Below are 72,089 nucleotides of genomic sequence, written 5' to 3'. Positions count from 1 at the left end.
GCAAGAGAATGCCCCAGATCAGAGAGTATGGATCCAGGTGACCAGATATGAAAGGAGAAAGGAAACCAATAAATAACTCTGTGAGGGGGCTAATCCTACCTAACCTAAGCAGTAGAATTGTCATGCTAGGAACAATAGAAAGATACTGGCAAGGTGCCATAAAAGTGAAGCTGACAAGAATACGTGCTCTTTCTACAAGGCACTTTACCTTGCACTTCTCCAGGCAGAGAAACAACGAAGAAAATATGCTCCCTCGTTCTGAGTGCTGAGATGTTCCAAAGGCAGGTGCTGCTGCTATTTTATTTAGTTTCCTTTGGATGACAGAACACTGGAGATGCACGTTGGGAGTAATTAGATGCACCTTCAGCAAAGGACCAGATCCCCTGAGAGCAATTTGTGCAGCCTTACCTGCAACACTGGCTCTCTTCACTCGTGCCAGCCAACTCCAGCCAGAAGCAGTTGAGCACAGAGTTTCTTCCTCTGTCCCCAGCAGATATTCAGAATGAAATACTTTCTGTCTTTCTTTTCTTTTTCTTTTTTTGTCAGCTGGAAAGATACCCTGTAAGAGGGGGTGGTTAACTTGTTACTTTCCAGATGTTCTTGGTTTTTACACTCCCATGTCCAACATTTTGAAGGAGATTCTATTATCCTGGACTTCTAGATATCTGTCTAACAAAGGAACAATAATGTTATGGGATTAAGTTCTTCTATATTAGCCGGAATGATCTGCATTGACGTTCAGTTAAGGAAAAAATAACTTGCCAATGGGCAGTACATGTTAATCAGAGTGGTGGAATAGTTTCCAAATTTAATGTCACAAAATAGTGTATGTGCTCAGTCTGATGCCATTTAGAATTATGGGGCCCATTCTTTTCAAAATGCTGAACTATTTGTCCTACTTTGTAAGCTTCAACACACAACAAGGCCTTAAAAGAAACGTGAAGATTGGTAAAGAGTAATTTCCTGTCATTTTTTATAGGGCAAGTGTGAGATTATGTGCTTTTTGGTCCAAGTATATTCATGTCATGATTTTGAACCACAAGATTTTTTGATGTTATGCATCAAAGCAAGAGATCCAGTGGTTTTCCAGATGCTAATGAACACCTACTCCCATCATTCCAACTGCTGGCCAGTCTAGCTAGGGGGATTGATGAGATAGGAGTCAGCTACTTTTGGAATGTAAGGTGTGGCCTGACCCTGCTATATATAATCTAATGCCTACACGTGGTATATTTCCTTCCCCCTCAGCACATGCAATTAACTGTGAAATCTTGACACACACACTTGGAAACAGAAGATGCATTAATTCTGAATGGCATAAATGAGCTCTCTGAAACATCTGTGTCCTGAAAGTGTGTTGCAAGAGCTAGATATAAAACTAACTTCTCACAAAATAGTACTTTCAAATGTTTCCCCTCTTTAAATAATTACATGCAGCAGGAAACTTATATTGTTACGAAATGCCATCTATGCCTAGCTGGGAAGAAAAGGGTCTAGAAATTCTGAAAAGAATAGCTATCTGTGGACTGGATCAACTCCCTGAAAAATCCAGGCAAAGTCCATTGCATCTACGTTCCAGTGACGTCAAGTAAAAAGTTAGTCATAATTTATTTAGGGCTGATGTGTTACAAATTGAAACCTGAGCTCAATTAATTCATTTGAACCCAATATAATGATGTGACATTGACCACCCAAATTCTGTCACTTGCCCCCTGCAAGAAGACTCCCCATATTACCCTTTCAGGAAAGAATCAAAGATGGCCAAACCCATCACTCTGTTAAAATGGCTCTCTCAGTCCCTACCCTGTGGCTGCTTCAGGAAACCACATCTTCCTGAAGCAGCCACATCTCTAAAATCAGCCTTTCTCCCTTGCAAATGGAAAAAAATAAGGGGAAAATAAAATAGAACACCCACCTCTGAAGGCTGCCACTGCTTTGCCCAGTCCTACCTGCTCTTTGAGATCTCGAAAAACTGTGGACATGGTATAGCTGCACCACTGGTTTAATCTGTGACTTGCACTTATCACTGCTCTTCCCAATTCATGGGAATAGGTTAAGACTGAGACATTCACAAACACTAGCATGGGCATGCCCAAGACAGGATTCTCTCCAAAAGTGCATCGGGGTGGGTCGGACACAAGTATGTGTGCTCTTATTCTTGCACAGAGCAGGTTGGGGGAGCCAGCACACATCCCTACTCAAAAGTAAATCTCATTAAAATGGGTGAATCTGTCTTCTGCACCAATATGGATAAGATCAGCCTGCTTATATTATTCTTTTCAAGACAGTCACATTAATAGAGGGAAGTTTCTAACTCTGAGGCAACTCAAGGCAAGCAGAGGGATTTGCTTCTCAACCTGCAGTTCACTTCTTCCACATGCTTATGTGTCAGAATCTCTCCAGACAGGAGACTCTTGATCTTCTCTCTCTTTTTTTCCATGTGCTCCACAGAAAACTAATAAGGCATTTTTGGTTGTGACTGCATCTTCTGACGCAGTGAGTTTTCTTGAGGGATTGGTTATTAGAATGCTAAAAGAAGTGATTCTACCATGACTGTCTCAGCAAATCCCCAGGAGATGGGAGAGAAAAATCCTATTAGCTCTTGGCTCATAGCTTTGGAGACTTCAAAAGCCATCCTTTGATGTTCAGGCAAGGTCTTTGAAGTGACCAAACACATAAAATGAAGATAAAAGTCTGGGAAGCCTGGGATGCTGAATCGCATTATGTATTTCCCAAGTTACCAAAATACTGTGGTCATTTAATATTTCAAAATGGCATGCCATTTGCAAAGGAAGGCTTCTCTTTGTCACAAGGACCACGTAATTACTGCCGGGTGGTTTGAGGTTTTTTAGGAACGCAAGCCAACTGAGCTCAATCTAGTTTTCAAAACTCCAATTATATCAGATCATACCCAAACAACCCCACTTCTATATAGCCCAAAGCTACATCCCATGCTGACAGTAGGCTAAGAGTAAGCTCCACAGAATTCAAAAGCACTTTCTTGTAAGTAGCTATTCAAGATGGCATGGTGAGTTTTCAAAAAGACAGAATGGTTCAATTTACATTCCTTGAAACCAGTGAAATATCTCTAATTGAAATGTATCGACTGTGTGCGTCCCACGAGCCAAAACATTTGAATCATGTATCAACAGCAGTGACTCAATATGATGGTGTTTGTGTTATATTGTTTGAAGAGCTCTACACATCCTAATTTAAATGTTGGCACCTCAACTGTTGGACTGTGTCGTGAAAATCTGTCAGATCAGAACAATCACCATCCGTATGTCTATTCCTCGTGCCATTCTTTCAGTCCCATCACATTTTGTTTTGTCCATCTGCCACATTGTTTAGTGGTGCTGCCCATCACAAAGAGAGTAACCCTTGAACAATGCCAAACAACTAATACTTGAATGGCAGGCAGTAACCCTTTCATGAGCTCTGGCTTGTCTTTCTAGAGAATTAAGTTAGGTAGCTCACAATGAGACTAAATTACCTAAACATATTTAGCATCTATTATATACCAATAGCGTCAATATCTTCAATAGCAGTAGATGTTTACAGAGCCAGTGGACAACAGATATTGGTCTCTGGCCCAAGAAGCATGAAATTTAGATTGTATCAGCAGGAGAGGAAGAGTTTTATAATTTGATATCAAGATGGGGTATAAATCCCTACAGTGAATAAATAATCAAGAAGCATCAATAAGAGGGATGGATATGAATTGCAGAGACACTTTCCTCTCTTCATATTTATTATTCTCATATATCATAAAAACCTTTCTATATGTTCTTATGCTGGGCCAAACAGGATTGTCTCCAAAAAAATGCAAAGGTGTTCAATGTAACAAAAGCAGTCACCAGCTCAATATATTTAAGATCATCCAAAGCGAATGCTTCAAATTTCCAAAAGGAAGACTGTTTCACAATAACCTCCCAACCGTCCACTTGATTGTCTGAACATCCATCTCCCACATTTGTCATCTCTGTTCTGGTTCATGAGAACTCTTTAATCTTAGTTGCAATTATAGATGGGGATACCTGTATTCATATGTGAATATCCCCACACAGGTGGCGTTAATGAGGGCCCAGCCCCATGAGGCTGAATGGTCCACTCACTGATCCGACACAGACGGCGTGATTCTACCAATGGCTCTGCAGCATGCGATCTGTTTACTACTCCTGGAAGGAGCGGGAGGACAAGCCTCGCTACAAGGTCAAAGAGTGGCAAGCAGATCGCTCTACAATATATTAGGCTAGACCATCTCACCTATACAGTGGTGCCCCGCATAGCGAGGTTAATCCGTTCTGGATTAACCCTCGCTATGCGGAATCGTCGCTAAACGGGTAGGGGAAACGTATTGAAAACGTATTGAAACGTATTGAAACGCATTAAACTTAGTTTAATGCGTTCCAATACCTTGCTTACTTACCCGTTCAGCGAGGATTCCGCTTGCTGGCAGCCATTTTCGCGCCCTTGCTAAGTGAGGGCAGGGTGCAAAAACGGCTGCCGGCAGCCATTTCCGGGCTTATGGCGGCCATTTTGGAACCGCCGATCAGCTGTTCGGCAGCTCCAAAATGGCCGCCGCAATACCCGATCTTCGCAATGCGGGTTTTCCCCATTGCGAAGATCGGGTATATTTCCGTATAGCGATCCCGAAAAAGGGATCGCTATACGGAAACATCGCTATACGGTGCACTCGCTAAGCGAGGCACCACTGTATTTGTCCATCTCACTCAAAATTGTCTATTTTGTCCAGGCTTTCAAGTACATAATCTGCTACCTTTTATAAGGGAGATGCCAAGAATTGAAATTGGAATATCTGTAAGTAAAGCATGTGCACTGCCACTGAATTATCTCTAGTTCATGTGCCTTGGTGACAATGAAATCTGCAAGATCATAATTCATGTGTATAAGTGAAGTACTGACTTGATGCTGTTTTCTCTTGCTCAGCCAAAATGTCCTATCAGTATCTGGATGTAAAGCAAAAAAAAGCAAAGTGTGCTGCTTATATACTTCAAGCACTCTCTGGGCAGTTTACAAGTTAATTATGCAGGCTACACATTGCCCCCCCCCAGCAAGCTGGGTACTCATTTTATTGACCTAGGAAGGATAGAAGTCTGAGTCAACCCTGAGCCGGCTACCTGGGATTGAACCCCAGGTCGTGAGCACAGATTTGGCTGCAGTACAGCACATTACGAAGAAGGCTTTCTATATATTTTTTTCACTGAACACCAGAAACAGAATTAGAAATGAAAACAAAACTTCTGAAATTATTTAAATGCAGACCGGATCCTGCTGTCTGGGTAAGAAACCCTCAACAATGCTTGTCAATAGTGTATAATCCACACAACCTGCCTTTAATTATCACAGAAGGGGAAGTAGTGAAGGCCTTTTTAAAGAGCTGACATTGCAGAAAACGCCAAAACCATGAACACAAAAATGCTGTTCCCTAAATAATCTGCAGAAGCAAGGGGAGAGAATAAACATGAGTAATGATTTGAAAGCAGGGTACTGGCAAAAAATATAACTCTGGACAATACATTTCTACATTTGTTCACATCTTCTAAAACATATTTCAATATTTGTTGTCATTTCCTAAATGAAAGTTGGGTGAAATCAAGTTGATACATATTGGCCCAGGAAGCCAGCAGTTGGCATTCTCTCCTTTATATGCCCTTCTGGGTTTGGGATGAGGGTAATAAGCTGAAATCCCATCAATAACTCTTCCATTTAATGCTTGCAGCAGGAATAGTTATAGCGGTATAATGGCAACACCCAGATTCACTCTTGCTGAACAGATTGATTACAAAAGGCTAGATGCTCCTTCAATGGGAAAAAAGCTAATGAATTCCAGAAGCGACTCATATGGCAGCCATTTAGCCACCTGGTTGCTTTTCATTAACTTCTTAGACCAGCAACCTAAAATGCCTGCTTAAAAAAAAACACAGCAATCTGTATTGAAAACAAATCTTTTTATAGGATGCAGCATAGTATTTCATCCAAGATCCAGTATGATATTATATTAGTGGGTGGTTTTTAGCATCTGTTTGGTTTTTGTCAAAGCGGCTACCATGGATTTTTGTCCCTCTGTGAAGGCCAAAATCTAGCATTTTGGGGAGGGGGTTGTTATTGCTGTCATTGTTCTTTTTGTAATACATACTAACTGTACACATTTTTAGAAAACTGAGCCTTCTGTCCACCAGCCTGTGTTGTCATTCAACATCTTCCATTGCAATACTATCTGCAGACCTTGGAGATTCAGTGAAGATTTCTCAGTCTGAGAAGGAACTTCTGAAGTCCTTTTTCCTGCAGACGTTTCTAGAGCAGGAGTGGGCAATATGCAGCCCATGGATCACATAAATTTCTCAGGCCCATTTTTCTGTCCCTTCAGAATTCACTAGTCTCCACTCCTAGGATTTTTTAAACTATTGCTGAAATCCATTTGTGTCCTCTGGAGGGTATAGGGGGCAATTTGGTCATGTTTTGGGCGGCTCCCATAGTTTGTGAGGGGACATTCTCCCACATAAGTTTTATTAAAATTATATTATTGGCCATCAGGTTGAAAAGGCATTTGTTGTTAAACCAATTTTTCTATTTCAAGACAGTTTCAGTAGCTGTTTTATAAACACTAGATTATTTTTCATTTGTATAGATAATCATGGCAATAGATGACAGGGACAGAAATACAGACATGCAAATTAACTCTGTCTGCAACACCCCTTGAAATATGACCCTCAGACTGTCAGCAAATCTAAAAAATGACCATGGCTGGACTGCTCTATAGCCTCAGATAAACTGAGAGCATCTGAAGCTCATGGTGAGCACATACTTAACACAGAGAAAATCCCAGGTTCATTCATCAAATAAAGGAGAGGGGGGAAAACAACTTTTGCCTAAAACCTTGGAGGACTACTAGTCACTATGAGCAATACCAGGCTTGATAGACCAAGGGTCTGACTCAGCAAAACACAACTTCATCTATTCCTACATACTGTTTCAGATATGCCATTCAGACAATACCACCATAGATGAACACCAATGTTGATTTAGAACAGGGGTTTCCAAACTATGGCCCACTGGCCACATCCAGCCAACCTTGCCATTTTATCCAGCCCATTCCCTTCAGCATGTGCACATGGGGGGACAGAGGGGCATCCAGGCACGGGGGGCGTGCGTGCGTCTGTGCAGGCGGGGTGTGTGTATAGAGGTGGGCCGGGGAGCAGGTGGGCAGCACACATGTGCATGTAGGCCTGTGTGTGCGCACACACATTCCTTTGGCCCTCAAAAATGTGAAAAAATTCAATGTGGCCCTCAAGCTCAAAAGTTTGGAGACCCCTGATCTAGAGGAAGGCAGCTTTCTAAATTTACCATCCTGCAGAAGACAGAAAAAGCCAGGCCAGAGCATATTAGTTCTAAAAATTAATTTGTTGCACTTAAACATTAGAAACGAGGAGATTAACTTGTTGTTGTTAATGTTTAAGCCTGTAAATATTTAATTCAATGAATTGTTATTATTGATTCATTAATTACATCATCAGTGTTAAAATAAGCAGTGGGATTAACAAAGTACAGTGGTGCCTCGCTTAGCGATTGCTTCGTTTAACGATGTAATCGCTTAACGATTAGTTTTCTGGAGTGATCTTGCGCTCCATTTAATGATGTTTCCTATGGGCAATTTTCACATAGTGATGTTTGGGACCTTGCTTCGCATAGCGATGACAGTTTGGGTCCCCCTGTTTCGCTTAATGATGGTTTTGACAGCCTCGTGTTGGCTGTCTTTTAAATATTTAAAAATGTTTAGAAAAGGTTTAGAATGCTTGAAATCATAAGTGCACTTAATAAACCCTTTGTTAAACTAATTTGATTTTGTTCTGACTCTTTGAAATTGTTGTAATTTTTTCCCCCATTGAAATGCATTGAATAGGTTTCAGTGCATTTCAATTGGGGAACCGCGTTTCGCTTAGCAATTTTTCCTATGGAGATTTTCACTTAAGGATGGTAATCCGTTCCCATTGGAATGGATTATCCGGTTTTCAATGCATCTCTATGGGAAAACGCATTTCGCTTAACGATGTTTTCCCATAGCGATGGTTTTTTTGGCACCAATTAAAATCGTTAAGCGAGGCACCACTCTATAGCATATAGGTGGTCACATTTAGGAGAACATTTGATATTGGCTCCTTCAAAAGTTTTCTTTTTGTCACTTGCAAACTGGCTTCTCTAACTTTTTTTTCTCCAGATAGATTACAGATTACAAATCCTATAATTACTATTTTGAGATTAGGGTTCCTAAAATATATGAACATTATTAGGCTGGGGAAGGATGTGCATCCCAGTGCAAGATCTCGTCCTTAAGAGATGACACAGAGAAAAAGAGACTCCCATGCATAACCATCAGGACTAACTCTATAAAAGGCCCTATAATTTCATAGATCTATTTCACATGCAAATCTTCAGCAAAAGATTATTCAAGCCGTACCCGAAACTCTAGTCTTAACAAAAAGCTGTTGAGCTGCCCTTCGCCTTGCTCTGCCACAGGCTGTACAAACCACAGTGACCAATCCCCACCAGACTCATTCACACAACTGTAAAGCATTGATGCAAAACCAGCAAGTTAAGGAGGAAGTAAATTGAGATTATCTTCATGGTCCTTCTCTTAAATGTAGACAATGGGGTAGTTGTTGTGTTAGCCTCATTGCAGCAACAATAGGGTCCTTTGCCACTTTTAACAACAAATTTGTGAAAATTTAAATATGAGGATTGTTTTATTTCATATTGATATGAAGCTGATCATGTCATATTGATATATTATGTAGTTTTTAATGTATTAATATATGTCGTCCTGCAATCCTATGCATGATTATTACCAGGGAATAAGCATGCACATGTGTTTGAGACACAAGCCTTTTGCTGATGGCTCATAGTTTAATTCAAGACATGTATTTGTTTCAATATGATAATGTATTTGTTTCTCTAACTTATATTTTAAGGCAAAGTGAGGAGATCATAGATGGGTAGGGAAATGGTAGTCTAAACATCTGGTACATGATATCTGCTGTTGCTTGGGCAATCTCCCTGTTTCACGCTCTTGTGTTGAGAAGGGAAGAGGACAGAGGTTGTGGATAGCAGAGAACTATGACCTTAGAAGGACACATGATTTTTCCTCTTCTAACCATCCCTCTGATGACGTAGCTTCCTCATCACTCCTACCTAGTATACCTAAGAGACATTTAGGAGAGGGGATGCACCAATAATCCCAATTTATTTTGTCCTCCACTTTTTCAGTCTTTCAAAATTCATTATGCATAGAAGGCTGGAAATTAGTAGCTTTAGTTATATAAATGTTCCACCCAGACATTTTGATTAGGCGATGGGTATGACAGAAATTGGTTGCTGCAAATAGCTTAAGGGAGAATGGGGTTGGGGGGATTTAAGCAGCCTTTTGTAAAATTACATTTTCAGACAAATCCACAATGGGTACGACTAAACCTGCAAGCCAAATCACAACAATTTGGCTTTGATGTGGGTTGATGATGTTTAGGTGATCACATGAATACCTTGGATTGTTTCAGTGGCAGTATTGGCTTGCAATGCAATACAATCTGATACTTGCCCACAACCCACCGGCCTCCTTCTTTTGACACCACCCATCTGGCAATCCTTGACTCTCCTTTCTTGTCTCCCCACCCCCCGTGCTGTGGTGATCTAGTGTTATATTGTTGTATCAATGCAGTGATAGGATGATCTAGCACTAAGCTCAGTCATTTGTTTTTTTAAAAAAAACTTCAGGGGGAAAGCTTGTGGGGATGGGTGTTCCTGCTGTTCCAAATCAATATACCCTAGCTTAATACATCACCAGAATACAATTCAGAGTGGTATATCCTTGTGTAGAAAGAAAGAAATGATCAGATAGGAAAAGTGCCATTCAAATCATTTTAGCTTAAAAAAAGTAGAAGCCTCCAGAAGCAGAGGGGGGAAATCCAAATAACAGGCAAAAAGGGCCAGGTTGAAAAATGATATTTTGAATTCACCCATGCTAATTGTGCAGCAAATCCCAAGGTATTTGTCAGGGTCGCCACAGTCAATGTTCTAATGAAGTGCATTTGAGAGTAGTCAAAGGGCCACTGGCACATTATAAAACAGCTTTCCAGCTGTGGTACTCTTCATGTTGCTAGGCATAGCTTTCACAAACTCTGCTTACTGGCTATGTCAAGTAAGGCCTTCCGGGAGTTATAATCCCAAAATTTCTGAACTGCTGAGATTAGAAACCACCTCTGACGACCTACTTCCCAAGGGGAGATGAGTGGGTGCCTTCTGACTAGGGAGGAGAAGCATGGATTCACAGACATGGTGGAAATAATTTTAATGTATCTGAAGTGCATTGGCATTTTTTACAGCATTAAATAAACTAGGACTTTTTTATTTGTTTGATAGAAAAATAACAAATTTTCAGTTGGCATGCCAATTTATATATGTTATTCCCAAACTGTGCAAGAGATGAGTTATGGTTCTGGGGACCTTTCTATCTTGGCTGGTATTGTCATGGTGGAGCCCCTTGAAAGCTACCCAGGCTTCCCAAGGCAAAACACAACTTGGCAATCACTGTTTTGCTATTATTTTGCCATAAACAGAAAGGGTGCACAGGCTGGCTTCGTTTTAAATGGGACTGCTCACTTTGATCATATTATTGTCTCCTGGTGAAATCACTATAATACTTTATTGGCATGCATTTAAATTAATTTGCATTTGCAAATAGCTACCTGTGTGTTCGTGTTTCTTTTATAGAGAAAGAGCCACTTTAATAACCCAGATAAGTCTTCTGCTTCCTAAGGAATGCTGAAAATATGGAATTAGAAAACATAAGAGGAAGCTGCTTTGGCTCTAGATCAGTGTCTGGTGTCACTAGTGGACTGCATGAAAGCAAACAAACTGAAACTTGACCCAGACAAGAAAAGGGTGCTTTGGTCAGTCAAAAGGCAGATCAGGGAACAGGGCTGCACTTCTTCTGAAAACATAATTGCACAACTTGGAGGTACTCCTGGATTTGATGGTTGTTTTGGGTTTTTCGGGCTCTTTGGCCCTGTTCTGAAGGTTATTCTTCCTAACGTTTCGCCAGTCTCTGTGACCGGCATCTTCAGAGGACAGCACTCTGTGCTCTGGTGTAGTTGGCTTGGGAGTGGAGTGCTGTCCTCTGAAGATGCCGGCCACAGAGACTGGCAAAACGTTAGGAAGAACAACCTTCAGAACACGGCCAAAGAGCCCGAAAAACCCACAACAACCATTAGACCCTGACCGTGAAAGCCTTCATGAATACTCCTGGATTTGTCTGAGCCCAGGTTTCGGCAGTGGCCAGGAGCGCCTTTGCACAATTAAAACTAGTTCACCAGCTATACCTGTTCCTGGAGAGGTCTGATGTGGCCACAGTGACACATGCCTTAGTTATATCCTGGTTCAATTACTGTGACATCTGTTATCTGTTGTGAGCCAGCCAGAGTAGACAATGTCTAGAGGGGCAGCATATAAGTCTAATAAATAAATAAATGAAATAAACATGCTCTATGTGGGGCTGCCTCTGGAAAGTGTTCGGAAACTTCAGCAGGTCCCGAAAACAGCAGCCAGATTGCTGACTGGAGATGGTCATAGAGAACATGTAATTCCTCTGTTACACCAACTCCACTGGCTGCCTATCCATTTCCAGGTACAATTCAAAGTCTTGGTTCTAAACTATAAAGCCTAAATGGTCCAAGCTTTCTCAAGAACCACATCTCCATAACTCTTCAGGCAAGTTTTCCCTTAGTGACTGGCTGCCTGAGTAGGGTTTTTAAATAGATTGTTGTGCCTTGCTACTTTGAATAAGTTTTTATTGGTGTTGGTTTTGTTTACCGTTTTTCAGTGTGGTATGTGTTTGAGCCTTTTTAGCATTTGTATACAGTACATACTGTGTAACTTTAAATGTATTTTAATGGTGTAAGCCACTTTGGGTCCTTTTCAAGGAGTAAAATGGTGCAAAATTATTTTAAACAAATAAAATATCGTGTCAGTCAAAAACAAAACAAAATGAAAAAACAAAGAAAACAAAAGCATTGTGGCACCTTAAAGACTAACTGAAATATTTTAATGTGAGCTTTCATGATCCACTTTTTTTCCTGACATGCTAACACAAATTAACACAGCTACCTCTTCAAAAATAAAATAAGAGAGATTTTTCAAGTTCCTGCTTTTCTGTATGATACCATGGGGCCAATGAAACCAGTCCTGTGTCATCACAATTCAATATCCTTCAGATTGTTGCCTAAAGGTATTAAATTGGTATCAAAAATATGAATTGCTATAATTATGTTGTTAGGCATTACATCAATAGCATGCATTGACCAGTCATAAAAACCGCAATAGCATCGTTGATGCTCAGTGATCAGTGCATAACACATAAGCAATATCCACTCATTTAACTAATTTATGCAAGTTATGCCATGTAATGCTGATGGTATGTAAGGCTGAAGACCCAAGTCTTCATGGGTCCAGTATAATCCCTCCTATGGGAGCTGAGGAATGGGAGGAGAAACTTGTCAATTTCCAAAAATCATAGCCACCTAAATGGCTTTACCAGCAGCAGTGATTTTTAGTAGTTAAAGCCTCACATGGCATAACTTAGGGATGACTGAATGCAACCAGCTCTGCCTCAGAATGTTTTGCCACCTTTCGTAGAAGAATAAATAGCCCTCTGGCCACCATGATCACAACCACACGGACCTCCTCCAAGTCTGAAGATACAATAAAAAGAATTAACAACCTTGAGCCCTCTCATGATACTCAACATTTCAGAAGCCTCTCATCTAACATGCAATGGCAAACAAAGGTATATTAGTTTCAAAACACCACTAATCCAGACTCTAAAACTTAGAAAGCTCACAGTTCACACCTCTTTCCCTGAAACTGAACACGGCCAAAACCAAAATGGTCTCTCTCAAAACACTTGGTGTTTAATTGAAGATTAAATATGATAATGTGAGAGACTCCTTTCAGTAAATAGCTGTTGAATTAGTTTGAATTGCCCTCTTCTGTAGTGCTGAGGATTCATGTCAGGAAACTATGGTAGCAGAATTACCATACTCTGGCTACCAGAAGCCTTTGTGCTGCAAGGTCAGAAGATGAGCAGTCATAAGATCAAATCGACCTGACGGAGTGAGCTCCCGTCACTTGTCCCTGCTCCTGCCGACCTAGCAGTTTGAAAGCATGTAAAATGTGAGTAGATGAATAGGGTCCACTATAGTGGGAAGGTATGGGCGTTCCGTGTCTAGTCGCGCTGGCCACGTGACCACAGAAACTGTCTACAGACAAACACTGGCTCTACGGCTTGGAAACAGGGATGAGCACCGCACCCTACAGTCGGACACGACTGGACTAAATGTCAAGGGGGAACCTTTACATTTTCACCCTAATTTAAGTTCCATAGTATTCTCATGCACACATAGTGCACTCATGCTCCCCAGTGTAGGCACACCCTCAATTTTGCAACTGTTTCCTTTAACAATACCTCCCTGCATCCTGTCATTTGGTACAACAGCTTCATCCCACTAGTTTCAGCTGACTTGAGTTATTCCACCATTGTTTTGCATTTAGTTTTTTTACACAGGCTGTTCATTTGTCTGGCTTCAGTTCAAACCACTACGTCAACTCACAGTCCTGGCCAAGTTCATTTTTATGATGCTGTTTTATGAAGCATCCTTTCATTCTGCATTTTTAATATACCTTACTAAATTTCAAACATGATAGATAGTCCTCAACCTCAATAATCTACAGGCCTGTGTCACTCTGTCAAGACAGCCAAAGAAAGCAATTGCTTCAGCCTTAAGAATGATGAAGTTGACTATATATCCTACATCCTAACAGGGGTTTAGCATTCATTAAAATCTCTATATGCCATACTTGCTTTTTATTTCCTTTTCTCTCTTGGGATATCTTGGAACATACATCACAAAGCAATAGGTTTCAAAGCAATAGGAAAGCAGCAGTTTCACAAATATGTGTCATTGTCCTTAAGAGCCCAAGGTGCTCTTACTGTCAACACAGCATGTGACTTAACACATGTATGGTAGTTAAGTGGAATGGATGAACATTCACAGAACGGTTGTAGGTTTTTCGGGCTGTTTGGCTGTGTTCTGAATGCTTTTCTCAAAACTGACAATACTACTAATCATTTAAGACAAGGCAAAGTGCACTGATTATATGCCGCTACATAGTGGATAAAGTACTCTCTAGGCAGTTTACAATTTTAATTACACAGGCTGCACATTGCCCTTGCCTACAGTGAACTGGGTACTCAATTCACCGACCTTGGCAGCATGGAAGACTGAGTTAACATTGAATCGACTACCTGAACCCAGGATTTAACTCAGGTTATGAGCAGAGTCTTCACTGCAGTACTGTAGTTTAACCACTGTGCCACAAGACTCCTCCATTACTTCCAAAGAGCTAGAAGGTGCACATGGCCTCTTACCTATTCCAGTTAAGCTGGACAAACAGATGTTCAAGATAATTCATTCAAAATACCTTTATAACTATTAGCCTGCTAGTAATATTTACCTAAGGGGAAAAGGAAATGTGAAAAAACATTCTAGCTTCCATTTGTCAGCATGCTGGGCAGAATCTTCAGGCTGGAGAGAAATCAGCTAACTAGGTCATATAATGGGTGGGAATCCTATTATTATCTGAATGAGTTCTGCGTATGTTTCCACAGCCCACAGTTGCTAATATTGCTACCCTGGGGCTCCTTGCTTGTTGTTCATTAAATAAGTACAGAGTGGCCACCAGTGTAAGTCCTCACAAAGCCTGTTATGATACATAATTGGAATGGGAACCTTCTCAGTGGTCAACAGAGAAGCACCACTATCACTGCTGCTGCTCCTCCACTTCTGTAAATATGGAGGAGGAAGATTGCCAGGTTTGCAGCATCCCATCCCCTGAGATTTCAGGGCCAAAATCTAATAGGGGTTTCCAAATAGGGGTGATATTCACAAAGTGCCTTACCAACGCCACCCCTTTATGAGTTTCTATGGCTCAGCAGAGATTTGAACCCAAAACTTCTGAATTCTAGCCCAATACTCTTTCTGCTACACCATACTGGCTCTTGTAAGAACAGTAGCAGAAGGTGGAAACCAAAACCCCAAACCATAACACACATACTTCTCAGCCCATAAGCCCTGGCAGAAGTCAGAGATTTCTCTCCCCCCCCCCACTCCACTTCAGCTCTGTACACCCAGGCGTGGGTGGCCCATGGATCCAGTAGACTGGGCGCTCTTCTCCCCAAATTTTATGGGGTGGCCCCATATCCCACTGTCATGAAATGGCTATGGACCCAAAGCAACAGACAGTTGAAGATGTGTGTCCTATCTGACATGGAGAAGAAAGCAATCCTTGACCGATAGACGGGACTCTGAAGAACTTCATGAACTGCAGCAAAAAATGCAGAAGTCCCCTTGCAAAAGATACCACCCTAAACATACTTGATCTTATCTGAGTTCAGAACCTAAACAGGATTGGTTGTTACTTATATAGGAGACACAGTTGCTAAAGAATCCTTCCCCAAACTGTGTGTAGGGAGGAAATGATCCTCCAAAGCACCTTGGCAAGTCACAGGGAATTCTCACTACTCTCAGGTTGCAGCGGGGCCTTTTTCTTCCTGCTTGGCAGCAGTGTGAGAATAACAGCGCGGTAAGAAGACTGCTTTACCTCCTCCTGCTGGATTGAAGGCTTTCACTGATTTGTGGGAATGGATGTTTTGAAAATACAAAAGTCCCATCCCCTGTCTTGATTTTGTTGGTCAAAAAACAATTGAAAGTCTACTATTCTTATATGCAATAGAAAGTAACTCTAAGCAAGAAACAGCTAGTGATTGATGAGTCTCCAATCAAAAGTCTAGTGATGCACCAGTGATGCACACGACTGGAGTTCAATCAGTAAGTCACTCATGAGCTGGCATTTATTGTTTTAACACCACTGCATACACATAGTCATAAATCATAGAATAATGCATAATGAAGTTGGAAAGGGCCTATAGGGCCATCAAGCCCAACCCCTCAACTAAATGGTCAACCAGATCCTGGTTCTTATTTGTAAAACAAAACTTAATTTCAAGAAAAACCCAGGCATGCAGTTGTTCAAACAGAATCCACATGGATAGGTTTTTGACTCACACAGTCTCCCCAATAAATATTTAAATTTTACAAGTCCTCTCTGGTTTCTGTTTGTTTGTTTGCTTGCTATTATATTGCTTCTGGGAGGCAAAGGGTTCAACATCGCAGTAGTCCTAGATCCCTAGGCTGGAGACAGAGGCCAGGATGTGCTGTCCGTTTCCCTTGCAGTCGCACACGTGTGTCCAAGCATGTGTGCAAAGAAAAATTCCTCCAGCTTTACTCTCTGTGTCAGGAATCAAAAGCTGGTGAAAACATGCCTGCAGAAGGAGGACCATTATTCTATTTAAAAATTAAACAAAGCCTTGATGGATAGATTGCTTGCTTTTAGTTTGTCATTGAAAACCACACAACATAACACTTTCTTCATTAAGGAACCAATCCACCAGTGAATAGATTATTTGCTAGACAGATTAATACTGTCTTTTTTTCACTGTGGGCCACCACACAAACTGCCATTTTCCCAGAGTAAAGGGAATGTTTCCAACCAAAATCACTGTGCAAATGTGCATTTGCTCTGCTACAGAGAATATAGCATTGGAAATCAGATACTGTAGCCAAGGTGATTAGTAATTCTAATTTTATACACACTTTGGGGAGGCTGATCCATTTAAGTTAACGGATTCTGCCTCTGATGCAGTTAGCTTCATTATCATGAAGTGTGTGGCCAAAAATACTGTTATTTGGCATAGTAAATTACAATAGAGTAGTCCCACTGAATCAATGGTGATTTAAGGAGCTAACTCCTTTGTACATTCCACTGATTCAAATGGGACTACTAAAACAGAACGTACTGTACTATACTAAAATAAGTCACAACTAGAGTAGGCTCACTTACGGAGGAATTGACTCTAGTGCAATTTACTATGATAAGCAACTGGTATTTAGGCCAATGATTATTACTGATATGTGGAAAAACTGCCCAAGAATTCATGTTTTTTTTATTTAAGTATTTATTTAAGGACAGGGTAGGGAATACAAAAAGTAGGGGGGAATAGGGAAGAGGTGGGGGAAAGGTTAGGGGGATAGGAGAACACAGAGTATACCATCATCCAACCAATTCATATTACAATAACAGATCAACTTTTTGCTTTTTCACAGTTTGATTACCCTCCTGCTTTCATCTTATCATTTAATTTTAGTTTAATTCTATGTTACTCCAACATTATCTGATAACTGCAGCCATTTATACAATACATCCCATCATTCAGTTTCCTTTTGAATTGAACAGTCTTTCAGCCCATCTGACAGAATATCCATTTTTGTCACTTCCCATATTTTCACAATAAGATTTTCTTGTTTCAGTGTTTCTTTCTTGAGATTTTTAACACAATGCTTTTTCATTTTGGAAGCTGCATAGGTCACTGGATAACTCTCTATCCCATCTATGTTACCTGGTGTCATGCCCAATAAAGGCAGGTCTAAAGTTTGTGCAGCTTCATTTAAGTTTTGTTTGGCATCTAATGTCCCCTCTTTCGTCACTTTCATCAGATCTTCTATTTTGCTAAGACCTTCATGTACTTGCTGAAACCATGTTATTATTATCTTTTGCATAGTAATCTGCCATTCCTTTTCTATTTCTTGTACCACTGTTCCAAAACTTTGGGATTGAACAGACCAAGTCTCCATTTGTTGTCTTAAATTCTTGGAGGCCTCTCAGGCTTACGAATGAATGGGGTTTGTATAAATAATACTATGCCCTTAACCACAATGATCGCCCCTTATATATCCTTCAACAATTTCCACAATTTTATCAACAATCCAAACCCCTAGTCATAAACCTCCCCTTAGATCTCCCTCCAATCTTTATCCAAATATCATAATATAAAAATCAACTTTTAACCCAGCAAATTCAAAATCAAATAGAACCGTGGCACAATTATTTCTTCTCCAGAGTTTAGCAAGCTTCTGTTATCAGTCTCACACACAGTCCGGCAAACAAAACAACAATCACAGAGTCTCAGACTGTCCAATAGTTGTCCTTGAAGCCCGTCTTATGATCTTTCCATTAACCCCTTGATGCTCCTCAGTCCAGTCGACCACATCAGCTCCTTTTTTCTTCTCCAGAAAACAACCAGATTCTGTTATTAACAATTCAGAGTCCAGGAAAAGGCAAAGAGAAATATGTCCCAGCCAAACTGCATTCACGAAACTCAAGTCTCTTAAATCCTGTCCGATGGCATTAGAACCCTCTGGGATTCTTTTCCAGAAACATAAGATTTATTTTTCCGTCTCACTCTCTCAGCTTTGAAATCAGCCTGCTATATTAAGAGTTCACTTGGGGAGGAAAGTTAGTTTCGCTTTTGAGGCAGATTGATAAGATAGGTTCACCGCTGCTTTTCTTCTTTCAGCCAAATATTTTCATTCTTATTTTATTTATTTATTTATTTATTTATTTATTTATTTATTTATTTATTTAATTTATATGCCGCCCACACTACCCAAAGGTCTCTGGGCGGCTTACAGCATTTAAAATACAATAAAGACATGTACAATTAAAATACAATTAAAATATATATAAAATTGCCATCAGACCCACAGCTAATATTATTTCAGCTAAAAGCCTTCTGGAACAGGAAGGTTTTGACCTGGCACTGAAATGTCATCAGTGTCGGCGCCAGACGAATCTCAGTCGGGAGGGCATTCCATAGTCTGGGGGCAGCTGCCGAAAAGGCCCTTTGTCTGCAAGCCGTCCCTCTTACCTCCTTGAGGGACGGCTCTTTCAAAAGGGCCCCCTGGATAGATCTTAACTGCCGGGTAGGCTCATATGGAAGGAGGCGGTCCTTCAGGTATCCAGGGCCCAAGCCGTTTAGGGCTTTATATGTCAAAACAAGCACTTTGAATTGGGCCTGGGCAGCAACTGGTAGCCAATGTAACTTATACAGAATCGGCTTGATATGTTCCCTGGCGGCCACACCACTCACCAGCCGCGCAGCTCGATTCTGAACCAGTTGCAGTCGCCGGACCGTCTTCAAAGGCAGCCCCACGTAAAGCGCATTGCAGTAATCTATACGGGATGTTACCAGTGCATGTGTAACTGTCATGAGACTCCGCTCATCCAGGTAGGGCCGTAGCTGGTATAGTTTCCGCAGCTGGAGGAAGGCGCCCCTGGCCACCGAGTCCACCTGGGCTTCCAGTGTTAGACTGGGGTCCAGGAGCACCCCCAAACTGCGGACCCTGTCCATTAGGGGGAGTGTAACCCCATTCAGGGCAGGGAGATGGCCCTCCAGCCTGTCTGGTGAAGCACCCACTAACAGCACTTCCATCTTGTCTGGATTGAGTTTCAATTTATTGACCCTCATCCAGTCTATTATCAGGTCCAGACACGAGTTCAGCACAGAAACCGCCTCACCTGGATTGGTGGAAAACGAGAGGTAGAGCTGAGTGTCGTCAGCATATTGCTGACTCCTCAGCCCAAACCTCCTGATGACCTCTCCCAGCGGTTTCATGTAGATGTTAAACAGCATGGGGGACAGTATTGAGCCCTGAGGAGCCCCATGACATGAATGCCATGGGGCAGAGCAACTGTCCCCCAGCACCACCCTCTGGACATAGTCAGCCAGGAAGGAGCGGAACCACCGTAAAACAGTGCCCCCAACTCCCAACCCAGCCAGCCTATCTAGGACACCATGGTCGATGGTGTCGAAAGCCGCTGAGAGGTCCAGGAGTATCAACAGGGTCACACTCCCCCTGTCTCTCTCCCAGCAAAGGTCATCATACAGGGCGACCAAGGCAGTCTCTGTACCAAAACCCGGCCTGAAACCCGATTGAAATGGATCCAGAAAATCCTGGAGTTGCCCGGCCACAACCCGCTCCAACACTTTGCTCAAATAAGGGAGGTTTGCTACTGGTCGGTAGTTAGCCACCAGCCTTGGGTCCAGGTTTGGCTTTTTAAGGAGTGGTCGAATTACCGCCTCTTTCAAGGTGGTAGGGACCACTCCCTCTCTCAAAGAGGCATTCACGGCCTCCTGGACCCAGGTGCGAACCCCCCTGGCTGATCTTCTAATTAGCCAGGATGGGCAAGGGTCGAGCGGAGTTGTGGTAGAACGGACAGATCCAAGCACCCTGTCCACATCCTCAGGTCTCAACAATTGAAACTCATCCATTAATACCTGACCAAAGCACGGTGCGCTGGACACATCCTCTGATTCTGCAGTAATTGTGGAGTCCAACCCACTGCGAATCTGAGCGATTTTTTCCTCAAAATGGATGGCAAACTCATCACAGCGAGCTGATGAGCAGTCCAGGACCTCCACCGGATTTCCCGGTTGAAGAAGATCCTGGACCACCCAAAACAGCTCGGCTGGGCGACATTCTGAGGAAGCAATACGGCTGAAGAAATATTGCCATTTCGCCAGCCGTATTGCCACGAAATAGGCCCGATAATGGGCTCTAAGTCGTGTTCGGTCGGACTCCCAGCGGGATTTCCTCCACCTGCGCTCCAGCCGTCTCCCCTCTCGCTTCATCGCCCGCAGTTCAGAAGTATACCAAGGGGCTGTCTGGGCTCGGCGAGCAGGGAGAGGGCGCTTAGGCGGAATCGTGTCAACTGCCCGGGTCATCTCCTTATTCCATAGGGTGACCTGAGCTTCGACAGGAGCGCCGACCACATCAGACGGATAATCCCCCAGAGCATTCAGGAATCCATCTGGATCCATTAGTCTCCGAGGGTGGATCATAATAGATCCCCCACCCTTGCAGAGGGAAGAAGAAGCTAATAGACTAAACTTGACCAGGAAGTGATCTGACCATGACAATGGGGTCACAACCAACCCCTCCACATCCAAACCACCATCTTCCAGTCCCGTTGAGAAAACCAGGTCCAAGGTATAGCCCTTCTCATGCGTTGGGCTGATGACACATTGAGACAGCCCCATGGTTGTCATTGTGGCCATGAAGTCCTGAGCCGCCCCAGTCAAGGCAGCCTCGGCATGGATGTTGAGGTCCCCCAGCACCAACAGCCTGGGAGTCCTCAACACCAGGTCCGAGACTACCTCCGTCAGCTCAGGTAGGGAGACACCAACAGAATCCCTAACCTGTCTCGCGAGCCCAACACACAATACAGGCCCTCGAGACCTCCTCTCAAAGGGATAGGAAGCCTGGTCAAGGAGATAGAACTCCTATAGACTATAGCAACTTCCCCTCCCCGACCCTCCGAGCGACCTTGGTGCTGGACTGAGTACCCAGGCGGACACAGCTGGGAGAGGGGAACACCACCCTCCTCTCCCACCCAGGTCTCAGTAATGCACGCCAGGTCAGCCCCCTCATCCAGAATTACATCATGGATGAGGGCAGTTTTATTTTGTACTGACCTGGCGTTCATCAACAGCACCGTGTGGCCCGAGGGTTTGCTGATATGGTTGCCTGATACCATCTGGTTGGAGGTAGGACTAGAAGAGGGGATAGATGTAAGATATCTAACCTCTCTTCTCCTACGCGGGCATGTTCTACCCCCACCGCCATTCCTTCCCCTACCCAGCACCACCTCAATGGCTGCCCCCTCCAACGCCCTCCCCCCTTCCTGTTCCATTAGATCCGCTGTGGGTCTCTTCTTAATTGATGGCAATTAATAACAATTTAAAAACATTTAAAACATATATAAAACATTTCTAAAGCCCCTTCTCTCCCCGCCCAAGTCATGTGGCTCATGTTGAGATGAATGAGGCAGCCTGGAGCAGCAGGGCCTGGTCCTGCAGACACAGAGGGGGCTGAGCAGCTCTCTTGGGAAAGAGAGCTGGCATCCAGCAGGGGCCCAACCACAGTCCACTGCCTCTCACCCAGTGGCTGTGACCGGCCGATGGTCCCTGGCTTCCTCTGCATGCTGGTCTGGTCAGGTCCCAAAGGCAGCTCCGGATAAAAGTTCTCTCCCTAGGCCAGGTGGCTGGTGTTGAAGGGGAATGAGGCAGCCTGGAGCAGCAGGGCCTGGGCCTGCAGACACAGAGGGGGCCAAGCAGCTCTCCTGGGAAAGAGAGCTGGCATCCAGCAGGGGCCCAACCACAGTCCACTGCCTCTCACCCAGTGGCTGTGGCCAGCCGATGGTCCCTGGCTTCCTCTGCACGCTGGTCTGGTTTTCAGCTTAATAGGGCTGTTTCATAAATCAAAGGCTTCAGCTTACTTAGTTGTTATATATTTTAAGCTTATATTGGTTGTTCTCCTCTCCCCGATAAAGGGTTACTCACGGCTCCGTGCCAAATATGGCGCCCGCTCCGATCCATGCTGGGTGATTTCTTCAGAGGGAAGAAGTCCGGGTTTGCATCCCTTTCTTCTCCTTCTGCTGTTCACCATCTGCTTCAGAGAGACTTCTCCTAGACTCTCCTTCGATCCCCATTTCAAAAAGGGGATCCCGGACCGGACGGTTCCAGCTTTTCCAGAGAGAGCTCTTCTCTGGAGCTACTGGCAGCACTGCAAGAAAGCCCCACCTCGCCCAAGGATTTATGTTGTCATGACCTACAAATGATCAGCCAAATGAAATTTGAAGTCTTGGGCCAAAAGGGAAATTGAATCTAAGAGAAGCCACTATTTGGCATCCTTGAGAAGTTGCCAGGGCTCCAGTGTCCCAGGAGGGCCACCTGATGATGCTTGCTTTCTCCACCATATTTTTTTCGTTTATTATTTGTTTATTGAAAGTTACGACTACAGTACGCCCATTGAATTAGTGGGGATTTGGTGAGTCAACGTCTAGGTAAATTTCATTGATTCAATGGAATTGCTATAATTGCTATAGTTGTGACTTAGTACTGGATTTCAACAATTATTTTATTTTATTTGCAGTAGGACCACCAGATATGTGGCATCAGTACCCAGGGTTTCAGTTATCTGCTGCTTGAAAATATTAAATTAACCACCCACCCCAAAATATGTGCTTCCAAGGTGCATTACCAGAACTGGCCTCTAGAGGGAAGCAGAGACTCCTGTATAGAGTTTGCTATAAGTGGTTTTCGGTACCCGTGGGGGGGGGCTTGGAATCATTTCCCCGTGGATAACACAGCCCTACTGTACTGTATTTTATTGTGTACAGAGTTCAGAATCTAGGGGTCCAGAACCTAGCAAGTCTGTGCATCAATGAGGAAACTGACAGGATGACTACATTTATCTGCACCACATTGCTTGAAGCATTGCCACTGCAGACAAGTAGACTTGTCAGGGTCCAGGAATAGAGAAGGGTCTGCACAGAGGGTGTTATGTCCAGGGCAACCTGGAGCCGGTCCGGCCTAGACTTGTTTCCATGAGTTCACATGACTTACTCTGATGTTCAAACAAGACATCACCGCTAAAACACTATTCTCAGCTTCCCAGGCAGGCACCCATAGCTCTCGGAGAGTTGGCTGGCCTTATATTTCAGCAATTCCATTTGCTTCCTTTACAAGCCATTTTTCTTCTTCCTACTTTACATGCATCTAGCATCCAGTGTGGCATTTTTCTTAAAATTGGGCCTTATCTAGCCATCTCCATTTTCTCACTTTTGACTGACAATGCAAACCACTAAATCTAAATGGCAGCATTACTTGTAACCTAAGGATTTGCCTTCTCATTTTTCAGCCTAGCTGGTTCCTTATTCTCATTTCAGCTTCACAGCAATTCAGATTTCTTAAGTCACTGTTGCCTTGACTTCAGCAGTAATGATCTAGCTTCTAAAGTGTGATCTATTTTCTCCAGAGTCTGACAGTTAGACAATAAAAAAATATCAAGCCGGCATAGGAAATGCATCTCTTCCTTCCTTTTTTCTAGTGCTGATACTTTGTCCCTAAAGCTCTGAATATTTCTGAGGTGTTTTGTTCCCTGCAGATGCTTTCTGGTTCTTCTTATTACAACTTCAGGATCCCTGAGGGGAGAAATGGATTCATTACTAATTATAGCTGCATTAACCCTCCTGTTGTGTTCCTAAACAGACTATAAAGACAAAAGACTGGTTCCCGCATATTATTCTTCCTCTATCTTGGATTGCAAACCTCATTTGAATTTGCAGAAGGCATTCGGTCTCCCAGTAGATACCTTCTATCAAGAAAGAGGGCCAGCCTGCCTGTGAAAGAAGGGAAAGCAATTACGTTACACAAGAAATGCCATTTTTCTTCCTCTGTCACCATCTTTGATGTTCATATAATACGTAAGTTATGATTTAGAGTGGGGGGGGAGAGATTATGTTTATACACACTGAAGCTTTCCCTTTTCCCGGTAGATCTGCCAACTATCCAGATTTAGCTGGGAGTCTCCTAGAATCAACTTATTTTTCAAGGGATCTCCTGAGAATTAGCCTGGAGAATTTAGAAGCCACCACTGCTGCCTAACAATGGTGACAACCATCACTAGTCAGCACAGCCTTTGAAGAAAATGTGACAACCACAGAGGTTAGGGCAGTGTGTCTGAGTAAATCTGTTATGTGGATGCGTAATGTGCATGGAGATCTTAGTAATGAAAGGAAAATGATGGGAAATAGTCCCAGATAAATGTTTCAAAATGGAGTAAGACGACTAGAAGACCTGAGATAGCCTAAGAAGAGACTGGGACTGGTCATAAATAAACATTACTGTATAATGACCTTCACACAGTTTCTTCACTTCTTAAAAAATATCTGTATTTTCTAAAAACAACTGCAAAGAGGGTGAAAGAAGGCTGCTTATGTTCCTAGGAGCCTGCTGGTCTGATGCCGAGGGTTGTATGTAGCTGTCATGTATGCCTAATAGCTGAATAGCTACATCCATTATGAAGGATAATCTTACTGCTCTTAGGTATAACTGTAACTTTTAATTACTTTTAGAGTTACAGAAGTGTGGAGGTGGAAGGTGATTCAAGCAGGTTTATGCTATCCTTCATTATGGTGCTTTCTTTGTGGTTGTGGCTCTTGAAATAACAATAAGATGGATGAGAGGAGTGTGTGTGTGTGTGTGTGTGTGTGTGTGTGTGTGTGGTGTGTGTGTGTGTGTGTGTGTGTGTGTGTGTGTGTGTGTGTGTGTGTGTGTGTGTGTTAATCACTCACCCGTAGGTCAAACCTAAAAATGGTTTTGCAAAGTGATTCAAAGTAATTATTTTAGAGAATTTTCAGATAAAGCAAAGGGATGTTCTTAGAAATTGTAACTATAATGGCAACAAACTACGTTGGAGTCTCAAAAATATAAAGATTTAATATTTTATAGTACCTTTTCAAGCTATGAGGTTTATCCAAATTCCTCCCTCCCTCCTTCTCTCTCTCTCTCTCTCTCTCTCTCTCTCTCTCAGAAAAAAGGACTTTTTTGGTAATGCATAGTCACACTGCCTGGGGTTTTCTGCAAGTATAGTTGAAAAATGGAACTGTGTTCATCACCATTATTTCTCTCCCAAGAGAGCTGAAAACACCATTCAACAGCACTCTGCAATGAAACTTGTCCTTACATTCAGTTGACCAACTTTGAATTTACGCCTTGGCCAGGAATGGAATTCAGACAAGGACATGGAATTCCACTCTGGCTAGTGAACATGCTTAGCAATCCTTTTTGTCTTCTTTGTACCCTGCACTGAAATTAGCATTCAGCCTTGTAAAGCAGCGTTGTAAAGTTCCCCTCCACAGCCATCCCCAAGCAGGCTGGTAATTTCAGTGGACTTATTTAGAGGATTGCAATAAATGTTTGGACATAACACAACCCGCTAAGTTTGACTATGGAGTTCTTTGCTTTCTCATTCCATTGATTTCCTGAACCAGCTCTTTACTTCCTGTTTAGTTTTGTTTACCAATCCATTTGCCAAATGACCAAAAAAAAGTCCTTTTTTTTTCCTCACAGTTGCTGTCTGGAAATCTGTAGGCACATGTGGGGCTGCTACTGAGAGATTGTTAGCATTGTTGCTAAATCAGATAATCTGTTGTCACTGTAGAAAGCTGATCACACACTGTGAAAATGTGCATGACCCTTGTCAGTGCTTGTTTGGCTGAAACCATAAAGGTTTTTCTGTGCATTTTACCTCAAGAAAGGCCCATGAATTGCTACAAGGGCTTCCACCCTATATCTCAGACTTCTTTTTTGCAGACATGTGTGCCAAAGCATGAACAGCCCAGAGTATAATCATTTCTCAAATATTCCTCCCCTGTCAAGTCAATTAATGGTTTGCATTAATTCAATTAGCTCAGATATGAAGGGTCTATCATCTTAAATGAAAATGTACTCCTATCTCCCACATTACTAATGAATAACTGTTATGCTTTACTATGGTTTCTATTTATTTATTTAAAATATTTATATCCCATCTCATTTCATAAGATTTCAGTGCAGGTTACAACAGGAGCAATATAAAATCACTTTATATGTTTCAAATTATTTAAATTGTATAAAACATACATATAAAATAATTCAACATTTAAGCAATTTAAAACAGTTTAATTAAAATCATTGAAATTATACACATTACAAAGAACTCCACAACCTACTTAAGCTAAGATTCTTTAAACACCAAGGATTAAGTGAACCACCATTTTGATACCGAAATGAAATTAACATCAGCACCAGTCAATCCTGCAAGGATTGTGCACTCCACTGCTGAGGAGCTATGACCAAGAAAGGCCTCTCCCATGTATTGGCATAGTGTACTATTCTCAGTGCTGGCACATAGAAGAGGACCCCCTCAAAGGCACACAATGATCAAGTCATATAGGGAAATAATCATTCATTCATTCATAATCTCCCAAATTACAATATACAGTATTTTATTCTGACTAATGCACCAAGTGCTGTTAGACATTGGTGCTGCTACTAAACAGACACAAATGTATTTTCCACGTCTGTATATGTTCATATGTTCTCCCATCCTCCTTTTGAATCTTGATGTTACCCTTTCCTTTTAGTAGCTAGATTGAGGCAAATACTACTTTTAGGTGTGCACAATAGCTACTGTAAAGAGACTGAACAATTGACACACCTAACTGAATTTAAATGTGGCCTGTGACTCTTTTTTTAACATTTTACAACATGGCATCAGGTGAAGCCAACAGAAGAAATTTAAGGAGCCAAGTTAAGTTAGAAAATGCTACTTGTTTATATAAGCCTACTGATTATCAATCGCTTAGGAGGCGACTGCTTTGCTTCATAATAATGGAATTACTCCAATACAGGAATATGATGGCGTTGTATATCAAGGTTTGCATAGTAGTTCTGGATTGCTAACAAAATAAATCTAAACTGACAGGCCTGTAGGTTTGTGGAACAGTATTTATCTCTAGGTTGTCAAGAAAAGTAATTTCATTTCTTATGATTCATTTCATTTATATTTTAGTGTATTAGCTGGATATATTATTGATCTTTGCTCCATCCAATTTTGGTTTCACCATAAAAACAAAACCCTGATCTGAAAAATGTCTGTTCTGGCTTATTCTTTAATAGAAATCCTGACGATAACTAGTGTTTATAGAGCCAGAAGTAATTATAGAAAACCTGAAAGAGAACTACAGAGTCGAGAAAACAAGCTCATTAGATGTTTGGGAGAGGGAGTGTTATGACTTAGGGGCCCTGGCCCTTCCTTCACCACCTTCTGCACACGGTTTTGCAGCTGGACAGCTTTTTGTTTTCTTGCAACAGCCAGAGTTACCTAAGGATGATATAAAATGTCAAACATGACTGAATCAATCACACTGGAAATGCACATCTTCTCCATAATATGCAGTTGCACCAGAAGGTTAGCAGAAGAAATGAAAGATGAGAAGCATCAGCAAGCAATTCCATTTTAAGCTAAGAAATAGCATCTCAAAACTGAGGGACTCAGTAGGATTACTCTCACATTTTCCTGTCACTGCCATATATAAGTAATTTTACACACAGAGAGAGAGAGAGAGTGCCACACAATTAGTTCTATCTACTGAAGATGTTGGCGCCTTGATTTTCAAAACACCACCCTATACCAAGCTTTCATATATCAATTTATTAATTTTGTCTCATTTATAGGCTGCCTTTCTTCTGATGAAAGGCAGCTCATGGTGTAAAAACAAATAAAATTGAAAACACAACAAATTATGCATTAAAGGCAAGTAAACTATAATAATAATTTAAATCACATTAAATGATAAAAACATTTTAAAACTTTTAAAATAAACTTATTTACAAGATATGTGACAAGGGGTAAATCATTCTTGATACTGAGTTTGCAGTAGTATATAAGTGAAGATAGGGTGTCAGACTACTTTGTACAAAGAGGGTTATTATTCACAAACAAGCAAGACAGTCCGCAGAGATTTGGGAGAGAGGTTGCATAGGGGCATATTAGCATACTTTGTGCACACAGGGTGCACTAGTGCAACACAATTTGTCTGCTTGTGTACATTTAAAAAAATAATAGGATTCCATTGGGAACATCCCTTTGCCACAGATATCCATGGAAACAGGCATCCAGCTAAACCTGAGCAAATTATGTCCCTCTCCATTCATAGACTCCTTGGTTTCCCCCATCAAAGTGAGGGAGAATATTAATAGTAATTATGATGTACCATCAAATTGATTCCGACTTATGTCTGCCTTTTCCAGGATTTTCTAGGTATTCAGTACTTACCATTTCCTTCATCTCGCAGTTCTCTAAGACTGGGCAGCTCTCCCAAGATCACACAGACTGGCTCTTCTCCTAGGTGGCAGTGGGTTATCAAACCCCTGATCCCAGGCTCTATATCTGGTACTCAAAATCTTGCTGCCTTGGGAAAACAGTTTTAAACAGAGGTGGTATAGACTTCTTGTTTAAAATGTGGATGTGTATTTATGCGAAAGGGTTTGTAAGATAAGTTCCCTCTGCATCTGAAATGTCTTTATTTATAATATACAGTGATAGAGAAACTGTGTTGTAGTGTTTCATAATGCCAGCACCAATTGCTGTATGTTAATATGCCGCTATATAGCAACCCCTGAAAAATTCTGTTTTACTAACACAGTAGTTTGAATGCTGGATAATATTTACATCCAGACAATGAGCAAGGGTCTGCAATAGCTATTGACCATTTGGGCTACAATTCAGAAACTTCCTTAAGGGTTCCAAAGAGCACTTCATGCCCCATAGCATGTATAACTGTTTCCCTCCACACAGTATCAAAACGTCCTATATATTGTATGCAAGGCCCTATCAGAGAATAAAAGGACCAGAATCCTCTTGCACACACAAAGTGTAACCACAATATAGCCATGAAGGCAAGCGAGAGAGAGAAAAGATGGGTGGTAATCATGTCACTCTCCCGTAACCGATAGGAATGCTGTGGTGTTCGCCCTTATTATGTTAAATAAGTCATGCATTATTCTTGTTCTATGCTGATGTGGTTGAGAGGTGGGGCCATCAGAGATGTTTAAAAGGTGGAGCCTGAGAGAAGGGGGAATACAGTTTGGATCTGAGTTGGAAAACAGTTTTAGAGAGAGAGAGTTAGTTTGGGAATCTGAGGAGTGATTAGTCTGGGGAGTGAATAGTAACCTATAAGATAATATAGAAGATTGTTATTGATGCTTGATGAACCTGAAGAAGATACTTATGAATTATCATAGAAACCTCTGTAATCAATAAACCTGTTTTATTCAAAAGACAGTGATGAATGGACCTTCGTCTTTCCTACGAAAAGTACATTGATAAAGAAATCAACTGCCTTCATGAGCTCTCTGTTTTGGGGACACAAACAGGGGCCACGAGGGGCAAACATCACAAATGCTTTAACTTACACCTCATTTAAAGGCACAATTGTATGCTGTCACAGAGTCTGGATCAACTCCTGAGCAAGAGTACGTTTCTGATTTAAGGTTTGCTCTTTCCACATGAAGCTTCCAATATTGCTATTTTTCTTCCTTGTGCTGGCAGCGTCCCTATTTCATCTAACCACTTGGAAAATATAACTGGTTTCCCCCACTCCCCCAGTGCATTAGTTTTTTTTTCTTAGTATCCACAATTGTGTTTAGGAGCAATCCTATTCTGCCCAGTTGAAGATAATCAAGAACACAATGCCTTTTTTTTCCATTGCTTAGAGGTGTTAGGAAACAGGTGAATTCAAGGCAAGTTCCAGAATCTAAACAAAAGGACCTCTGATATGCAGCTCACCCACGGTTCTGTACAAGGGCAGGAGCTTAAAAATTGCTACAGTGCCCTGCTGTGGCCTTTTGTCATCTGTCCCTGAACTTAGAGGGACACACAATGTATTCATTCAAATAACAAGTTGCTGTTGTATTATTAAATGGGGGTTGTCCAGCTTTCACAAAAAAATCTGCAGTACAGCAGAGGGAAAAGATGAGATTAGCAAAGAAGAAAGAAAAGACTTTTCCTGATAAACCTATGACCAGTAATGCATTAAAAGGTCCAAAATTACTCATCATCAGTTACTTTTTGATTAAAGAGGGCTAGTGTACCTTTTAACATAAAAATAAAACATCAATTTGGGGAGAATTACAAGCAACATCTACACTTTATTCCAAATGAATTATCTTTTTTGAGTAAATTTGGGAGTTTTTTTGTTTTGGTTTGGTTTGGTTTTTTTACACTGAACAAGGAAACTGGACCACCTCTTTGGGGTCAGGGGACAAATTTTCCCATTGGAACTGAACAGACTTTGAAAATCCTTCCCATAAAAACTAGAGCCCTATGCAGGCATGCTTGCATCATGCGCCGCCTACAAGCAATGAGAGGGTATGCTAGCCCTTCACACTCCCTTTATTCACAGAAATGCAATGGTCCAAACAGGGAGAACCTATTCTAGCTGTGTGGTTTCTCCATGTGACTGAACCCTATTTTTCCAAGATTCTGACTCGCATGGATAATCTAGTAGAGCATCCTCACCTTTTTCATATTTCCCTGATTAAAGCAATGATGGGCCGGGAGTAGCATGCTCCCCTCACCAAGTGTACAATCCACCTGCTTTACGTGTAACCAGGCAGGACTTTGGTTGTCTCTCTCCTTGCTGATCTTCTTTGCCAGGAGGCAACGACTTTCTCTTCAGAAAAGCTCTTAGCAACTGGATCAGGTGTGTGAAAAGAACCTCTTAATGGGCAATTCTGTACTGTTCTTCTATGTTGAAGAACAGTACAGAATTGCCTTTTAAATGTATCAGATTAGCAGCTTGCTATTATTATTAAATGCTCACTGAACTCCCAACCTCTGGCTGGGAGTTTAATTCCCCACTTTGCCTCTTGTGAAGAGAGCCAGCCTGTGTGGCCTTGGGCAAGCTGTACAATCCCCAGGTGCCCCCAGAAGAAAGAAATGGTAAACCATTTCTGAGTACTCTTTACTGGGAAGATTCTGAAAAGGGTTACCATTAGAGATGGCACAACTGCACAGCTAGACTTAATGAGGGTCCAGCCCCTGAGGCCGGACCGTCCACTCACATGCCCACCGGTGGCAGCCCTACTTATCCTTCCAATCGCTCTTGGAGCACTGCTCTCTTCCCGCTCAACTAGCCACTCCAGGCAGGGGGAGGGAAGATGAGTCTCCCTGCACAGCTGCTGAGTGGCCAGACGAGCAGGAAGACAGTAGCGCTCCAGGAACAATTGGAAGGGTGAGTGGGGCTGCCACCACCACCAGATGCATGAGTGGATGGTCTGGCCCCAGAGGCAGGACCCTCATTAAGTCCAGCTGTGCAAGGACAATCATATACAAATACCCTCATCTCTAGTTGCCATAAGTAAGAATTGACTTGATAACACATTATTATATATTATATTTAATTCTTTTTTTAAAAAAAACTCTTCAGTTTATGAATGTGATATATTGTGTTACTGTACCCACAATTCAAAAATCCTGGAAATGGCCCAACATTGCTACACAATATCATGCCTGTGTTGCCAACAGGAAAAAGAATGACAAGTTTTACATAGCAAAGGGCAGTCTGAATGTTGACAATGCCAATGGCAGCAGTCAAGATCGCCCACAGCTTACCCTCTTAATGCTCATTACATTCACAAGGTGACACCAAGGAAGGGAAAATCCCAGAAGCTGGTTACTTTTTTCATAGTTAACCACTTCTTACCCAAACACAAAATACATGTCAGGGCTGTTTTTCAACAAGCATAAAATTGCATATTAATATATCATAATATATTCGCGAAGGCTTTCACGGCTGGGATCTAATGGTTGTTGTGGGTTTTTCAGGCTCTTTGGCCGTGTTCTGAAGGTTGTTCTTCCAAACGTTTCACCAGTCTCTGTGGCCGGCGTCTTCAGAGGACAGCACCCTGTGTTCTGTGCTTCAGAGTGCTGTCCTCTGAGGACGCCGGCCACAGAGACTGGCGAAACGTTAGGAAGAACAACCTTCAGAACACAGCCAAAGAGCCCAAAAAACCCACAACAACCATATCATAATATACAGTGGTGCCTCACTTAACGAGCGCAACGTACAACGACGAAATCGCATAGCGATCCCTTTTTTGGGATTGCTAATGTGATCGCTCAACGACTTTTAGATAGGGCGAAACTCGCTTTGAGAAGATTGTTAAGCGTTTCACTTACCGATCTTCGCAAAATGAAGCCCCAACAACCAGCTGTTCGGTGGCCAAAATGGCCGCCGGAAGCCCCGAAATGGCCCAAAATGGCCGCCGGAAGCCCCGAAATGGCCCAAAATGGCCACGTGCAGTGTTTTCGTGCCCTCGTTAAGCGAGGGGAGGGCGCAAAAATGGCTGCCAGCCATCCCGGAACATCGCTGAACTGTGAGTAAAGGAGCCGACTGGAACACATTAAACACTGTTTAATGTGTTCCATTGGCTTTTCCTGCCCCGTTCAGCGATGTTTCGCTATAGCGAAGGTTAATCCAAAATGGATTAACCTCGCTATGCGAGGCACCACTGTACATTATTAATTTATCTATTGCCATTTGCATCATGCTGTCCATGCAATGGGAGAAAGGAAGGATAGAAACAAAACAAACAATAAGCAGGGATTCCATTCCCTCATCTCCATCTCTGCCACTGCAAAATATTTCTCTTTCTTTCAATTAAAATACAAGCCATATAATACACATACCACTTCTCTGGCTGGAAGATAATAGCACCCTAAGAATCCTTCATCATAATAAATTTGTAAACAAGATGAATGAGTCATCCATTTGTCTGACATGAGACATCATCATCATCATCTCAGAACTACAGAGCTGGAATGGACTCTATAGATCATTGAGTCCAGCCTCTTTCAAGGAGGCACATTGAGATATCGAACTCCCAGCCTCTGGCTCTGTAGCCAGATAAACAAAATACTGAGCTATCCAGCAGACTTAGAATTGCTGTCCTGCACAGCAGTGTGTGGTGGCAGTTTCATAAGGGATTTGAAGGGTAGGTCCTTGTCAGTGCAGGGATAGGGACCTTTCCTCTAGTGACCCCCTCCAGTCAGGTTTCTCCAGTAACTGCTGTGCCAACTTCTGGACGATCTTCTCAGGTTCCAGGGCCCCCTGTCAAACAAGGAATGCCTTTGGCTGTGTGCAAATGATACAGCATAAACAGATGATTCTGTGGCCCCCTTCAAATGTATCAGGGGCCCCCAGGAGGCCATATGGCCCTCGTTGAGAATGACTACACTAGATAAACAGCTCACAATAAGGTAAAATGTTTCATACAACAGCATACGATAAAGCCCTAAAAAGCTTGAGTCCAGACTATCTGAAGGACCCTATCTCCCCAAATAAGACAAGTAAGTAAGTAAATAAATAAAACTGGTCTGTACATGGCTTTTACACAATTGAATCTTTCTTATCCCACTCCCAGACTGGGGGACACCTTTGTGCAGAAGTAGCCTACTACACTATTTCAAAACCACAACATTTCTTTCCCTTTCAAATTCAGTAAGTTTGATATGTCTTCCAAAATAATCAAAATCCCTTTCTATTTGAGCTAACTGTTAGTTGCCATGGTTGCAAAGTGATTCCATATTCTATTTTGCGGGAATGAAGGTTCTACTAAATTCAACAAGATCTCTGCAAGTACTCTTAAACATGACAGTATCAAGCTGTAATAGATTTAATAATAACATACAATGTTTTATTTTAGTGATTATTTTATTCTGATTTTGAATCCGTCTTATGTACTTTAAATGGGCTTTTATTGATTAAATGGGCTTTTATTGATTAAAAATCAATGAAGAACACTGCATATTAATATTTAGATAATACACACATTTCTGGAGACAACAAATCTATGCAGAGAAAAGTGGGGAATAAAAAAGTATATCTGTGTGTGTGCGCGCGCATGCGCGGGTGCATGCGTGCATACATGCATGTGTGCAAATACATGGTGGAAATGTCCAACTATTTATACAATTCAGAAACAGAGAATATGCACAAGAATGTAACTTGAATACATGTAGTAAAAATGCCAGAGGCAGATCTTCTGGGAAACAGTGAAGAAAAAGGATGCTGAGTTATCTTTACGGAGCTACCAACCCCCCCCCAAAAAAAAATCCTTGCCCTTCAGGACTGTAAAAATATAGAATGTTGATTTCACTAATTGTTTTGTGTCCCAATGTCTATAAAGAACCCCTGGAGAATTTGGTAATTTGGCAGTATATTTAATATATAGAAACAAGCATAATGATAATAATGGAATAGTCGCCATTAATTGCAACAAACATAAATTGAAATAACGTTGTTATATGCCATCAAGTCGGAACCAGTCAGAACCAACTTATAGAGACCATAATACAGCTTTCAATGTAAATGAAGTAATCAAGGAGTACTTTTACTAGTCACCCCCCCCGTGGATTTTCCATGGGCAATATGGGAATCTAATCCAGATGTCTTGAGCCCTGGTCAGTCACTGCATCCACTATACCACACCAGGTACCTAAATACCATCAATTTCATGTGTAGCTGGAGCCAATTCCAGAGGATGCCTCTCAACTGAGCTTTTAAACTGAGGCATGCTCTGAGAGAATGCTGTCTCCAAATGATAAGCAGCTTTCAGGAGGTATCACAGTCTAGCAACTTTGGACATGTTCAGATTTACAACATTGCCTCTCAAGTCACTTTGAAAGAGCTGGACTAGAACTTCCTCTCAAGTACATTGTCACTGCATTGCACTTCCAGGGTCAATATGTAACACAGAAACAGCTATGGCCAGCTGTACTTTCCCCCCACAAACATGACACCTTACTATTTTAGGAAACAATAGGGTTTTTATGCAGTTGTCTTCCCATTTGTTTTGCGAGTAGGAAGGCTGTCTCACACCCCAGCATTCACTCCAGCTTCTCTGGATCATATCTCAACTACCAAATAGCAGAACCCATTTTTTTTTTTTACATAATGCATTATGTTGCATTCTTCAAAAAGTACTTCCACTTCTTTTGCCTTGACTACTTTTTGTCTGCAAAAAAAAATCTTGTACTGTATGTGGCAGTGGCTGAAGCTCAAGAAGGTTGATCTAAATCCTATATCAATCTATAACACACTGATTGAATCAATGAGATTTACATAACTGTTGACTCAGCATGTTCCCACAGATTCACTGCTTTTACTCTAGTTAGGAATAAAAATCAGATTTTGGCCATTGTTTGCAGCCATGATAATATAAACTGCCTGCTTTATAGATCCAGTTTTGTATGGCCCGTGTGGCCCACCATCTTTTGTTGTTCATTGGATTCGTATTAGTAGTAGTTCTGCTGTTATGCATGGTAGTAGAAAATCAGCTGTGAAAAGCTATTTTCACTTTCAGAGGGGTGTGTCTAAGAGAATGGACATGACCAGAGATTTGACTTAAGATCTAATAATTAATAAGATTCTTGGGATATGAAAACATTCCATCTTCCTGAATGAAGGTTAAATAAGCTAATGTAAGAACATACATGTGAAAACGTACATGCGTACACAAGGTGACCAGCTGTCTAAGATCATTTGTATTTTTGTTGCTCTTAAATCTGTTTTAGTAATGCTTCTACCTAACATTTTAATACTTTTTTAAAAATATGTGAATAATTTACTATTTTTAGCTTTTAATGTTGTGATTTTAATGGTGTACGGTGCTTGGGTCCTTTTTTAAGGAGAAAGGCAGGGTAAAATATTTTAAAATAAATGCAAAACTCATCATGACCTGTCTGCCTGCTTTGACTCCAACCCCATCATCTCAAAAACATTTTCAGGGATCTGGAATGAAATATGGATTTCTTTAGACATGCTCAATCATGCATGGGGCAATTATTTGCATGCTGTTGCTAGATTATGATGAACAGATCTACCAAAAATTATATTATACAATTTTAGAAGCAAAATAAATGTGTTAATGATTGGGTCTTTAAGCTGTAGAATTTCAAGACAAGTCTTTTCTCTTAGAGCCACCTCTGAAGGTGAAGACAACTTTTCACAGTGGCTTTCATCACTATGAACCATACCAGAACTCCTCATAGCAATCCAATGAAGAGCAAAAGGTGTCAGGTCATACAGGAATGGTTGCCCCTATTAAAGAAAATCACCTGCAGGGTGCTGAACAGTGACTAGCCACTGCCGATACTGAACAAATGTTTTAGCAGCAGCAGCAGCATGCAATTCCAGGATACACTTGACTTTATAATAGGAAAGCTCTTTCTTTTATCATCTATCATTTCCTTTCTGATGTCAAAGCAATCCTTTACACATGCACACATCTGTAATGCCCATCTAACTACAGCATTTTCTACACTCTCTATCTAGTTATTTCACTAACCACTAATGGGTCCTGACTGAAATTAACCCTTCCAATGAAACTCAGGCTGGTAATAGCTCAGGCGGGACACATTCCTTCTAGTTTCACAAACTGCCTGCAGTGAAGCAATTACTATCAAATGGAATAAGCTGCTTGGAAGCGTCATTTCTGTGTGTGCCTGCTTATAGTGCCCCATGGAAAGTGCCTAAGCGACATCTAGTGGTCAAAGGAAATGAATGATAAAACCAGGAAATTACTATTCTGGCGTCAGGTAATGTCCTTAACCCAAAAGCAGTTTTAAAAATAATCATCAAAAGACAGACTGACATTTTTTTCCAGAATGGCAACAGTTCTGCATGTTATTCATGTACCCTGAACTGCCTTGTCTAATTATAGGTCACAAAGATACAGCTCAGAAGAACCCGAATGAAAGCTGGCATACCAATGAAATAAAATTCCCAGAAAACCCTCGACACATAAATATGTCTTCGAAAAATTGGTGGTTTTCTGTTTGCATTAAATGAAAACAAAAACTCATTCTGAATTAGGACAAAACAATAAGAATATTCAGTTTTTAAACTGTGATATGCCTCTTGTTAAAAATATGTTCAGATAACCAGACATATATTAGCTGTAGTCCAACTAGTTTCAGGCTTGTTGACAATGATAACCAATGGAATATTTATTTTAATGCATTCAGATATTGACTTTTAAAAGAATGCAGACCCAATAAATGGAACACATAGACTGTGACACATTTCATCCTGAGACAACTGTCAGTATGTGGGAAAGGATGGAAAGAGTCGGTCTGGGTGGTTAGAATTAACATGGGAGACAAAGAAGCTGATCAGGTTTGTAACACTAGAGGGAAAGAGCATGGTGCAGAGATGCCAGTTAAGTGACTAAAAAAAACAGGGCAAGAGTACAAGTGATGGGGCGAGGGTGAGAGCACAAGAATAGGTTGGAAACAAGCAGATTAAGTGGGCAGGTTCAGTGTACACAGTACACAGGGCCATGATGGATGGGTGGGGAAGTGAAGAGAGCAAGTTCTTGTGGACAGAACTAGTGACGTGGGTAAAGGAATCTGGGTCAGAATCTTAGAAACACCTAGAGAGGGGGGCAGAGTTGGGCAAGACAGAACTGCAATTGTGCCCCTCTGCCAAAATAGTTAAGAGGAGTCAAGTGCTGGGCTCCTTCTCCCCAGCCTTCAATACATTCAAAAAGGGGAAAAACATGGATTCTTATCCAAATCGTGCAGAACATGAGCATATGGGGATGGAATGCCAGAAAGCAGTGCGACAATTTGTGCCAGAAGCAGCTAGAGGGTGTAAAATGGAAGCACATATAACTGTGGGAATTGTTACTGCTGCACATTTGCTAGACTACCATTGGGATCAGAGTCCCTTTCATCCCCGCCTGGAGAAGAATAATACTGTAGTTAATCTTGGAAATGAAGGAAGGTGGGGCTGGGGAAGCAGTCTCTCCCAAAAGCCATCCTGTTGCTGGCAAAGGTGGCTCTGCTCCTCCCTGCCATTTTTGGGTGTCCTTCTTCTACAACTGCCCCCCTTCTTGTTTGCCAAGAAAAGTGCCTGCCAGAATTCATTCAGGTTGCAACTCTGGTGTCCTTTCTGCCCAACAGTAGGGTTGGGTTGGGATAAGGAGCTCAACCTAAGGCGGAAAACAGCAGCATAGTGGGTTGTGACTTTCATAGTGTATGTTTAAAAACATAACTAAATACTGTATTCAAGAATAACCGTTCTTCACACACTTTCGGTGTTTCTAATGTTTCTACCTCCTTTCTTTGCTCATATTTTCAACAAATCCCAATTCAAAGGCCTTATAAAAGATAAGCACATTCCTAGTCCCCATTGAGCTATGAAACTCACAGGCTCACTCAGGATAATCACTCTGAGCCTGACAGGGGTGTTGAGAGCACAAAGGAAGAGGAGAGCCGCAGAAGCTGCTTTTAAGGCATGCACACTCACAAATGCACCTATGCGGATGGATGGATGGATGGATGGATGGATGGATGGATGGATGGATGGATGGATGGATGGATGGATGGATGGATGGATGGATGGATGAGGTGACAATATGAAAGAGGAAGAAAGAGACTATGTCTTTCAATAGTTGCACCTCTGTCACAGGTTGACCTTATTGTTCACCTGGCCATACTCTTCTTTCTCTGTCTCTTGCTCCTTTGCCCACCACCCCAAACGTTAAAATAACCAGGGGAAGCATCTATGTTGGTAAGCTACAACTAGATTCTGTTTTCAAGATGTGTCCCATTAGAGTCATCGAAGTTCAGTTATGAGTACTGTAGACAGACATGCATAGATAGTATTGCTTTGGTGGCGTCTTGAGGTGTCCTAAAATTCTTTTATGACAATGGAAAACGGACTAAATAGTGATGATTAGCAGCATTAGTGCGACCATGATTATATGTGGGGTAAGAAAGGAAGAGGAATCTTATGGATAGCTTTAAGGTTTAGGTATATGGGTTGGGAGCTCAGTTCCCCACTGTGCCTTTTTGATAGGGGCTGGCCCAGATGATACATGTAATTCCAGAATTTCTAAGATCTGGGGTGGGGGGGGATCTGATTCTCCCATGAACAAGGGTTAATCTTTAAAATGTGAAATAATCTTTTGTTTTCGCATAAAAGCCATTGCTCGGCGTTCAGAAAACGGGGACGTCAATGCAATCTATACTCTGTTGCCCCCCCAATGCCAAATTCTGTGGCCACCCACCACCACCCCGCGTGCACTGCGCGAACGCTTACGCCAGGGGAAAAAAACCCTGCTAAAAGTCTTCGAGCCTGCAACGAACCTACCAAGGCTCTCCGGAGCCAAAATGCCTCTTACACAAACAGTCCGCGCACATGCCCAGAAGAAAGAGTGTGGGGAGGGGGGGAGGCCGCGACTGGCAGCCGCGTCTGAGAACTCAAGAGACGGTTCCCGGCGCGGCTCTTCCTGTGGCAGGCCTCCCCCCGCAAGCACCACGCGGGCAGGAGCCCGAAAGGGGGGAAAAAAGCAAAGCGGCGGCTTCTCGGGCCGCCTGAGGTCGGGCAGCGGCCGGCGCTGACGCGGGGAAGGTTAGTGGGGCTTTGTCGCGTTCCCATTCGGGCGAATGAGCGCCGCCGCCGCGGCTCCTGTTGGAGTTTCAGCGTCCCCAGACGCCCGTCCGTGGCGGTTCGCGTGTCTTTAATCGGCCCGGTCTCGGCGGCCTCGAAGAGAGACGCTGGCGAGCTACGGGGGGGGGGGCAAACCGCGGGCTTCGAGAAAGGTTTCCGGGGGTTTCTCTCGTTGGCCCTCTTGAGGCTTGCTTTGTGCTTTTTCCCTTTTCCCTTAGTAAAGCGTGGGAGGCAGGAAGGTTAATTATTTTCATCCCGGGCCCCTCTCCCTCTCTCGCAGCTCCTCAGAAAACTGCCTTTTGCCCTTCGGGAAACGGCACCCTATATTGAAATTCATGATATGACACTCCTATTGCTGCTACTATTATTATTACTGGAGCTTCTGAAGAAGTAGCCCTCTTCGTTTGTCTCACCATATTGGCAAAATTAAAGAAAAGAAAGGGGAGGAGGATATAAAATAATATTTGGGGCTTTAAATACTATTTCTGCAAAGGCAGTGGAGCTGGGGGATCGCTTTTATCCCTTTCCTCCTCTTCCTGGGCCGCACAGAAAGGGGGGAAAGCCCGACCCTAGCCGTCCCCCAGCCCCAGGGGTGGGATTCGTTGAATATCCTGATTCGTTTTCATATTCATCCCCATGTCCGGTTGTGTTGTCTTCCTGTAGACTTGCATAACCTGTCCACCTATTTGTAGGCAGATCAGCCCTAACCTTAATGGCTAGTGTTGAAGAATCAGGAGACCTGACATAAGCATTTGGATTGCCATAGATGTCGTCCTTCTGCTACAGGATTAAACTTGACACTAGTGACATGCTATATTAGTAGCTGAATAAACAAAGATGTATTTGTACTCAAAATAAAAAAAATGAAGACAGGATAAACCACCACATGGTTTCTGGGGATCTAGTATCAAGTCAGGATGGCCAAGTGGTCTAAGGTGTACCTTCCCTGTGCTGGGCATTCTGGTCTCCAAGTCTTGGTGTGGGTTCAAATCTTACTTTTGACACATCTGATTCCCAGTGTGGTGTAGTGGACACGGTGATGGACTAGGACTCTGAATCTCCACTCATTCATGGAGACTTACTGGGACAGTGGAACTGGTAAAACCACTCCTTAAACATCTCACTTATCTTGAAAGCCCTATAAAGGTCGTTATAAGTTGCTTCTGACTGACTGCACATAACACGCACACACAGTGTCAAGAAAATATGCATGTAGTTTCTTAACTATTCCACAGCTAAGCATGAAATCAGAACACAGAAAAGTTTTGAACTACAATTCCCAGAATCTCCATGCTCTCTGGAGGATTCTGGATTTTTTTCTCCAAAAAAGTAGTTTTTCCAAGCTATACATGAAATAGGAGTGCCGATTATGGGTGAAGCTACTGTATCTTGTCTAAGGACAGACTATGTATACTCCAGCTTTGTTTAGTATTCCGCTGCCCAATGTTTCATGGAAAGGTCTTTCACAACTTTTGCTGTTTGATCCTTTATAACTGGCTATGCTTAAGACAGACTTTGAGAACTAAGTATCACATGAAAGTGATATGCTGTACAACTGAGGTAGGGTCACCCAACAAATATCCACCTATCTTCAAAAATTATACTAAAAAGTCAGTATGTCAGTATTTTGGACTCCAGATCCCAGAATTCTTCAAGAATTCCCAGGGCAGAATTCTAAGGGTTTGAGCCCACAAACATACACCTGTAGACACATACGTTTTGCAGACCTACCTTTGAGGCTACATCGGATGCTTTGGCCTATGCAAATCTGCCTTGGTGCTTCCTGGAAGTTGTCCTTCTTTGGGAGTAACCCTATAGAACCTAATGGGCAGTGAGACTGTGACTCCCAGGAAGCACTGCAAAACCTTTCTTTTTTCAAACATTAACAGCAACAAGCTTAGGTCGGAGTGGCCAGTGCAGCGTTGAGGGTGCACTTGCTTTCTAAAAAGTGCAATGAGACAATTGAGAAATATTTGTCCTGATAGCCTAAGGGTTAATTCATCCTGCACTCCACCCTGTTCTCACATACACACACGATGTCCCAAATAATTATCTTCATCAGCCTTAAAGAAGAAGAATCGTAGAGAGGAGTTATTGAGAAAATGGGGAGGGAGATACTTTTCTGGACTACAGCTCTTAGACTGCCTTAAGTTTCATGGCCAGTACTTTTATGAGCCGTATTTCTCAGAATCATCCAAGCCATAGCCTGTCCACCTCTGGTTAGTTTACTTTTGTTATTAGAAGTCTGTGAAGTGTACAGAAAGTCACATGTATTTTCAGGCCTAGCTTGTTAGAAAAGTGCTCCCTTTTGTAGCATATAAATCGCTGTCTTTCAGAGGATCTTGCTGTAAAAACAAATGTTATGTAGTGAATACTGAAAACAAAATTAATAAATTTTCCACACAGACAAATATATACCGCTTAAAGAAGAAGATATTCAGCAAGACGATTGGGGGAGGGAGAAGAACTATTTCCATAAATTTTTGAATAATACAATGACTATTGTAACTGTGCAGTCCCTGCTAAGAGTATGTATTTTAAGTGGTCAGGATCTAATGGTATATTTTCATATTGGATGACAGCAGAATTTAGAATTTTCTTTTCCCTTTTCCGCTACAGCTGTCCAGGCTGCCAAAAACTGCTCTCCAGAGCAGGTGCTTAGGGTGCAAACGGATGGAAGGGGTGCCATGTGCACCCTAAACATTTGTGGTAGAAGCAGTTGGACCTATTGAGATCAAATAGTTGGATGCTGGCCGGCAAATTCAATAAAATTTTGTGTCCAGGTTCTCTTCTATCTTTTGATTATCTTAATCACACAGACACACACACTTGTATCTTAAATAAATGGACCTCAGCTTACTACCCTCTTCCAAACCTCTTTAAAATTAGATAATATGTTTTAAGTAGATGATTTGCTTGTTTTTAAAGGTGGAATGAACCACAAAATTGGGAGGAAAATCTCTTTGAATCACTTTGAGAGACAATTTTTATTGTTCTTTCCAGAAACTGTTTCTTTTCTTCCGGTATGATATGTTGTGGCACCCCCTGACTGCTTGCATTACATGCAGGAATTTTAAATGCAAAACTTAATTCAGCTAAAGAAACAAAGGTTTGTTCTCACTACAAAGAACTAATACATGCTACACCTTTGTCACATTTGTATTTTAAGAGGTAAGGAAAAGAGGAAGGTTTGAATATCTCAGCTGCTTCCAGAGGAATAAAACTTATAATTCTTTGTTGGTCGATCCAGTGAAAGGGTAGACATTCATCTTGAAGTGATGGCACTCTCCAATCTTTGTCCATTAGCCACTTGTGGTTTTTTGTAAGGAACTCTAATTTACATTTAAAATAGGTGAAGGGATCCCATGTGGTGCTACATTGAGAGCTGCTTGATAGAGACTGGGTGTCCTGTAGTCTCAAAAGAATTATGGTAGCTACATGATGACATTTCATTTAATTACAGACAGACCATTGTTCAGCATTTGATGCTGTGACGAGTCAAAGACACCATTCATGTACTGAAAACAAAGTCAGCCACAAGACAAAACTTATCACAACCACAATCTTGTGCAACTTTTTGAATTTTATTTTATTTTATTTTGATCACAAATAATTGATCTGGGGCTGTACAGGTTACCGTGAGGCCTTGCAAATGGTTGGTGCTGCTTTTAGTAATAAAAATATTACAAAGAATGAATGGACAAGATAATAAATTATTTCTTTATTTATTCATCTATCTATTTAAAATATTTTACCCTACCTTTCTCCTTTACGAGGACCCAAAATGGCTTAGATCATTAAAAGTCAATATTTAAAAGCTAAAAACAATATATATACAAATATTTTTAAAAAATAAAATATCACACTAAAAATGGAAAACAAAATCAACAGCAAAAACAGATTCAAAGTAACAAGGCTTTTGGAATGTTCTTAAAAGAATTTCTGATTGATACCATTGTCTCACTATGGGAAAAGTTTTTATCCCCACATGAAAAAGTTATACAAGACAGATAGCCCTACAGATTTGTGTGGGCCATAGCTGTCTGTCTGTCTGTCTGTCTGTCTGTCTGTCTGTCTGTCTGTCTGTCTGTCTGTCTGTCTATCTATCTATCTATCTATCTATCTATCTATTTATCTAATCTATCTATTGGAAACGGTTCTTCACATACCACCTTATAAGGTTTGTTTATGCTTTTGGCCAAAAAAAGTTAAGAATGGCTGGTGTTGTGGATAGAGTGATGGACTAGGACTGAGGAGACTCCAGATTCAAATGTCTGCCATGAAACCGTACTAGTAGTGGAATTGGTAAAAGCACTCCTTAAACTCCTTAAATATTCCATTTGCCTTGTAAGCTCTATTAGAGTCACTATAAGTTGATTCTGATCTAACAGCAAACAACACATTCATCCTGGATCCAATAAAGTATTTAATAAAGTCCTGACTGTTATCCAAAAGATGAAAGGATGAGCTTGAGAAGGTGATCTTTGAGCAATTTCAGTTGTTTCGGACAAGTGAGAAGACAAGAGGTTCACCTGCCACAGAAACGTGTAGGTTCGATTTTGCAAGGTTGGGTGTTCTAAATAAAAACCTGGGACCTGGTTTAAAAGGGACCACTTTCTCCCTTACAGGTCCATTTGATTATTATATTCATCTAGAGGGGCTCTTCTAGTAATGCCACATGCTCCTCATTTGTATTGATCTTGAGAAGTACCATGAAGCCGCTCCATCACACAGTTCAATTAGTAAACATACAATATTGCTAAATTTTGATTACAACATTTCTTATACGTACAGTTACAAGAATAATGGTATCCCTAGTAATTAATTTGCTTGTGTTTTACTATTATGATTATTACCATCCTTCTTATGACGATGACATTTACAGATACTAAACAGCATGCTTATGTATTTTGAATAAATCTTATTTAGGTAATGGAGTTTGGGGTCTGTTTTCTATTGAAGAATCATAATTTTAAGTACTCTTCTTAAAGTATTTATAACAGGTATTTATAACAGTGTTTTGAAAAACATTTTGAAAAATGTCATTTCCTATATGTTTTTTTTTTTCATTTTAGCCTGTGCTCATTTTATACAGAGACTGGTTTTTTTCTTGGGACATTGGCCATGAATTATTCACGATTTATCACTGCAGTAAGTGCTGCAAGGAAAGCATCTCCAATAAGAGTCCTCAGTGAGTATGCACTCAGTTACCGGAATCTCCGGTTTTGCTAAAGTAAGGGTTTGTGGTGCATAGGCCTATTATGTGGGGTAAATGAGCAGTAGGACGGGTGCTCTCATGGTTAGGGGGGGTGCGTGCGCGCGCACACACAGGAAGTACTCTAGAATTTCATATCATACACATGCCACTTTCAGTTTCTGTCTCAATTCGACACCATAGATATGCAAAATGATGACAAAAGGGCTAAATCCAGCCCCCTGTGTATTCAGTTATGACTATGATGTGGTATAAAATTCAACAAAGTATTTAGAAACACTGCCCAGATATTAAAAGATAAGACCTCCCCTGCCTTCATACTCTCATTGTAAGACACTTCAGAGAAGAAGGAGAGAATTGCGGGCAGAGGAGCAAACAGCAAGGCAGTGGTTCCATCTCTGGATAAGGATGGGTCCAGGTTGGTTTCAAAGTGTTGGACTGCAACTCAGGACACCTGGGTCCAAATCTCCATTCGACCGTGAAACTCACTGGGTGACCTTGGGCCACTCAGGTCTATCAATCCCAGGGTTGTTGTGAGGAAATGGTAGAGGGAGGAGAGCCACGTATGCAGTCTTGAGCTTATTGGAGGAAGGGTAGGCTATAAATACACCTAATAATAGATGTAGTAGCTTTTGTGTGTGTTTCAGATTTAGATGGCCTTACTATTCTTTGGGGATTCCTTCTGATATTTTATCTAAGTACCTCCCTTTTTTATTCTTCTTTACTTTAGCTGAGCTGATGCAAAGATCTCCCCCATCATTAATTTCACTGGCTGGAGGGGCACCAAATCCCAATACTTTCCCTTTCAAGACAGCAAGCATTGCCATCGGAGATGGAACAACAGTAGAAATTGGCGAAGACTTGATGAAGAGAGCTCTCCAGTATTCTGCCTCAGCAGGGTATAATAAAGGCACCTAAAAACTACAAAACTGCCTTGTGCTTTTGAAGTTACAGGCTCTTTAAAAGGGATGTTCCAAATAAATGCTGGGAAAGGAGGTGTGGTGTCCTGTATCCTTTATGTGGTGCCCAAAGCACAATTACAACAATTCTTCTGCCTTTGCTAGTGAAAACTCAGTAATTTGTAGTGAAATGAGATGATTTAATACATATTGTTCAAAGTTGAATAAATGTCTCACACAGCACTTGATTTTCCTTACATCCATATTTAGTGCATGTTTTCTTGTGATTGGTCATTGGAAAGTAAACACAGGCTTAATTTACAAGTCTGTTTGCTGAGGTACTTATCTCTGAGGAAATCCTGTCATAGATGGAGAAACAGATTAATAATTCAAAATACACATTCTGCTTAACTTCTAGTTTGAACTTCATGACAATTTTAAGGAGTAATTTGATTAGGGGAAAGGTACAACTATGTGAATAGGTCTTGTAGAGGATGTCACCTAAATCATAGCTGCTGAAGCAGCATCAGGTATAGGACCAGACTGTAAGTCTTAAGTTCTAAAGGAACGTGGATTTTGCACATAGAGAAATAAAATTTAAAATAACACTTAATCTTACATAAGACTCTCACATAGATATACCTAACATTTATGGAACTTTACATTATTGTTGTTGTTATGTTCCGTCAAGTGTCTTCCAACTTATGGCAGCCCTATGAATGAATGATCTTCAAAGCATTCTGTCCTCAACTGCCCTGCTCAGTTTTTGTAAACTCAACTTGTGGCCTCTTTTAGAGAGTCAGGCCATTTTGTATTGAGTCTTCCTCTTTTCCCAGTCTTACTGTCTTTTCCAGAGAATCTTACCTTCTCATGAAGTGCCCAAAGTATGACAGATTCAGTTTCAACATTTTTGCCTCCAGAGATAGTTCAGTCTTGATTTGATTAAGAACCCACTTGTTTGAACTTGCATAGATATAACAAAATGAAACAAAGCACGTGACCCAAGGCTGGCTTATGATGGTTCACTCTGAACAATGATTTCCACTGATGCAATTACACCCCACGTCTGGGGTGTTCTCAACTGTCTTTCTTGCCCATGGCATATATCTGTCACCCGCTCTGCCTCCTCTATTGCTTTTCTACTGTCTTTGTTCTGTGTTTCTACATAGGACCCATCATCTGGATAGACAGCACTGCCCCAGGTTGGATACAAGGAGCAGTGTATGCAAAGGCACAGATAGGAGTGGAAGTTGTAGAAGAAAAGGAGAACGAAGCAGGCTCCAGCAGCACAGATGGTTGCTTGCTTGTTGGCTGGTGATGTGTCAAGGCTCTCCTCTTCCAGTAAAATATCCTCAACTCGAAACAGAAAAATCCCCAGTCTTCTTCTGCCCAGCTCTTCAGTCTCAGACAATCTGTAGAAGCTGGCACATCTGTATCTTTACAGTTAAGGTCACCGTTCCAACAATTTGGCTAGGCATGTCTGATTGATTGTCCTCATTACAGAGCTTGGAAAATGTGTTTTGGGATACAACAACCAGAATTCCTCAGTCAACATTAAAAAAGTATGTTTCCCAAGAATCTGTCCTTGCCTTGCTTCATATTTTAATTAATATATAATTACTTTTAAGACTGAAACCAATTAGAAAACATTGCATATGTTCACTGAAGGATTGTTATAATGCAAAAAATATGTTTTCCAAGCTCTATCTACTTACAAGGTTAGTGTTTCCACAATCTTGTATAATGTATGCATAATACCTTTTAATACTAAAGCCAACTGGAAATCAAGATAATGGGTCTTGGGAAATGTAGTTTTTGCTGGTTTGTTTGTTTTAACTACAACTCCCATAGTCCCCCAGCCAGAAGGGTTTCCACTGTGCAAATGAGAAGTCATCCATAATTTGCTGCATGTTTTAATGGATATACCCTTTCCAAGTGAAAAGAATCAGAAGCTAAAATAAACAGGTGGCCTGAGAGAGGCAAACTGGGTTTGCCCAAAGTAGCCAAAATAAATCTGCATTTAGTTTAACAAATAGTGCCTGCAAAATATAACTAGAGTCCTACAGCACTGCTCCTCCTGTGCTCATCTTGTCTTTCTTCCTCGTTTCCTCTGGTCTGCTTCCTGGATCCTCCTTCCTTCCTTCTCCTCTTACCTCTTGCCCCCATCTCCTCCTCCTCCATATCTAAGACCCACCACAATTATCTTCATCTGTTCTGGGGTGCCAACTTTGCTTGGCTTACTGGTTGCCACAGTAAGTTGCACATTTGTATTAAGTTTCTACCAGTCTCCCTTTACTCTTTGGAAATAAAAATACATCCAACAGGCTTTTTTTTCCTGTTTCTCCATATTTGATACACTTTTGTAAAATTCAGTTTCCCCAAATTTGGAGTTAATCTCTCTCACCGGGCATGTGTCCATTTTCAAAGCCATTGCTGCAATATCATTGCCACTCCTCCCTGACTTCAGTGTTAGTCAAAAAGTATCTCAAATACCTTTGCTTTTATATTGATCAGAGTTCACCATATAGCATTAATACTGTATTAAATAATGTAGCACCAAAATTTCCTGTACAAATTAATTCACACCTTGCTTCTTCTAGGGAAAACATTCACAAACTGACAATTAAAGGTATATCTAGAGTGGTAATTCTACCAGATAGGTGGGGTATGTATGTATGTATGTATGTATGTATGTATGTATGTATGTATAAATAAATAAATAAATAAATAAATAAATAAATAAATAAATAAAATCTGTCTTGTCAAGTAAAGGATAAAATATCAAAGATGGTTTGCAGAATATTTTATTAATTAAATTAGTGATAAGACAAATTAATTTTCAGTATTCCAGAGCTGCTGTCCTGGCTGAAGGATTTACAGAAGTGCCTCCATAAGCCCCCAACCATAGATTCTACACCTGAAGAAGGACAGATGGAACTGTGTGTCACCACTGGAAGCCAAGAAGGGTTGTGTAAAGTAAGGGAAAAAATCTATATATTAAGGATTGCACTGAATAGGACATTTATTCTTTAGTGCCATAGTAGATGCTTTCATTGTACAGTCCATTGTACAGTCCATGTAAATACTACAGATGACTGCCAAATAAAATCTTTGGCAGAAACAATTTAATGCATCTAAAATTACCTGAAATACCTTAATCCATGTACTTGGCCTATAGGTTCATAATCAGGGGGATTTAATTTGAACCAAATTTATTTAAATCACAATGCAGAAAGACTAGATTTAATTATGTAACCCACCACCTATAAGTGCACTCTTGTTTGATGTAGCCTTAATTCACATATATTATTTTCAATTTTTTTTCAGATTAGTTTTGCTGTTCACTTGGAAAATGAGCTATTTGTTACCAATAACTCCAGTTGCAATTGGAAAATATTTCTCATTTTCATATATTGTTGTTTACAAGTATTTATATCTGAATATAAAAACACAGCTGAAGAATTGAAGAACATCAAAATTTTCTGATGATATCTTTTAGACCGAGTACTACGGAAGGCAAAATGATTAGCCTAAATAGTCTATACAAAAACCTATGGAAACCCATAATGTAACTGAGGCAACAGACTAAATAATTGTTGGACCTTATTTTGAAGACCTTTTTAAAAAAAGATTATATGAATGCCTTTTATTCATCCTAATATAGAATTAGGATTTTTAATTCCCATTTTATAAAGATATTTTGAGCTATAAAACATTTTTAATTAAAATGTTCAATCTGTAGAGCGTCATGGCGCAGTGGTTAAACTGCTGTACTGCAGCTAAAACTGTGCTCACAACCGGGGGGGGGCAATGTAGGGCCTGCATAACTAACTTGTTAACCGCCCAGAGAGTGCTTGAAGCGCTATGGGGCAGTATATAAGCAGCACACTTTGCTTTGTTAAGCAAAGTATGTTAACAATAAAATTTTTAAAATGCAAAATTCTGATTTAAATTCAAAAATATGGTTTTTAATATTTTTTTAAAAAAATGATTGGAGTCTTAACAGGGCTGTGGCTTTAGGGGAGAGAAGATCACAGATGAGATGCAGCAATAGTGGCTGTTACCTCTTGCAGTTGGGAACAACTTTCCTCAGGCAGTGTTTCATCTGGATAAGTTTGTCTTCTTTCCATCGGATCTTTTACAGTTATTTCCAGGAGACTGTTTGCATTGCTTAGACCAGAATTTACTGTATTTTTTGCACCATAAGACGCACTTTTCCCCCCCAAAAAAGAGGGGTAGAAAGTCTGTGCGTCTTATGGAGCGAAGGTGGTAACTTCGCCCCCACTGGCCCCATGGGGGGCAGCATTGCAAGGGTCCGTGGGAGCCTTCCAGGACCCTTGCGACACTCCCCCACCCCCAACGGGGCCAGTGGGGGCGAAATAGCGACCTTCCAAGACCTTTCGAGAGGCTTGAAAGCCTCTCAAAAGGTCCTGGAAGCTGCCGATTCCCCCCCTGCACCCGTGGGGGGGGCAGCATGGCAAGGCTCCTGGAAGGCCCCCTCGGACCCTTGCCACGCTGTCCCCACCCCCCTATGGGCGCAGGGGGGAAATCGCCAGCTTCTGGCGAAATAGCGACCTTCCAGGACCTTTCAAGCCTCTCAAAAGGGAGCCTTCCAGGACCCTTGCCACGCTGCCCCACCCCCCACCACGGGCGAAATAGCGACCTTCCAGGACCTTTTGAGAGGCTTGAAAGCCTCTCAAAACGTCCTGGAAGGTGGCGATTTTACCCCCCCTGCACCCGTGGGGGGGTGGGGGCAGCGTGACAAGGGTCTGAGGGAGCCTTCCAGGACCCTTGCCACGCTGCCCCACCCCCCCACAGGTGCAGGGGGGGTTAAATTGGCCGTTTCTGGGAGTGTTTTGAGGCTTCCCAAGCCTCAAAACACTGCCAGAAGCTGGCGATTTTAACCCCCCTGCACCCGTGGGGGGGGGTGGGAGCGTCGGAAGGGTCTGAGTGAGCCTTCCAGGACCCTTACGACGCTCCCCCCCACCCCTAAGGGGCCCGTGGGGGCGAAATCGCCACCTTTTGGGGCTCTTCTGAAGCTTCCCAAGCCTCAAAAGAGCCCCCAAAAGTGGCGATTCTGCCCCCTCTGCCCCCCCGGGGGAGGCAGGGTGAGTCTCCAAAGGGTCCAAGAATGCACCCTAGGACCCTTTGGAGACTGACCCTGCCTCCCCTGGGGGCCAGAGGGGGCGAAATCACCACCTTTGGGGGCTCTTCTGAAGCTTCCCGAGCCTCAAAAGAGCCCCCAAAGGTGGTGATTTTGCCTCCTCTGGCCCCCAGGGGAGGCAGGGGGAGTCTCCAAAGCGTCCTGGAACACACCCTAGGACCCTAGGACCCTAGGGTGTGTTCCATAAGATGGACCTCTCCATAAGGCTCACCAAATTTTAGGAGAAGAAAGCAGATTATTTTTTTCCTGTTTTCTTCTCCTAAAAATTTGGTGCGCCTTATGGAAAGGTGCGTCTTATGGAGCGAAAAATACGGTACTTCATTTTACACCACAGAACACATTTTTAAATGGGCAATTCTGAATCTTACAGAACCAGTGTCCCTTATTACTAGACTGCACTTCAATATGTACTGTTTTGGCCGGTGATTAGTGAATTAAAGTTTACTACTGAATAAACATTTTAAAATATGTATCTTTTTGCTGACTTTTCAGTGTAATTTATTTCCACTTACTTTCTTAGAAATCTAAACATGGATTGTAATGATATTATTAATTAGTATTCCATTTATTGACAATCTACTATCCATTCAAGTGGCTTAGATCTGTACTGTCTTACAATAAGAAAGTTATAAACTTTTCTTTTTTCACTGATACTGTGAGACGGTATTGAGAAATGCATTGAGGGTTAACTTCTTATGTGGTAGATAACTAATGTAATGCCCAGTATTCACTTTCCATGTTTTTTTTTTAAAGTAGCTTTTGGTCCATAGGAGAGTTAAACCTTTTTTTAACAATTTTATTACAATTGAATATCAGTAGAAGTAGAGAGAAATATTGGTATACAAACATTCTTGTAAAATAATGTGGGCTTTTGCAGGTATTTGAAATGCTTATTAATCCTGGAGACACCATTCTTTTGGATGCACCCACCTATCCTGGGACACTAGCAGCTGTAAGTATCCCATTGGCAGCCTATGACAATGAAGATAAGTGGTATTGCTTAAAACTTTTAAATTTGTGGGTTGCCACTTATTCCTTGTACAGGGCTAGAATCCTGACACTCTACTTTTAAAAGTCAATTACGTGTTAGAGTTACAAATGTCAGTCAACAATCAATATGTCTTATCTCTAAATGTGCATGCCTTTCTCAGATCCTAATTTAGCCAGGGACTAGAAGGGCAGGATTAGCATTGGCTCATTTCAGTATTCATACAGGTTTTAAGGACAGGATATTGTAGACGGGTCCATGGGATAAATTCTTATGGGTGCACTTCTGCAAATCTGCATTACTAAAAATGACAACTACAGGTCAGCCCTGAAATTGGAATGGCCTGGGACCATGTGGGCTCCTGAATTTCCATGAGATGACCCATAAAGGGAAAGTCCAAGGCAGAATTATTAACATGAATATGTGTTTGCTTCACAAGTTCTAAACAGCTGCAGTTATACCCTGCACAATTAACTCCACATTTTCTTTCTCTACTGCAGGCGAACAATTGTGGCCCTCCAGCCATTGTTAAACTGCAATTCCCATGACATATTATCACTGGGAATGCAAACTAGGAATAATGGGAGATTCAGTCTAACAACCACATCTGGAGAGGCACAAATTTCCCACCACTTTTTGTACATAGTTCTTCCCTATGCACAGAATCCTGATGTTTGCACATACACCAGTACACTCACATACCGCTACTGACTATACTTTGTCTGATTTTTTATTTAGCTGATGTTGTTGTGAAAGACACCTTCTATAATATGTCTGTCTTGACCTAAAGATTTCTCTGCACATTACGCAGATACTGTTTCCTCCATCTCATGTACATAACAGGGGCTGTGTAGAGCGAGGGTAATAACATTAGTAACTTTTGTTAATGCTGCATAGAAGCAAGAATTAGCCTCTAATAGTGAGGCAAGAATTAGCACAAGCGGACAGGGCCTGTAATGCAAAGTCTGACAGTTGAATGTCAGATTTTATAGAAAGCTTATCAAGACTACCAACATCCAAGTTTATTCTTCAAGTACAGGTACTGAAGAAAAAATTATAGCTATACAGCATCCAGTAGGAAATTGATCACGCAACAGGATACAGTGGTAACCATAGGTGATTGGGACACAAAATTAGCAAATAAAGCAGAATCAAACATTATTGGAAAATTTCGCCTAAGAGTCAGAAACAATGCAGGAGAGCAACTACAAAGCCAGAAATTTGTTTATTGCAAATGATTGTGCAGTGTAGAAATCAGACACATTATGTAATTTGAACCAGAAGATGGAGGAGGTCTTTCTTTCTGCAAAAACAAGATCAGCATAGCAGCGACCATGAACTGAACTTGGACTATTATGCTTTGAACACATCATGAGAAGACAAGACTTACTTGGAAAAGACAATAATGCTAGAAAAAGAGGAAGATGGAACACAAAATGGATTGACTCTCTAAAGGAGGCCAAGGCCTTTAGTTTGCAAAATCTGAGGTTAATGATAGGACCTTGTAGAGGTCATTAACTCATTAACTCACAGCAAGTCAGAAGTGAATCAGTAGCACATAATGACAACAGAAATCTAGTTCTGATTTTGGAAAATTGGTATTTGGAACTATTAAATGGTTCAGCAGGGGCAATACTCTATTTAAAAGATGAATAGCAGCGTCTTGAAGCTTTCAGGAGCAGCAGTATACTGATTTTTGCTTGGAAGGAAAAAAAACTGGCAGGGACATCTGAGAGACAAGAGGCCACAAAAACAGCATTGAGGGACCACATGCCACCCCAGGACCGCACTTTGCCCCACCCATACCCCCTGGCTTTCAAGATACAAATGGCCAACTCTCATGTGTAAGTCCAATTCTATGGTTCTGCCATGTTATGCATGCAGTGCATGCATTTAGATGAAATACGCTAATACATAAATTCAGAGAAATGCTAGAATAAATGCTGGAATAAATCTTGTTCCTGTCAATATTACATATAATAGTTCAGCATTTCCTGCTACTGCAAATCACTATGAGTGCCCAAATGATTTATTATGTGATTTAATGTATTATTGGCAATGTTTTTGCATTATCCATTCAGGGTGGGGACGATATAAAACTCGAATGCAGTCACGTTTCGTTTATGGCCTAATAAATGAAGCACTACTTAGTACGGAAAGAGAAATTGCAGACTCTTTAGTTTATATCTCAGCCAGAATTGCCTGCATCTTTCTGTTTTCTCTGGCCACTCCATTAAAGTTACTGAAATTTCAGGCCTGCTGATGAAGGTCTTCGGCTTAGAGTAGTTGTCCTTTGTTCTGAAGCAAGTTGTGCGTGATTTCAGCAGTTTCTCCCAATCAAAGATGACAGATGGTGTCACTTTGGACATTCAGATTTCCTAAATATGAAGGGAAAATGGAAGCAGATACCATGAGCCCGAGCTGTTTCTGTTGACAGAGAAAATCTGAAGAGAAAGGGATTGCATATGGCTGAATGTGATCATCAGAAATTGGAAAAGCTGTTTCTTGGATTACAGCTCCCAGAATCCCCTGCCAGCATGACCAGTATATGCCCCCTCTGCTGGCTAAGAGACTGTTTTAACCTATAAAGCTTTCTCAAAAACTGTTTGCCTGGGTGTTGAGATCATCAGGGGAAGACCTTTTTCTCAGTCCCACCACCCTCACAAGTGTGCTTGGTGGGGACAGGGGAGAGGGTCTTCTCTCTTGCTGCTCCCAGACTCTGGAACTCCCTCCCACAGCAGGCCAGGCAGGCCCCATCTTTGCTGTCCTTCCACAAGCAGGCAAAGACCTTTCTCTTCAAACAGACTTTCCCTTAGTTATTGGTGCTCTGAGAAGAATTTTAAAATGCAGTGTTGTGCCTTGTGGCTTTGAATGTGTTTTTGATATAGATTTTGTTTACCATCTTTAGGGTGGTATTTGTTTGATTCTTCTAAAATCTTTATATATGCATTGTTTTTAGCTTTTAAATATTGTTTTTTAATTATGTAAGCCACCTTGGGTCCTTTTTAAGGAGAAAGGTGGGGTAAATATTTTAAATAAATTAAATTTAACAAATACTTCAAATTACAACTTTTCCAAGCTTTGATGACTATAGTGCTTCACACGGTTTGGAAGTCAGCACTGTAACTATGTTAAGCTAAATGCAGCTACCGCTCCTCCTCAGATCCTTTCTATCAGCATATAGTGGACAGTTTGGGGCAAATAGTACAACACATTCACAGTTTAGAATTTGTTTGGTTTTTACTTGAAAATTAGGAGAAATAAAGAGTATGGAATCTTCTGCACAGATTAGGGCAGGAAACCTGATTATACTGCTTCAAATCCAGTTTATCTCAAACACTAGAAAAAGTTAGGTTTACACCTACAAAATAAAATGTATAAAGGGGCCATAATGCTAAATTTAATATTAGTGTTATCTAGAGTAGACCCATTGAAATCAATTGGTTTTGCTGTTTACAACTCTGATTTCAGTAGGACTGAATGGGATTTAACTTCTACAAGACAGTTTACACATATGGTTGCCATTTGAAGGCTTCCCCATGTAACAGCTGTGGCCAGATAGGAGCTGCTCATATTAAATAGGGCTTCACACCAATTAAAACATAAAGAATAAAGATGTGAAGATCTGGGATGAGATTTACAGAACTGGAAAGATGAAATGCTCGACACAAACAGCTCACTATATAAAGGTGGACATCTTATAGAACCACAACTTGAAGGAGTCATATTTTTATCACAACTTCCAGAATCTCAGCCAGCCAAATGATATAACTTTTCCAAACCCTCAGTTCTGAGCAGCTGGTGACCCTGCATCCTTCAGAATGTTGTGGAGAACAGTGTGAGAAATAGAGAAGTGTGGACCAGCTCTGAGTAGTGAAAAATCACAATAGGAAGAAGACATCTCCCCAAGTGATTAGCTATTCTAGTTCATAATTGTCCCTCAATGAAAAGTAATTAGGTCACTGTCTTAAAGGCACATTTCATTCACATGAAGACCACTGTAATGTGAGAATTAAAGCATTTAGAAGTCATTCATTAATTTACAGGAAAATGATCACCACTGAAATATTGTACTGAGTACAGAAAATCAGACTGTGAAATCTAAGATGAATTTCTTTATGTGATCGCTCTTTTCTCTTGTTATTTTTCTTATTAATATAGCTGAGGCCACTGGGCTGTAATATTATCAATGTCCCCAGTGACCAACATGGGATTATTCCTGAAGCCCTGAAAGAAATTCTTTCCAAGTGGAATCCAGAAGATGCAAGAAAGGTTAACAGCAGTCTCCCCAAATTTCTCTACACAATTCCTAATGGTGGCAATCCTACTGGAGCCTCACTGACAGCAGATCGCAAGAAAGACATCTATAAGGTAACCCGATCTACATGTCACAGCACAAAGAATCATAACTCATAATACCACCTCAGATGAATCTTCTGAACGTTATGTAGCTCATACTAGCTGTATACACATCATGAACACAAGAAATGGGCCATTAATAATATAAGGACCCTATGGAGAAGAGACAATGCTTCTGAATGTGTTATCTGCACAGAGATATATAGCGCTGATTCTGGGACCTTTTTGTGCTGAATCTGGATTCCAAATAGAGAATCATTTAGTATCATTAATAATGTAGTACTTTTAGCAATAATTTTGAGTACAGCAGTTGATCAGCTCTGATGGAGATAAATCACAAACTGTGCCATATAAGCTCCTTACCTATCCGCAAAAGAGGCAGTTATTTTTCTTCCTCTTTTGTAAGGCTGTTTCTCAGAAATGTCTCCAGCTACTTACCTTACTTCAATGAGACATTGGTGTTGGCTGTACTCCTGCACTTTTGAGCCTCCCATCCTGCTCAGGTAAAAGCCATAACATCCTGGCTTTCTTCTGTGGCTGTTCCCGCCTGCTGAGTGTTTGAAGAATCAGCAGCGTTTGTTGTTGTTGCCATTAAAAAGTAAAAAATGGCAGGCAAAAAGTCATTTCAGAACCAACAAAAACCAGAAAACCATCATTCAGGTTTCAGGTGCCCAGAAGGCAGCAGCATTAGATAGCCCCAAGGCAGCAGACCATTAGCTCATGTCCTCTAGGCAGATTTTCAGAAAGCCATGGAGGCTGCCAAACAGGGGAGAATGGCACATACTTTGTGTGATAAAAACACACGCGCACACACTTCACTCACCTCATTAGAGTAAGGTAAGACACATCAGCCCCAGAACTCTGCACAGGTTGTGGTAAAAGCCGAGAAGATCCTGCTCGTTTTTATAAATCTGCCTGCAGTGTCATTGTGTTTGACTTTCCTTGAACTCCATATTCATCCAATTTAGCAATCTTATTTTTTAGTACAGAAAATAAATCAATCTTTTATGGTTAATTTGCCCATTTAACAGGTGTAATTTTGGAACCGGTGGTTAAAGCATTAGTTAATGAAACACATTCCGTTATGATTTCATACACTTCATTTTGATCCATCAGATTCCAGACATGAAAATCTGAAAGTCAGCCTCCCCAGTCAAGTCAGACTTGGGGAGAGTTGATTCCTATAGAAAGAGCTACATATATATTCTGTTATTCATGTGGATCAACAACAGATTCCTCACTCCACTTTCATTTTAGATTTTTTTTTTTTACTGTAAGGATTTATGACCTGAACTTACTTACATTTTCTGCTGCTAGAAAGGACCATGTTTGCAAGCCATTATGGACAGCTGTATAAATATAGTAAATAAATAGATGCACACAGATCTTGGAAGCAGGGCAATGAGTTCTCACAAATGAACCTGAAATTAAATTTGAATATATCTGGAACATCTGGAGACTGCCTGGTAATATAGGATTGTGGAATGAAAGAAATTTGGACCAGTTAGAGAAATGTACTCATTAAATGCTTCTGTATTATATGTATGTGTCACTATTTGTTGTGTTTTCCCCCCTTTCAGCTTGCAAGGCAGTATGACTTCCTTATAATAGAAGATGATCCTTATTACTTCCTTCAGTTTAATAAGGTGAGTCCCTAGTTAGGATCACTGCTATTATCTGGATTAGAAGAGATGAGAATGTTTACCTTGCCTTGCATCCTTTTGATAGCATGTTCCTGATTACCTTTTGGAGCAGTCACTTCCCTTCCCCCCTACCTTCTTTTTGGTCCAGATTTTTACCTGAATATTGCTGTTCTCAAAATGGCAGAACTAGAACTTAATAATAAGAATAATAATAATAATAATAATAATAATAATAACAACAACAACAACAATAACAATAACAACAACAGTAGTAGTAGTAGTAGTAGTAGTAGCAGCAGCAGCAGCAGCAGCAGCAGCTTCTCATTCCTCTGCACACACGGATAGTGAAAAGCAGATATTACAGCTAACACAGTCTGTTGGACATAGGGCTCCCCTGTACCTGTAATTTTTATCTCAGTGGGGCCTCTATGAATAAGAGCTGAGTTGAGATCTTATCATTCCTTTGCTGAAGACAGCCATCTCTCTCACACAAACACACACACACACAATTTCAATGGCTCTTCGGGTTTTCTTCAGAGACAATAATCCCATGTCCATGTTTGCTCAAGAGTGTTTAGTAAGGGGCTAGCTGGAAGGCAGGAAGGGCGGGAGATGGGAAACCTCTCCTAGGCTTATGTTAGCATCCCTCCTCTTGCCTTGCTAGCCAATCCAGCTCTGAAATATATGATACTGCTCTTGATGGAAACTGCCACAACTAGACAAAATGGCAGAGACTTTCCTATATAGCAGGGGTCCACAACCCCTGGTCTGTGACTCGGTGCCGATCTGTGGCCTTGGCAGGACTGGGTCGCAGAGATAGATCTTCCGGTGGCCCCCCACACACATGACCTGCGTCCCGCCCATCCGCAAGCACAGGAGTGCCCCGTCCCCCCCAACCGGTCCACGGTTCAGAAAAAGTTGGGAACCACTTGTATACAGGATAACATCTAGTGGCCAGTCCAATAATTACATCTTGAAAATCTGTATTTGTAGGTATTGTCATTTAATATATTTAGCATTTTCAGACCATGGATAAGTGACTCAGCGGATATTGATCCAGCAGATATGGGGGTCTTATTATATATAAATGTGATACCCTTGCTGGGAGTGTCTGTGTCTATATGAGATGGTTCCTGGAAGTAGGGTTAATAGGATGATGTTGAAAGGAAAGTGAGACATTCAGCCTTTCTTGTGTTCTCTTTCTCTCCTTCCTTGCCTTCTCAGTTCCTCTAACATGTTTCTGTGCATCAGTTGTTTTGGAGAAGACCTCATCCTGTTGACTAGATGGAAAGAGAATATGGGGAGGAAGCAACAGGTGGAGATTATTCTGTCATGTGACTAGAATGAATGTTGTGTGTAGACATTCTTTTTATTTTAAAAAAAGCACTTTTTCAAAATCTGTTATGAGCCTCCACTTGTAAGAACCATAGTTTTAAAATTGATTTTATATTCACGATTTTTTGTATTCTTTCCTCAAGCCTTGGGCACCAACCTTTCTTTCAATGGACACTGATGGCCGAGTTATCAGGACTGACTCTTTCTCTAAGATCCTCTCTTCTGGGTAAAGTTCAATTCACATTTAGGACCTTGTAGACGGGGTGGAACTCAGGAGACCTGAGTTCAAATCCCCACTTGGCTATGGAAACTCATGGCACGGGCGCAGCACAGGGAGGGATTCTCCTCAAATGTCTCACATACCTTGAATGCTGTATTAGAGTCTGTCTCTGTAAGTTGGATGTGATGACAGAACATAACACACATGCACAGTTACAGCAGACAGGTGGAAACATAGCAACGTGGCTTGGACCTTTGAACCACAAAATTTAGAAAATCCTTCAGAGTGTTAACTATAAAGTGAAAGAAGAGGACGTATGTGTAACAAATATTTAATGCTCACTTTATCCAAATCATTGCAAAGTACCAAATCTTGAGATGTCTGGTCTCCTTGATCAACTTCCATATGATTCTTTTCTGCCTCCTACCTGTTTTGTAATTCTCTTTTGTTGATTTGGAGATAAATATCGCAGAAGATAGGTCTTTCAAATCAATGAGTAGGAAACCTAATCATAGCTGGGTTTTTTCTGTTTTTTACATAGGTTAAGAATTGGGTTTCTAACTGGTCCAAAACCTCTTATTGATAGAATTATTCTTCATATACAAGTATCCACAATGCATACCAGTACTTTCACTCAGGTAAGAATCATGGTTCCCAAAACAGCTATGTTGTCCAAACCTTTGCTTCTTTCCTTGTAGGACAACTGTGTGTAACACAATGCAATTGTGGTATCTTACATAAACCATGGAGTCATCTAGTTACATCAGCCACACTCAGAAAGCCCTGGACTGATGCATATAGTGTTTGCTTCTGAGCTATGAGTGTCAGACAGTATTATTCTGCAAAATTAGGATGGTCATCTTAGTAGACTTAAATAACTTTTGGATAACCAAAGCCTCCTGGGCCGCAATTCATCCATCTGGCATGACCAGTATAGATTTTTTTTTAAAAGTAAGGAAGGTGTGGGATGCTTACACAACATCTTTAGAAGATCCCTTTAGGCTGATATCTCATTGAAGAAGTTAAACCATCACCTGAGAGCAAACCCCACTGAACTTTGGAGTGGTTTCACATACTAATACCCTTAACAATTATGCTATTCTAGGTTCTATATTAGTAATGATTTGATAAATGAGAAAATGTTTAATATAGGCTTTATTTCTATAGATTATGATAGCCCAGCTTCTTCAACAGTGGGGGCAAAAAGGTTTCCTCAACCATGTAGACAGGTAATATCTATATATTTATGTACTATATTATTGATGCTGATTTTCTTTTTCATTATTATACTTCTACTATTCTGCGTTTGTGAAGTTGTGTTGGGGAGGTTGCAGCTAAGTTAATGTATCATTGAAGAAGGGTTTTTTTTTCAGAGATTTGAATAGTACTTTACTAAAAGTTAATGCAAGACATTCAGATAAATCTCCAGGCAAGTCAATGTAAAAATAACATCTCCTTATTTATTTATTTATTTATTTATTTATTTATTTATTTATTTATTTATTTATTTATTTATTTATTTATTTATTTATTTATTTATTTATTTATTTATTTATTTATTTATTTAAAATATGTTTACCATACATTTCTCCTTGAAAAGGACCCAAGGCGGTTTGCATCTTTGAAAGACAATATTTAAAGCTGAAAACAATGAGTATACAATAGTGGTTTATATCATTAAAAGATTATTTTTAAAGCTAAAAACAATGAATATAAAGAGGCAGTTTATATCATTAAAAGGCAATATCAAAGCTAAGAAAAATAAGTATACAAATAATAAAAAAGGAAAAAAACAAATGCCATTCTGAGAAATGGAAAATACTAAAAACCGAGTCAAAGCAGTAATGAATAACTATCTAAAAATCACAGGTTACTGAGGGAAAGCCTGGAGAGAAAGGTCTTCATAGTTCACAGTTGAACATGTAAACAAATGATAAGGAAATGTGAAACAGGAGAAATATAAATATAGGGAGGCCATGCCCCACATGACACATACCAGATACCAACAACACAGATACTGGACACCAGATATTGAAGAGCAACGACATATAGCAGCACAGCTTGCAGCAGCACCTCAAACAGACTAGGACAACATGAATTTTCCTCCATAGATTCACAATTACTTTAGCAGTATTGCTAAACCCCCGGATGGCCGTCCCTTTGTCGTGAGCCTTTGAGCTGGTAGGGAATATGAAGTATATCCGGCTAGGGATATAGGGTGAGCCGTCCACGTTTCTTGTAGCAGTATGGTGCTGAAGCCTCGAAGAAGATCACAAAAGTCAGGATCCTGCTTTTTGCCGTGCCAGCCCGCCACGTTCCAGGAGATCAGACTTAGGTTAGCCGATGGGGCAGAGGGGAGTGGGTTGACCGAATGTCAGTTTGAAGGCGACAATATGACGGGTGGCATTGGGTCCGGAAGTGAGCTTACAGCATAGGGGTCGGCCCCGGCTCGGATGTCCGCATCCGGACTAGCCGAGGGTTCTGGCAGAACCGGCGAGGCTGAAGGACAAACACTAGAGTTCTCTGGGATGTGAATGTCCGCAGTCACCAAAACTAGTTTAGATGGAAAACGCTGGGTTGGAAGTGAAGTTGAAAGAGCTTTAATCTGACTGGGCTCTTGGACGTTGGGCGTTTGAAGGAAATTGGTGGGTTGAAGTGTGTTGCTGTTGACCCTTCCTTCGAGACTAGGCTGACCCACACAAAGGCTCTGGGCTGCTCTCTTGTGTTGAGCTCCGGTAGGCGAAGGGGCAATTGACAATGTACGTTCTGCCCGTGTAGAGGTGGATGGGGGCGGTTCAATCTGGAAGCTTCCTTCAAGTGAGGGGGATCTACCCTTGTAGGCTTTTGGCCAGGTGGTGGCCCCAGTAGAAAGCGGTGGAATCGAAGTGTTTGTCCCTCGAAAGAATGGAGGATCTCCAGAGGAGCTATTGGGTTCGAAGGGATCTACTAGGGTCTTCAATTCCTGCCTTAGTGCCTCAACCTTCCTGAGCACCGAGTATTGATTTTCCCGTGACAGATCATTAAACCCATGGATGGCCTCAAAAGGCACAGACTCGCTGTCTATGTCTATTTCAAGCTGCAGTAAGGGTTCCTCTTGGGCGGGACCATTGATGATGCTAACATCAGGCCGTGTGTGGGGTGAAGTGGACAGAGACTCTGTCAGAGGGCGCGTGTCGGTGAACGTACAGGTGGAGGGCTCCGAAGCTGGCAAGATCGTGGGGTTCATCATGGACGGCGTCTCGCTCGATACATCTTTTGTTGAGTTAATGCCGGGAGATCCTATTTGCCCCGACGCTTCGGCAAGAGGGCTGGCTACAAGTGCCGATGACAACAGCTCTGATGTTATGGTTAGGTCGACAGTCTTCGGGTGCTCGCTGGCAGTCGGTTGTTTGGCTGGGGAGCATGAAGCCCTTGGGCCAGGGAGTGAATTTCCCAGTGCATCGGCTGTAGAATTGGGGACCAAAAGATCAGGAGGCGAGGTGTTACTCGGGTCTTTTCTTTTTGCCCTTCCTTTGCCTTTTTTTTTGTCCTGGGTGTTGCTTGAGCTGGAACAAGGCGGGGATATACTCGCACAGGGCTTGCAGTGCAAAGTTTTTAGCTTAGCTAAGGAGCTTTCAATGTTATTAGTTGCTGCTGTCAGTTCAAGTAAAAAGGATGAGACTCCTAGGCTCTTATCAAGCGGGGGGTCGACTTTCGGACTGGTGTTCTGAAGGCCATAAGCTCTAGGCTGCAGACTAGGCAGCTGTCCAAGACTTGGCCTTGAAGTTTGAGAGGAGACTGATAGGGAGTGAGTCAGCATGTTCGTTGAAATCAGTGGTCTGATAGGCGTGTCGCTGAACACTCTGCGTAGAAGAATATTGTAAGATTCTAAAAGATGTTTTCTTTCATGCAATAGTCGAGGAATTCTGGAGCTTTGAAACCTTAGCAGCATACGTAAACAACGTGGCAGCCGGGATGACCGCGGAAGACGTGACATTTCCAAGAGATCAATCTTATTGCTGTCCATGGATAGTAGACTGCCCAGTGAGTTAATCACATGCCGCTTGCTTGACCATCTGCCCTTGTTTAGGGGAGTCGCCCAGATCTCTAACACAATTTGGTTCTTGCTTAGGGAGAGGCTTGTTCCCATAGGTACCTCAGCACATGCCTGGTTACCGGGTACGGTTGCTTTTGTAAACCACTCTGGGTGTGTGGAATAGAGTCCTGTGTCTTGCCCGGGATGAAGGAGCGTGGGCGGTGGCATCTTGTTCAGCTGGGCCAGCTGAGCTATGATAAAGCTGAGCTGTTGGCATATGTATGTTATTGTCTTTCCAGTGATTGCACAGTGCTCACCAAGCAGCGGCAAAAAATGATTACTAAAGGCATTCTCAGGCTGTGGGAGCTGTTTGTCGCAGGGAACCAGGGAAGGGAACTGCTGGGCTTCTAAGGAATCTCTGTTTAAGGAGCCAGGGGAGCCGGGTTTAATGAACTCACCCTCGAGATCTGCGGTGTCTGACCATGACGGGCAATCTTCCAGCCGCCTCTGTTTGGATGATTTGGTCGGTGAGTTCTCTTGGCTGAGAGGATATTTGGCTCTTCTCCTTTTCTTCATGGTTCCGGAGGGTAGTAACCACAGGGAATCCGAGCAGAGATAGATAAGAAAGAGTAAATAAAAGAGGAAGCTGCAACTGCTGTCTTTGTAAACAACCAAAGAGTAAAAATCAGACCGGAGCTGAGCTGGGTGTGACTGCTCCCGATGCCATCTTGGGTGAGACCATCTTCAATCGCGTGTTGGAGACATTTAGCGACACTTCCCCCCTGTATCCCCACGTTTCAGGGAGGCTATCCAAAGACCATCAAATCAACGATGCGGGGACCTACCTGGCACAACTGTGCCTGCTCAGAGGCTTAATATGGCTAAACGGTCTTACTGAGGCAGACATTGAGGGTGAATTCACGTTTATATCCCCCCGTGGTTCCAGTACAATAGATTACATCCTGATCCCCATCCCCTTGTTACCATACGTGGCCGATTTCCGGGTGGGCGAGCCTCTAGCCAGTGACCATCTTCCTCTATCCTGCAGCCTTGCCCCCTACATAGACCCGATACCCCCCATGAACCTGGCTCCCCCGGAGCACTCACCGACCCTGCTCAGAATTCACTGGAACCTTAGAGCCAAACAACTCTTTGAAAAAATAACCAAGCCAGACATATCTCCGTATAGTTCTCTTAACTGGCTATCGTCATCGAAGCCCGAGGACTACACTCAAGGTTTTGAGAACCTAACAGATACCATAACAGCTAACCTGGGGCGACCCTTCCCCCAATCCCTGTCAAAACAGGCCTCAGCCCCCTGTTACAGGCTAGACAAGGTCTCCATTGCCCTGAAGCAGCACCTGAGAAAGATCTACAACAACTACAGATCCTCCAAGGCTCCCAAGCCCCCCTCCCTTTACTTCGAGCTGAAAACCCTCCTCAGTTCAGCCATTAAGAATCTCCATCACCGCTCGGCAATGGCCCGATGGTCCCAACTAGCCGAGGCGCTCCATTCAGGTAACAACAAAAAATTCTGGGAAGTGGTTTCCGGTTCCTTCATCTTCAAGCAGACATCACCTGATCTCCCTTACATACCAGCCGAGACGTGGGAACATCATTTCCTGGCCACCTTTCACGACAGCTGTAAGCCAACAACTCCATCAGCTGCGCCTCCACCCCGAGACCTCCCAGAGTGGGCCCCAATCACAACCAGTCAAACAACAAAACTCATAGGCCAACTCAGAAATGGTAAGGCCTCTGGCCCCGATGCCCTTCCTCCGGAACTGATAAAGGCATATACGGACTGGTGGGCCCCGGTACTTGCTGTCCTATTCACCGCTATTAATGAATCTGGCATGATGCCCAAGTCATGGACACAGGCAATAATAATTCCGATCCTAAAGAAGGGAGACAAGAAAACTCCAGCTAATTACAGACCCATAAGCCTCCTTGACATTATAGGGAAGATGTACGCCAGTCTCCTACTTTACAAACTGCAAGACTGGCTTCATGATCAAGACATCATGGGCCTAGAGCAAGCGGGCTTCAGGGAGGGAAAGTCAACACTAGACCACTGCCTGATCCTATCCCACATGATTTCTAAATACGCCTCGCAGCCAAACATTCGCCTTTATGCAGCCTTTCTAGATCTTAAAGGGGCCTTCGATTCGATCGACAGAGACATTTTATGGCTCAAGCTTGCCAGGTTGGGTATCGACAGAAGGCTACTTTTTCTAATCCAAAAACTGCACGCGGGTTCCACTTGCCGCATTAAAATCTCGTCGAAGGGGGCCCTCTCCAACCCAATTCCTGCCAATAGAGGAGTGAAGCAAGGCTGCGTCCTGGCTCCAACCCTGTTCAACCTGTTTATCAACGATCTCGCCCCTCTCTCACAGCCCCAAAATTGGCCACCTCTCGATACCAATTCTTTTGTACGCGGACGACATGGTTCTCCTCTCACGCTCAAGAGTGGGCTTAAAGAGACTAATTACTTGCTGCCTTGAATACCTGTCTCACAACAACCTTCAACTCAACTTTGAGAAAACCAAAATTGTGGTCTTTGGCAAAGCGTGGAAACCCTTTGTATGGTCATTCCATGGGAATTCCATTCAGCAGGTCAGAGAGTTTAAGTATCTGGGCATTACTTTCCATCACCGACACTCCTGGTTAACTCACCAACGGGCAGCAATCAAGACAGCCAAACTCTCAGCCCAAGCCATCCTACGATTTCACCACACCTGGGGCCATGGCTTTATTCCCGCTGCTTTACAGATCTTTAACGCGAAATCAGTTGCTCAGCTACTATACGGTGTCCCTATTTGGTTGTCCTCACTACACAGCTCTGTGGAGAGAGTACAATCTGTATTTTTATACAAAATCCTTGGCCTCCCTCACTGTGTCCCATACGCAGCTCTGTGTCTTGAGGGTGGCCAATACAGAATTGAGACTAGGGCCTGGCTCAGATTTCTCAAATACTGGGTCAAAATTTGTTTTTTCTCTCCCAAGGACACCCTTTTGCAAGCGTTGCTAGCCGATAGCCTGCTTCCCAATGGCTTGGCCCTATTTACAAAGAAAGTTAAGACTCTAGGGCTATCTCCCGACCTTCTGGGCCTTATACCCCCCTCCAAGGTGTTTCCAACCATCAAAAACAGGGTCCTGGACATTGAAGGGCAAACTTTGTTTAGTGCGGCACAAAAAGTCTGCTCTCCACTTCGTCTTCACCTCTCACTCACTCTCAGACGCAGCCCAAGCTACTTATATTTTCTTGAACAGCCACTAGAGCGCTGGGCATTTACTCTCGCCAGATGCAACATAGTTCCATCAAATCTAGTGCAGGGCAGATACTTGGGCCTTCCTACAGACCTGAGAACCTGTCCATGTGGCCAGGGAAAAACTGAAACTCTGCATCATATGCTATTTCATTGCATTTTGTACACGGATATCCGCCTGCTCCACCAGTCGGTCTTTCCCCCCTCCTACACGCGATGGGATGACCTAAAGAAAACCCAATACCTTTTAAATGGTACTAACAAGGAAGTTACTGTATCAACTGCTCGATATGTTCACGCCATTATTCAGAGACGTCGCAACATGCCCTCTCTAAAATGAGGGGCTTAACGCTGTTATTTTCTCCACCCCACTCGCATGCAACGAACCCTGTATGCGTATTTTATTGTATTTATTCTGCGGCTTTTTCTGCTGTATGCCAATAAAGGTTTATTATTATAATTACTTTAGCACTAAATCATTTCTGCACAGACAACAAAAAAAAGGTAAAAACCGATACAAAATAGAAACAACTCAGAAGAACAACATCACACTACTGTGTTTCCATAATATGTGTTTGTACATTATGGAGAGCTGTGGGGAACTGTCCGTTTTCCCTAATGCTGTGCAGCACTTTAAACAGTCCACCAGCCTTACAGCGAATCATAAAAGGACAGCTGGGGTTTGGCAGAGGGTGCATTCAAAGGAAGGAGGGCTATGGGCTGTTGTGTGGATTAAACCAGGTCGGATTGAGACACATCAAACCGATCCCCGGACTCTCTGTGATCACCTACTCCAAATAGAAGTGTAAAATAGGCTGCAAGTCAAGCTGTGGCCTATTTTACCAATGTAGTCACAGCCTCAGTTTGTGCAGTAAGCTGAATGGCTTTTCCTGGTTGGGAAAAGAGTAAAGCCAGCATCCACATGCCATCCATTTTGTGTACAACTATTTATTTATTTATTTATTTATTTATTTATTTATTTATTTATTTATTTATTTATTTATTTATTTATTTATTTATTTATTTATTTATTTATTTATTTATTTATTTATTTAATTTATATCCCGCCTATCTGAATCACATAGGACCACTCTAGGCGGCTCTTCATTTATGTAAAATTCATTTATTTCTATTACAAACCTTAACCCAAAAGGACTTGCCTAGTTTCTACTATCAGAATGTTAATCTTATATTAATCCTGTTTCTTAGAGTAGTAAATTACACTAGAGTAGGTGCATTGAATCAGTGGGAATTTGGTGAGTCAACTCTGTAACCATACAGAGAACTGACTCACTAAACCCTAATTGATTCAATGGGTTACTTTACTGCAATTTACTGTTTTAAGCCAGAGAATTTTGTCCACTGTCTTCTCATTACAATTTTCCTTTACAGTATTTTCCTTTTTTCCCCCTCCTAGTGTGGTGGATTTCTACAAGAAACAGCGGGATATCATGCTCACTGCAGCAGATAAGTGGCTAAAAGGTTGGCAATAGAAATACATATTTGAGCTATCATATGAAAGACCGTATTACCCTTTACAAGTCTGTTTGGATTTTTAAGATACAGTATTTGGGAAAACATTTTCTCAGATCTTATCCCATCAGAGTCACTTTTGTTGGAATGCGAGATACTGTACAGTTTTCTCAATTTCCTGAGTTGTTCTCTGTTATTTTTCCAGAAAGGGATTTAAAACTTAATAATCTTAATAAATAAACTAAACACATGCCTGAAGTAGTAAAGGTTATAATCAGTAACTACAGTATCTGTAGGTTTCCACATTTGTGAAAAGATGATGTCCACTGTAGGTAATTAAGAGTCACTCATAATTTTTTGACCAATTCCTCCATTTCTAGTTGTATGTCTCTCACAGAATTTGCTACTACAATTTATACCATCACACTTACACCAGTGTAAATTTATAACAGGATTCTGACCTTTGTGTTCACTTACCTGGATGTACTTCCAGGTAAACATGTGCAGGAATGCAATCAACAGAACCCATTTGTATTTCAGAAAAGAAGATATGTGCTACTTTGTCGATAGTTGTTCAAAGCTGCATCATTATCTAAATGCAAGCATGTATTTTAACTTGTGTCCTATCAAGTATTGCAGTCTAGTGTAGTGGAGGGAGGGAATGGGCATTGAGCATTGGCAGACCATGCCCCTATCTTAGTCTACATGCTGCCCATGACGCTCATTTTAATTCTAATGGACTCAGTGCAATTCCCTTTAAACTTACATGTTAACTGGTTACACATGTGCACACTTGCATGTGGCTATGTTTCTTCTCATCCAGCTGCTTGCTTCTCTTTTTTAAGGCTTAGCCGACTGGCATGCACCTGCCGCTGGAATGTTCCTGTGGATTAAAATTAAGGGAATTCCTGACACACAGGAGCTGATCATGAAAAAAGCCTTGGAGAAACAAGTACGAGAAAGTACATCTACTTGTTCTACAATAAAACTGGGAGAGGAAAAAGTAATAATTTAACCATTTTGAATATTTCAAAAGATGCAAGCTTATAGCTGAACAAAATGGGATTCTTCCCTTAGGTGCTGCTGGTTCCTGGAAGAGCATTTAACATTAACAGTTCTGACCCCAGTTCTTACGTCAGAGCTTCCTTCTCACTGTCTTCTCCCAGCCAGATTGATCAGGTGAGCATCATTTTTTTGCCTTGCCTCCTTGTGAAGTCTTTTCTTCTACAGCTGCAGTTAAACCCTTTCCTCGCTAGTTTCAATGTTTTCCCCGTTTGCCCCAAGAAATAGAGTGAAGTTCGTACTGCTTCAAATTCTCTGCTCTGGTTCTTGGATCATAGCCTTTTTCTATTTGTCTGTCTGTCTAAAAATCTGTTGTACATGTCTGTACTGAATAAATTTGTTGCTACTTGATAATGGGACAGGTTTTGAAGCAAGTAGACAGGACTGCATTAAAACTCACTTAATTCTGAATAGAAATGTATAGGGTTGGTTTTCTTAAGCAATCTGAGTGCAACCTTCACACGATATGTCTTGTCTGTTAGTCATCACCTGGTTGTGTGGCAGTGAGTCACTTTTAAATTCTGCAGGTTTGTAGCTGCACACTGCTCCCTTTTCTAGGTATGCAAGTGCTTTAGATCACTCTTTCTCTTATTAAGAAGTTTTGTGTTGGCAAAAAAAAACCTGTTAGTGGTTTGGATGAAATGTAATTTCTCTGTTTAAAGCTGCTACATCCCAAGCCAGGACAGCTATCATGCTGTCCAGACTCCTGAAATAGAAAAAGTAGAACTGCTGTCAAGTAAAGGAATGTTGTCGAGTGAAATAATTTAGGAAGAAAACATCCCATCCAGCCATGCTCTTCTGCATCACTGATGCATGGAGCATACCCTGTTTTCTTCCCACAAATCCAAGCTCACATGCACTTACACAGATGTCAAACCACATATTAAGGAAAACTGGTGGTACACTGTGTTTCCACTAGCCAGACATTTTCTTCAGAGCTTTATGCCTGAGCAATGAAGCCTTCCAATGATTATCAACAAAAAAAAGAGAGGGGGAGATAGACTGCAGCATGTAGAGCGAGGCAAACTCATAGATGAAAAAATACGTCTTTTACTTCTTAGGTGTGCTGCATTTCTAATGACATGATAGCTGCATCATCTAGTTTGAGTCTCAGAACAGTGCACTGTTATTGCAGTTCTCAACTGGGTATCTGTTTCTCCCCTCCTGCAAACAGTTTTTCCATTTTTTTAAAAAACCTGCTTGTTAAAGTTAGCACAAGGTCACTTTGAAAAAATGTTTTAAAAAATTAAAAAGAAGGGGGTGGGGTCCCATTGGAAATTGCTGATCTTAGCAAAAATAGCTCTTTAGCTCACAGTATTTTCCTTTCACAGCTTTCAGCCTCTGTGCATGTGTTCATGTACAGTATATCACAGAAGTGAGTACACCCCCTCACATTTCTTAAATATTGTCACTTAGGGATGTACTCACTTTTATTGCCAGCGGTTTAGACATTAATGGTCGTGTGTTGTGTTTTTTATGAGCTTTATACTCACTGCTTTACATTGTAGCCAAGTGTAATTTCTTCAGTGTTGTCACATGAAGAAAAGATATACTAAAATATTTATGAAATATGATGCAGTGTTCTCACTTCTGTGATCCAGCACAGTAACCATCACATCACCAAGGATATTTTTTCTTCCTGGTATTGTTCATGCTGCTAATTTCTCTTACAGGGTTTTCAACGGTTGGCTAAACTTATCAAAGAAGCTGTATGATCATTTACCAAAGGGAAATTCCTGAGGAAACAGCACAGTGTTTGGGAAAATCTCTAGCTTTTGTAGCACTTGGGTTTCCAACCATCAGAAATATACCTCCTTCACTTTTCTCATACTAGTTCTCATACAGCCTTAATTTAAGGCTATCTGTTAACATCTGAAGAGTTGGACAAGAGTTAACGACTAAACAACAACATTAGCATCTGAGAATATAGTAAAGTAGTTTAAAAGGTGTTTCTTGCCTTTTGGAACATTCCCCTCAATGAATGAAACATCACCTCCCAACAAAGAATTTCATAACTTTTGGGCTTCAGAGCACTGCTGTTCTCTGTCTCACTTCATTCTGCCTAAATATGAGCACTGTAATTTCAAAGTCTTATTAACTTTTGCTGGGATGAAATTAGTTTGTAAAACCCACCCCCTTTAATCTTTCTGTATATTATGAATTAACTATGTTCCACATTAATGTAGTAGTTCAACACTTAAAATTAAGACACATTTTAACTGAAAAAATAATTTACTTTGTGGATTGGAGGCTCTGGGTTAATAAAATATATATTGCAACAAACAACAAATGAGTCGGGGTCTGTTTTGGCAACTGGGGGTTTGTTATTACACCATCTGATTGATAACTGCTCTATCCTGGAATGCAGTGTGTCCTTTATACAGATTTAAAGGCTGCAAGCTGATGCCACAACTAGTGTGGGGGCAAGGTTCTGTGCAAAGTTTTCCCATAAAAACTCAGATTAAGTTTTATAATCATAGACCTAGGATCAAGGCCACATCCCTGAAAGTATGGCCCATTAAACATAACAGGTGATAATCCAGTGTTGTACAAGCAGATTTACGCTGAAGTTCC

At 41.6% G+C, this 72,089-nt stretch overlaps 1 protein-coding gene across 3 annotated transcripts; it reads left to right on the top strand.

Moving 5' to 3' along the window:
* The first annotated feature begins 39,686 nt into the window (after nt 1–39,686).
* On the top strand, nt 39,687–71,805 carry AADAT (aminoadipate aminotransferase). 3 transcript variants are annotated; one of them, XM_020805508.3, is made up of 14 exons: nt 39,687–39,834; nt 44,949–45,064; nt 45,819–45,987; nt 48,831–48,963; nt 52,029–52,103; nt 56,301–56,510; nt 58,079–58,144; nt 59,620–59,702; nt 60,238–60,334; nt 60,864–60,925; nt 68,398–68,462; nt 69,299–69,405; nt 69,531–69,632; nt 71,189–71,805. In XM_020805508.3, exons 2-14 carry the CDS (start codon nt 44,998–45,000, stop codon nt 71,228–71,230), a joined length of 1,278 nt encoding a protein of 425 aa, XP_020661167.3. In that variant the 5' UTR covers nt 39,687–39,834; nt 44,949–44,997; the 3' UTR covers nt 71,231–71,805. The 3 variants fall into 3 exon arrangements, with proteins under 3 accessions (XP_020661167.3, XP_020661169.3, XP_078249995.1); XM_020805510.3 differs by having other exon boundaries at nt 39,694–39,834; nt 44,969–45,064; XM_078393869.1 differs by lacking the exon at nt 39,687–39,834 and adding an exon at nt 46,258–46,325 and having other exon boundaries at nt 45,819–46,096.
* Nucleotides 71,806–72,089: the final 284 nt, after the last annotated feature.

This window comes from Pogona vitticeps, chromosome 5 (genome assembly GCF_051106095.1).
Source record: "Pogona vitticeps strain Pit_001003342236 chromosome 5, PviZW2.1, whole genome shotgun sequence".
NCBI classification, from domain to species: Eukaryota; Metazoa; Chordata; class Lepidosauria; order Squamata; family Agamidae; genus Pogona; species Pogona vitticeps.
The sequence above is the reverse complement of the archived record's forward strand: the minus strand, read 5'-3'. Positions and strand labels throughout refer to the sequence as shown.

Excerpts from the sequence above, each read along its gene's own strand:
- AADAT (XM_020805508.3), top strand. The coding sequence starts at position 44,998 with ATGAATTATTCACGATTTATCACTGCAGTAAGTGCTGCAAGGAAAGCA. Across the intron at positions 45,065-45,818 it reads ATCTCCAATAAGAGTCCTCA|CTGAGCTGATGCAAAGATCT; the intron begins GTGAGTATGCAC and ends TCTTTACTTTAG. Across the intron at positions 56,511-58,078 it reads GCAAGAAAGACATCTATAAG|CTTGCAAGGCAGTATGACTT; the intron begins GTAACCCGATCT and ends CCCCCCTTTCAG.